This window comes from Jaculus jaculus, chromosome 11 (genome assembly GCF_020740685.1).
Source record: "Jaculus jaculus isolate mJacJac1 chromosome 11, mJacJac1.mat.Y.cur, whole genome shotgun sequence".
NCBI classification, from domain to species: Eukaryota; Metazoa; Chordata; class Mammalia; order Rodentia; family Dipodidae; genus Jaculus; species Jaculus jaculus.
In genome coordinates this window covers 91107593-91179681 of record NC_059112.1, presented here as the reverse complement: position 1 = coordinate 91179681, position 72089 = coordinate 91107593, and positions in this window count along the sequence as shown.

Sequence of the window (72089 nt, the reverse complement as noted above, 5' to 3'; positions counted from 1 at the left end):
TACTTGGGTCCAGGGGAATGGAACCTGGGTCCTTTGCTCTTCCAGGCAAGTGCCTTAACTGCTAAGCCTCCCTCCAAGCCCTCATTTGAATTTTTATATTGATTCATCAAGCATAAATTGCATATTTACTATCAGAAGGTACACTCTAGCTTCTGGGTACACAATGATTTATGGAATCTGGTCTACTTAGGTTTTTTAAATTTTTTTGTCTATTTTTTATTTATTTATTTGAGAGTGACAGACAGAGAGAGAAAGAGGCAGACAGACAGAGAGAATGGGCGCACCAGGGCCTCCAGTCACTGCAAATGAACTCCAGACACGTGCACCCCCTTGTGCATCTGGCTGACATGGGTCCTGGGGAATCAAGTCTTGAACTGGGGTCCTTAGGCTTCACAGGCAAGCATTTAACTGCTAAGCCATCTCTCCAACCTGGTCTACTTAGTTTTGATAGCTCCTGTGTTGGTTGAGGAGGAATTGAGCAAATTTAATAGAAGGGTTATACAAAGGGGTCAATTTGCCTTAAATAGTAAGAAAGTGTCTGAGACTGTCCATTGAAAGAATAATAGCTCAATTAATACGTAAAATATACATAATAAATCCTATACCGGATAAGAGATAGAAAGCAATTCTCAACAGAAGCAAGATAACTATCTCTGTAGCCAAGAAGACATGAGTACTCGCTGTGTTGTAGGAAGTTAAACTGGCTTAGAAATTTTTTTTTTTTATGTTCAAGGTAGGGTCTCACTCTAGTCCAGGCTGACCTGGAATTCACTATGTAGTCTCAGGGTGGCCTCGAACTCATGGCGATCCTCCTACCTCTGCCTGCCGAGTGCTGGTATTAAAGGCATGCACCACCACGCCTGGCTAGAGATTATTATTACGTTTTAAATGTCAGTGTTGAGCAAGGAATACACAGTAGAGTAGCTTGTGGTGAGAATGTGAGCTCAAGGACATCTTATTGTAGGATTTACTTTTCATGTGATTTAGACTAGCTACATCGAAATAGCAAAGCAATCCACACAGCTCATTACAGTGGCACTGCATAAAAACTGTATGAAACAGCAGCTGTTTGTTATTTATTTTCCATGGGAGTTTTAGAATTTACAAATTAGTTATGAACACCTACATGTGATCAAAGCAACTCACGTTTAGATAATGCAATTACATTTAAGTTATGAGTAAAGCTAAAATGATTCGAATGTGAGAATGAGTGCCTACAACAGTAATGTAATGATAAGGCTGAAGTCGTTTTTGATATTAAGATTGTCGTCTGACAATCAATTCTACCAGAAACTAATCAAAACAAGTAAACAGCCCAATGTACGTTTGTCCATTGAGACGATTTAAGTAAGTAATTAAAACTTAACTGAGCCATAGTGTGATAGCTCTCCACCAAGGAAGCAAGTAACTGGGGTAACTCACTTTACAAAGGAAAGGTTTATTTGGGCTCACCATTTTGGAGGTTGCTTTAAGGCTGTGATGAGGTAGCACTTAATAAACAGTGGGAGTTTGTGACAGAATAAAGTTGTTTACCTCACGGCCAGGAAGTAGAAACAAAAAGAGAGAGGAAGATGCCAGGGTCTCACAGCCCCCATGTGGGGTACATTTCCCATCACATAACGAGTCCCCGCTCAGCCCTGCTCATTGCCTACTAATCTAAGTTTCCAGCACCTCTAAAAATGCCCAACTAGGGACCAACAACAGAAGCATGGGCTTTTAGGAGGACATTTAAGATCAAAACCATGGTATATTGTTATTTGGTCCATTTAAGACACTCATGACAATATTTAGAAACTTGGAAGTAGGGGCCGGGGGTATGGATCAGAAGTTCAAGGCACCTGCTTGCAAAGCCTGATGGCCAGGGTCCGAGTCCCTAATACCTACATAAAGCAAGCTGCATAAAGTGTCACCTGCCTCTGGAGGCCCTGGAGCACTCTTTCTCTCTCTCAAACAGATATTTAAACAACAACAACAATAGAGATGGAGAGATGGCTTAGCAGTTAAGGTGGTTGCCTGCAAAGCCAAAGGACCCAGGTTCAATTCCCCAGGACCCACGTTAGCCAGGTGCACAAGGGGGCACATACATCTGGAGTTCGTTTGCAGTGGCTAGAGGCCCTGGCACCCCCATTCTCTCTCTCTCCCTCTTTATCTGTCAAATAAATAAATAACTAAAAATGTAAACAACAACAACAACTACAAAAAGAAACTTGAAAAGGATTTTTTCTTAATCTGCTACTAGAGGCAAAGTTCTTTCTCAGTTCAGGCAAGTTGAGTTTATTTTGAGTTGATCTGGGTGGATTTTAGAGTTATGACTGTAAACACGCAATAATAAGTTTCAGACTTTGGTAAATGGACCACAGAGGAAAAAACTGAAAAATATTGAGCAGCTGATGGAAGATTTTTGTGATGAGATTTAATATTGTTCAATTTATTTTATATATCCTGACAAAGCCACAGTGTTGACAGACATAACTCCTCACATTGCAGTTACGTAAGCTTAAACAACTTAAAGGGGGGAGGATATGAAGAGGAGGGGGAGGAAAAGGGAAGCAAGACGTTTCCGTGCTTGAATATGTGAGTATACCCAAGGCTTGAGAAATACCATTGCTATTTTCTGTCTTGTTCATCATTGGCTCCATCTGAAGGTAAGTTCATCTTTTCTGACCTATAATGATCCCAGCTGTTTCAGACACATGTAATGGAGGAAAATAGGAAAGTGAAAAAAAAAAATTTAATTATATTGCGAATATACCATTTTTCTTCTTTTGATCATCTCACTGAGTATACTCAATGAAACTCAGTTTTATTGTGCAAATAGAAAAGCTTGCACACACCTCTTCATGCGTAGGCAGGGAGGCTCACTGGGCAAGGGAAGGGGCACGGCCATTTGTGGGGCTCCCTTCAGATGACAGAATCTGTGCTGCCCACACTGTGTCCCAGCTTTACCAGCCTCAGTCTGTGGTTGGTCTTGGGACTTTTCTCTCTTATTTCTTTGTCTGAAAAAATGAGAATGATATTTACATTTCTTCTTTTAGCAAGTACACGTGGTTGGCTCTTTACTTCTCCTTCCGTCTGTTTCTCCAATGTTCTCCTTGCCTCCTCTGGGCTCTAGCTCCCTCCTTTCCTCTTCCATTTCACTACGCTTCTTTTTTTCTTTCCCCTTCATTGCTTTCATCCCTTCTTCTTTTTTCCCTCCTAAAGCATCTCATTAGAGCCCACTAAATGCAAGGCACTGCAATGGGGGCTGAGGATACAAAGATGGAAATGGTACAGTTCTTATCATCAGAAGTTCACAGCATCCAGGGAAAGGGGAACATGGGACAAGCAAAGCATGAAGAAAGTTCTAGAAGGAAAGTGTAAAATCTTACTTCTAGTACTGTCTATTAGTTGACAATTCCCTCTGTAGCTTATAAACCAAACGGAAGCAAGCAGCAGAAACCATAGTTATTGCAGTGTTTTTACTATGGTTCAGACATCATCAAGCTACCCAAAGAATACAGACTTTGGACATGGAATAAGAGACCCACTTTCACATGGGTGAGTCAGTGCTTTCACTCTCCTCTCCACACTTCCATAGCAGGGCTCTGGTGAGAACTGAAGAGGATGTATATGAAAATGCCATTCTGGTGTAGGGCATGGGGAAAAACTCAATTTACTCATCTGTTAAGTATTGGTATGGACTGGCTATATGCACTCGGCAGGCTAAGCATGGGGTGCATCATGCAAATAACACGTGTGTCTTCCCCGTGTGAGCACTGGGTCTCGAAGAAGGACAGTGACATGTGGAAAGATGCGACGATCCGACATCAGAAGGAGTGGAAGGGTGTTTGGAGTATTCACACGGCTCAGAGCAGATTTTCTGTCACAGCCGGAAGACTTCATCATGGAGCAAAGCCTGGGAGGGATTTGAAAGGATGAGGAAGGGTTTCATAGGTCGTAGCAGAAGCAGGTAGCATGAGAGCCGGGGAGATGGCTTAGAGGTTAAGGCACTTGCCTGCCAAGCCTAAGGACCCACATTTGACTCTCCAGGTCCCACATAAGCCAGTCACACAAGGTAACGCAAGTGTGCAAGGTCACAGATGCACACAAGGGTCATGCCTGTCTGGAGTTCAGTTGCAGTGGCAGGAAGCCCTGGCATGCCAATTCTCTCTCTCTCATTAAAGAAAGGCCAGTATGTGGTGCTTGACTCAAAAAAAAAAAAAAAATTTTTTTTTTAAAGTAGGTGGTGTGAGAGGTGAGAACGGTATTCTAGGCAAACATGTTCAATACAAGGAAGCTTCTGGACATGGTGCTGTGTAACTGTGATCAGAACAGAGCTCCAGATGTAGAGACAGGAGGTTTACACGTACGTTGTGTAAGGTCTCTGATAGTTTGCCTCGATGGAAACACGGATCACGTGCAGAGGGCCAGGTTGGGGGCATTTGACAGGAAGAAGGCAGGATGCTGGGCCTTGCATAACATACCAAGATTAGATTTCTTGTCATTGGTTTAGTCATTGAGAACTTCAAACCAAAAGGAGAGATATTGGCCCAGATGGGCGCTTTAGAACAATCAACCTTGGGATCACATGGCTAATGTACTGGGATGAGGAGTAAAGAAGGTCCCTTAGGAGGCAGTTGCAACAGTTTCATTATGAGAACTTTGGGGCTAGCAAGAGAGATGGCTCAGTGGTTACTTGCAAAGCATGGGTTCAGTTTCCCAACCACACACATAAAACCAGATAGGCATTTGTGTATAGTTGCAAGAGACACTGGCGTGTACTCAGACATGCACACGTGCACATATTGCGCACACAAATAAGTAAATAATTTTTTTAAAGAGGCAGAACATTAACACTTGGGTTGGGATTTAACTCAGTGGAAGAGAGCTTGCATAGCAAGTACAAGGCTCTGGATTCAGTCCTCAGCACAGGGATGGTGGATCACAAAAAGAGAGCTCTCGCACAATAATCAGTGGGAGCATTCCAAGATAAGAAAGAGAGAACATGGCATAATTGGATGGAAGGGAGTGATGATGAATTTAATCCCATATGCGCTGGCTTGAAAATAGCACAGGGCATTTGGCATTCACACGTGTGATGTGAGCTGGAGGCATCAAATTAAGAGTTCATAGGTACATAGATAGACATTCTCAACATCTTATACATGGGCTTTGCTCTGAAGTGATATGAATCCTAAAGGATACCTGTAAAATCTAATAAATAAATTACAGCAATTCATGCTCAGGAAAAGATGCTTTCTTCTCATGTTGGGAAACACTTGCCCAGATGAGCTGGTGTCTGTCAGCACACAAATCCACCCTTCCAATGTCTTCGTGTCAGACAGCTTAGGTTTGCTTTAATCCAGGGCCCTGCCTATGTCCGACGCTGGCATCTCAGTGCAGTTCCATGGGGTGTGAAAAATCATCACAGCAGCAGAAGGAAAGCACGTGATCCAAAACGCAATTCATTCATTTTTGAAGGAGAACAGAGAACCCTCAACTCAGTGGAACCAATGTTACTTTTTGGATCGTACTTGATCACAGTAAAGCTATTACTTTTTTTTATCGGGTTTTCTAGATGCCCAAGCAGTTACCTTTCTAATCTAATTCAAGGTCAGTTGCCATGGGTACGGTCTGTGCCATCCCCACCACACCTTCAGCAGCAGTCATTTTGACTTCATATTCATTTTGAAAGCCAAGATTTCATGCTCATTTTTTTTCTTGGTCTTTATTTCAGTAAAAATAGAGCCAACTTGGGCTGGAGAGATGGCTTAGTGGTCCAGTGCTTGTCTGTGAAGCCTAAGGACTCTGGTTCGAGGCTCAATTCCCCAGGATCCACATTAGCCAGATGCACAAGGGGGCGCCTGCATCCATTCCATGAGCAAATGCCATGCTTGCTGTACACATAGTTTTTACTATCCAGAATTTTGTGGATAATGGGCCTCTTTAGTTTGTGTGTATGTCTCTCTGTGTGGTATTTATTTCAGAGGCAGTGTTATGGATAAATTTGGGATTCTGGGGTGCTTGCTGGAACCCCAATCCCTGAGTTCATTTCTGCAAATTAACCAAATTGTCAATCCTGACAAAAGAAAATGATTTTTACATTACCATGTTTTATTGAAATATTTCAAGGATGTGAGGGAAGGAGAGGGGCTGAGGAAGAGGAAGAGAGGGAAAGTAGGGAGAAGGGAAATAGACCATGTGGTCCAGAAGCCCATGTAAATGAACATGGACCTTAGATTATATACATATACATATATACATACACACATATGTATGTGTGTGTGTATGTATATATTGAAAAATGAAGGGCTAGAAGGCACTTGCCCACAAAGCCAAAGGACCCAGGTTCAATTCCCCAGGACTCATGTAAAGCACAAGGTGGCACATGCTGCATTTGGAATTTGTTTGCAGTGGTTGGATGCCCTGGCACACCCATTTTCTCTCTCTGTCTCTCCCTCTCTGTGCCTGTTCCTCTCTCTCTCAAATAAATAAAAATTTTTCAAAATGAAAAGGGATTTTTTTTAAAGTATGCTTCCATAGAGATTAAAACTAAAAACAATAATAAAAAGTGTTCCTTCCCATCCGTCTGCTGGAGTGGGAGAGAAGGATAAGCTTACAGGTTTAGATGGACACCCAGGCGTATTGCTGTATGCAGCTCTGGAAAGGAGAAGGGGGGAAGAGGAAGAGGAGGAAGAAGAGAAGAAGGAGAGGAAGAGGAAGAGGAAAAGGAACAGGAAGAGGAAGAAGAAGAAAGCAGAAGGAGACTCTTTCCATGGGTCCAGAAAAGACATATTTTAGAGGTCAAGCTCAGCACACACCTGGGCACACCTGCACCAGGTATCCCAGCCAATAGGTCTAGGCTCAGAGGAGGAATGCACACACACCTGTGCTCAAGAGATTTGATTGGGTGAAATGAGCTAGCATTGAACCCCACAACTGAAGCAGGTGGGGTGAGCTGACATAGGCAAGGTGTAGCCATGGTAAGGGTAAGTAAGATCATCCTATGAACCCTCCCTTAAGGGCCGTCCTTTTCTGCTTAGTCCAAAAACTACCTGCCTAACCTGGTCCCCACAGCAGCTTGCCAGTAAATTTCCACTCTGGACAAAGGAATCTAAATGGTAGGAGCTCAGTGCCTCTTGTTTTTAAGCCTGGAAACTCAAGTATGATGTGAAGCATTGATATTAAAAATGGACCATGTTCTACTTTCTTACATGTTCCCCTCTTTTCTTTCTTTCTTTTTTATTAAATAGAAATGTTTATGGACACATCATGTGTTGGTACCATCATTTCTCTCCCTCCTCCATTCCGCTGAGGGCCCTCCTCAGTGAGATTGCTGGTTTTCACCTTGGATTTTTGAGGGCAGCAGTCAGTGTTTACGGAGGGGGCAATGCCTCTGGATATTCCCTCTCACCCTGTGGCTCTTGCAGTCTTTCTAACCCCTCTTCTGCAAAATTCCCTGTGCTTTGGTAGGTGTGTTTTAAGTTTACTTCAGTGTTGAGCTCTCAGTAGCTTCTGGATTTCTGCTTTGGTGCATTTTGAGCATTCTCAGTGCCTGTCTCCATCATCATTTTTTCCTAATAGCAATTCTATAACTATTTTTCTCATACTCTTGTGTGATAAAGATTGGATAAGACAGTGGTACATATGTGTTATGTAAGATTTTGCAAAGAGTACAGGTGTCTGTCCTAATGCTTGAGATTTACTAAACTTCTTGGTTTCTTGGCTCCTTGATCAAATATTGGGATATTTCTAGTCAACATGTATTTTGGCTTATTCTCCAATGGGACTCTAGATTCAAGTCTTCACATCTTCACTGGGGCTCTAATTGTGTGTGTTTTAAATGGATTGATATAATCTCACATACTCTTGGCTCTTTTCCTTTTGTGTGCAGCATATGTGCGATATGTTGTAAACATACGTGTGTGTGTGTGTGTGTGTGTGTGTGTACCAGAGAACAAATAGTAGATGCCCTTCTCAATCACTTATCTGTATACTTCTTTGAGACAAAGTCCCTCCCTCAACCCAGACATTTTCCAGACTCCTCAGGAACCTCATTTGAGGCCCAAGGGGTCCTCAAGCTTAAGCTGCAAGTGCTCTTAGCTGCTGAGTCATCTCAGCCTCTTTTCTCTCTGCACCATCCCTATGGGCAAGGACTCAGTTTGCTCATCTTTTCTTCTGTTGCATGTAATCTACTGTTGGTCTGGTGCAACACATTTCTTAGTTCATATTGTGTGCTCTATAATTTTAATTTTGTCACTTTAAGCAGTTTTTTAAAATATTTATTTTATTTGTACTAATTTATGAGAGAGAGAATGGGCATAAAAGGGCCTCTAGCCACTGGAGACAAACTACAGATACATACATGTACAATTGAACCTGGGTCCTTAGGCTTTGCAGGCAAGTACCTTAACTGCTAAGCTATCTCTCCAGATCCTACCCTTTTTTGAGGTAGGGTCTTGCTCTAGCCAAGGCTGACCTGGAATTCACTATGTAGTTTCAGGATGGCCTCGAACTCAATGCTATGAGGATCACACATGATTTCCTAGGCTGCTTAACAGAAAGTGGCTTGTTTGTTTGTTTGTTTGAATTATTTTTTCATATGTACAGACAAGGGTGTCACTCTATAGCTCATACTAGTCCAGAATTCATCATCCTCCTATCTTAGCTTCCTCTTATGCTGGGGTTCTAGATATGGATTGCCCAACTCAGAAGTCTTTTCTTAAGTTTATTCTGAGAAGTGTTGGTAGACTATGGTGGTCTAGGCATATAAAATATAGAGAAACTTTCTCCATCCGTTCTGTTATTGATCTGCCAGATGACCAACCCAAAATGCACTGTTTCTTTCCGCATCCCTCCACCAGCTTGCCTACTAATTTCCCATGTGCCCCTGCAGACTCTTGGTGCAGCTGAAGTCAGGCTGTGCCCCCAAAACTCTGCTCAATTTATCTTCACTTGGGAACTGTGCTCTAATTGTGGTTCTATTGACTTTTCCTATAGAATCTGATTTTTTCTTGAGATTAGTTTGTTCAGAGTGGGATAGAATATGTTTAGGACTACTGACCAGGCACCAAGACTATAAATAAACACAAAGAAATGGCTAGAATGAAAGGGAATAGTGACTTTTGTAGGAAAGATAAGAGGTGCTTATAGAACACCCTTGAGGTACTGGAATGGTCTTTTTTTAACCTGAGTATATTAATTGTGTTGATTCCTTAAGCTTTATGTATTCATTTTTATACACACCCGCTTTTTGTGTGCCCAAACCATTTCACAATGGAACTTAGTGAACGCACAAGAAAGGACAAGCAAAAGAAGGGTGTTGAGACATTAGAAAGTCATGTCTAGTTACATGTCTCTGCTGCACAGAGGAAGACCAAGGCACTGCTTTGCAGAAATATCTCATACAGCAAGTAATTACTGGTGATGAAACTGAAAGATGCAATTAATGAAAATCAAGTTCTTTACTATGGAAATTTAAAAAAATACTTGTACTTGGAGCTTATGATGGGTAATTTTGATTGTCAACCTGCTTAGATTAAGAAACGCCTGGGAGATTGGCAAGGAGTACCTCTAGGTATGTTTGCCACGCCATTTATAGAAACTATTAGGTCCTCAAGGCTCACTCCCAGCAAAAGGATTGATTCCTTGTTAGGTTCATCACATGATGGCATTATTGTGACCTAATAAAGTAGGAGATGGGACCTAGCTGGATGAAGAAGGCTGAGATCACTGGGGGCTCTGTCTTTGCCCAGTTTTTTTTTCTACATTACCTTTCTCTGTTTCCTGGCCACCATGTTGCGAACTGCTCTGCTTTGCCATACCCTCACAGCCATGTCTGACTAAACCCTGTGAAGATGTAAGCCTTTTAAGTTATTTCTGTCAGGTATTTGGTCTCGGTGACATAAAAGTAACTAACACATGACCTGACTCCTCCAAGGTTCATATGCTGTTACTGCCAAATTCTGGCATTGTGATAGTGGATAAGATAATGTAATCTACCACTGAGGAATTCTCTATTCTCTCAATAATAAAATGAGAATGAAACATTTAACCGAGCTGCTTTAAGAAGTAATAAGTTAGCATATATAAGGCGTTCCTTGGCACACATCTTATACACAGTAGGCGTGTTTCTGTAAATATGTCACTAACTCCTTCCCCAAATCCATAATCATCAGTCCTGGCTGATGGGAGGTAGAGTCAAATCCATAGTCAAATATCTCATAAACTGTGAAATAACTTTCCACCTCAGCTTCCTTGGAACTTATCTCCCATTCTAGAACCAATAATTATTCATGATGTCCCCTTTTTATTTATACCCAATTTCCTTATCCTTAGAGAGCTTTAAACCTCACACACTTTCTCTTCTAACCAGAGCACATGAAAACAGTGGATGCATTCAGACATGGAGAGAAATCTTATCAGATGAAAACCAGTGAATAATGGCACAAGGGCCCACAGGAAAACATGAAATCTCCTCCTTGTTAACAATTCACATGGTAGTTTCCTTGCATCGATCAATGGCTGGACAGGAACATAGGATATGAAGAAGGACATACCTCACCTAGATAGATTCTTTTGTGAACACCAGGTATTTTCTATGGACTGGCAAAAACATATAAAGGAAAACAGAAAAACTTCTCTTGATTTTTTTCCCATAACGCTAATTTTATGGAATTTGTTTATTTCAAAAAATTTATGGAAGACCCCTACATAAACTACACAAAAAGAAGCAGTTTGTTATTTTCCACTTCTACTTAAACTTGACCCCAACACCAGCCTGTTCACTTCCTTGAAGAATGTAATTTTGGTTTTGTTTTCATCCTGCAACATGAGCAGGCATTTTTCTCAGTACAGAGTCATATCCTCGCCCCTCACTCACACTAACACAAAACAGTGATTTTTTGAGACATGTTTGTATGCTGACACAATTATTTTGCTATTATCAGTGCCATAAAGGATGAGAATGTTAAAAGTGTAAGATTTAGGAGTCAAGCAGAACGCATTGAATTCGCCAAAGGGAAAAAACGTGTGTGGGGGTGGGGTGGGGGGAGGGCTGAATGAATGAAACAGATTCTCGTTTGGAATGTAGCCTTCATTACTCATTCTAATACTAAGAGCAAGCCATTTATCTCCCAGCCTCAGGGTTCTCTTCAGTAAAGAGCCTACAACTTGCTCTGTTTTTTTTTTTTTTTTTTTTTTTTTTTCCTGACATCTATTTTAGATCTATTTTAGGACTGCAAACTGACCTAGGGCCTCCTGAGTCCCACAAAGACTGTAGATGGCTTTCCCAATCTCTCACCCAGTCCATGAGCATTGCTTATCTCATGGAGCTCTGAGGAGGTCCGCATTTGCTACTTCCAGACATGGAGCTGTCCTGACCAAACAACTCCAGACTGGAGAGGAATTCCCATAGAGGGTGGATGGCGGTAACTTTCAGCCAAAATTTCTTCTTTTCATATTGAATTTCTCCTTGGGGATATCTTACCATGTTGCTGTCCCCCACCTTCCCTGGCTTCAGGGATATTGTCTTTTCCAACATGGACAAGTATGAACAGATATGGCAACCATCGCACAGCAAACACATGCACTCTTTCAGTGAATAATATATATTGAGTGCCTAGTACATCCGGGCGCTATTCTAGACCTGGGGTTCTGGTAGTTAACAACTGAAAACTTTTGCCCACATGGTGCTTGCAGCCTGGTATAAACTCCAGATGCATGTGCCACCTTGTGCATCTGGCTTATGTGGGTTCTTGGGAATCAAACCTGAATCCTTAAGCTTCACAGGCAAGCACCTTCACCACTACGCTATCTCTCCAGCCTAGAAGTAACTTTTAAAATTAGGCTGACAAGGAGTAACTTTATGATCTGGATCAGAAATTTTCCCTTTTATATCTCTTCTACCTGTGCCCACAGCTATTGTTCTCCAAGATTAAGGAGTGTTCTTAATTTAAAAAAATATTAAATTAGCATACAGAGATTTAGGTATCACTCATCCTGTTATTTTCAAATAAAATTTGTTTTAGTTGATTATTCAGCCCCAACACACACACACACACACACACACACACACACACACACACACACACAACCCATCTTCTCTTATTCTTCCCCCTTCTGTCTCCATCATATGTGTCTTCCTCCATCCTTTTTCTTACTCATCTCTTTGTTCTTTTAACTTTTAAAACAATCCATGTTTTTCTTACAGTATTAGAGATTCTAACACATTTTAAAATTAATCAACTTGTTTACTGTTCTCTACACAGCAAGTATGTGTGTACAGTACTTGTTGAACTTAACCTGTATAACAAAAATAACTTAGAAATCATCAGACCACAAACTTTAAGGAACAAAATAGAGATGACTTCTTTCCATGATTGTTTGCATCATTTTGCAAAGTTTGACCTAATGCAGGAAATACAAGAAAAAAGAGTGAAGATGTCATAATGCAAAGAGAAAATGACTATTTTTCAGATAAAATTCAATTTTGAGAATACAAGAAAATCTACTGGACAGACCTGTTAATCTAACAAAAAATGTGCCACTAAAAAATAAATATGCTGCATATGACCACACAGCATATATAAATGTTAGCAGTGACGCTTAGAAAATGTTATAAATCCCTGTACAGTACACTATCAAATTGTAATGACTTTAGGAAAAGCAGAAAAAAATATACACGAATAACTCAAAAACAACATATAGAAGATGTATAAATTAGGAGATCTGTCTTTTTTTAATTAAGTAGAAACTTTGTATGGATTCATCATCTCTGGCATCCTCATTTTCCTCCTCCCTGCTTCCGTTCACTGAGGGCCCTTCCTCCTCAGTGGGATGTTTGGTATTTGCCATGGGGCTGTGGGTTGTGATAGTACTCAGTCTTCAGGCAGGGGCAGTGCCTCTGGATATTCCCTCCCCTGTGGCCCTTAAAGCCATTCTGCCCCCTCGTCCACAAAATTGCACGGGGCTTGGTGGTTGTATTTTAAGTCTACTTTAGTGTTGAGCTTTCAGTAGCTTCTGGATGTCTGCTTTGGTTTGTTTTGTGCTTCCTCAGTGTCTGTCTTCATCACCCTGGCCCAGGTGTCTTAAACAGAAGATTACAAGCCTACACACCTTTCATTGAATTCACTGACTTAACATACATTCTTTCCACTGTGTATACAATTTCTTCCTCCAGTGCAATCCTATCCAACATCAATAATATAAAATATTCCTCAGACATGGGTGAGAATTGCTTTATCAGTGAAACAAGTATGCTTTTTGTCCTTTAATTTCATCCATTTTCATATCGAAATATCTTTATTGTAAAGATAGTGTAATTAAAACCAACTTTCATTTATACAAGAAATAAGGTTAATCTATTCTACACTAAGCCTATTGAATTAGCTGAAAGGAGAATCTATTTCCAATATAGCATTGTCAGTCACTGTCATGTCTTAAATACTTTCTATCCCTTTTTATCCCAAAAGAGAAATTGAAATACTATTTTTTAAAAGAGAAAAACTGTAGAATGGGAGTATCTGCAAGTTATTTTGTGATAAAGTTATATTTAAAAATATCTCAGAATATGTTCTAAAATTTAACAACTGATAATAATTCAGTTTTAAAATAGTCAAGGAAGGCACATTTTCCCAAAGAGGATAGACAAATTGCCAGTGAATACACAAAAATGCTCAAAAATTATTAGTCACTAAGCAAAAGCAATAATCACTTCATGTCTTTTAGAAGGATTATAATTTAAAAAAATAAGAAAACATGTTATGAACATGTAGAGAAACTGGAACTCATCTCTGATATTGCTAGTAGGAATGTAGAATATTATAGCCACTGTGATGAACATGTGGTAACACTTCAAAATGCTATGCATAGAAATTAAAATATTTCCTAGTCCTTCTTTAAGTGTATCTCCCACTGAATGGAAAATAGTCACAGATCACTTGCATGTCAATGGGTCTGTTTAATCTTGATCACAATACTCTTAGAAACACTCGAAATGCTTATCAACAGTTGACTGAATACACATGATATAGCATGTATATGCATGTCATTTAGCCACAAGAAGGAATGCCATGACATGGATGAACCTTGAAAGTGTTTTATAGGTGAAATAAACCAGACCCAAAGGGACAAATACTATATGATTACACTTGTATCAAATTTCTGTAACAAATTAATAGAGACTAAAAGTACATTATACATTGTCCAGGGAGGAATGATAAGTTATTGGTTAGTGATGATAGTTTCTTTTTACAGTTATGACGTGTCAAAATAATGTTAATGGGCCGTATAACACCATGAATGTAAGTAATACTGAACTGGATACTTAAAATGCTAAAATGGAGAAAAGATATGCTGTTTATTGTCTGCTACAATTTAAACTTCCAAAAAAGACAAAGGTAGTTATTATAGTTACCTTCTTGTTGCTCTGGGATAAACCAAATAAAAGCAGCTTCTGGAGGGAAGACTTTATTTTGTCTTGATGGGATGCTTCATGAGGACAGGGGACAGCATGCATGGGCAGAGGCTGGGCTTCACTTCTATCACAGAAGGTAGAAAACAGCAGCAGGAGAGTGAACCCAACGAACACTGGTGAGCTAGGGCCTAATAAACCTCAAAGTCCATATGCAGCACCACATTGCCTCCAGCAAGGCTCCACTTCCAAAACTACCACCAGCTGGTGGCATTTAAAACATATGAGTTTAAGCCAGACGTGGTTTAATCCCAACACTTGGGAGGCAGAGGTAGGAGGATCACTGTGAGGTCAAGGCCACCCTGAGACTACTTAGTGAATTTCAGGTCAGCCTGGGCTAGAGTGAGAGCCTACCCCCTCCCCCAATAGACACATACAACACCTCCCCGCCCACAAAAAAACATATGAGTTTTTGAGAGACATGAAATTCAAACCACTACAGTTGTATTAATGATATGCTTAATTTCTCATTTATCAAAATGACTTCACTTGTTATTCTGAAGCAACTTATTTTTTGTTCCATATTCAGTTTCTTTCCTAGTACTTTAATATGAAAAGCTCTTCCAAAACTCCTTTTTAAAAGAACACTTTCTCAGTGGATTCACAAGCACAGTTACAAGCAAAAACTCTAGGATTGGTGTACTGGATAATGCCATAGGCACATGGCATCTTTAATACAAAACAGTAGATGAGGTGTTGGCAGAGCATTTGTTGGGCATGCACAAGGCCCTGGGTTCATTCCCAGCAATACTGTCAATGGAAAATCAGATAAACACACATACGCAGGACAGAATTATTTTAGCTGACCATTTTGTATTAGAATAGCTCACATTCTTTGCTGCCTAGGTAACATCTAGCAAATGTATGTGGTTCCGTGTGGTACTATAATTTACAAGAAAAGATGTAACTGAAGCAGTAATTCAGCCACAGGTATATGTTTGTAAGCCATCAAGTTAGAAGTATTGCTCAGGGATGTTTTATCTCAGAGGAGGCAGTGACATTTACATGCACATTGGAGACTCACTTTTAAGAGAATTGGAAACAACAGTAATACTAAAATGAAAGCTTTCTTTTCGAGAGTGTAAAATTACAGTCCTAAGAGCAAACACGCTACAGCCTTTGACAATCCTTTGGATCAGCACATTGAAAATGTTTGGTGTTAATGAAAATTTAAAACTCTTAACTAATGGATTGCATACAAATGCCTGTAAGATTTTCTTTCCTTATTTTTTCATAAGAAAATGCTGAGAGATGTTAGGTTTGGATGCTTTTTTTTTTTCATTCTACCTCATTGGTCCCCCAGATTCCCAGAGGTATTATAAACAAAATAGCCCTTCCATCGCAACCCAGGCCAGCAATCGCCATCAGCACTTGCCTGGCAAAGCTTGGGCAATTACTGCTAAGCACTGTTCCCAGAGGAGCACTTGCTATTTTCATTACTTCTCCATGATATCTGAAATGGATGAGAAAGACTAATATGTTTTGAAATATAAGTACTAATATTTTTCTTTAGTATCTTTTGCCAAGTAGGCAACAGATTGAAAAAGGCTTGGTGTGCTGTCCCAAAGACATGTTTCAGCTGAACTGCTCTGTTCACAGAACCCGATAGTCCCCTGCCTCTTCTACCAAGGAGAAATGGTCTTTTAACAGATGACTTAAAAAAAACAATTGTTTTTTTTGTTTTGTTTTTTGAGGTAGAGTCTTGCTCTATCCCAGGCTGACCTGGAATTCACTATATAGCCTCAGGGTAGCCTTGAACTCACAGCGGTCTTCCTACCTCTGCCTCCTGAGAGCTGGAATTAAAGGCCTATGCCACCACATCCAGCCAAAAAAATATTGTTTTTAAGAGTTTGTTCTTTGAAAGGATAAACAAGATTGCTAAACCCTTAGCAAATCTGACCAAAAGAAAGAGAGAAGAGACACAAATTAATAAAATCAGAGATAAAAAGGTAACATCACAACAGATTCCAGAGAAATTCAAAAAATCATAGGGACATACTATAAAAGCATATACTCCACAAAGTAAGAAAATCTGAAAGAAGTGGATGACTTCCTTGATTTATATGACCTACTAAATTAAATCAAAATGAGATTAATCACTTAAATAGACCTTTAACAAACATGGAGATCCAAACAGTTATCAATAACCTCTCAACTAAAAAAAGCCCAGGCCCAGATGGATTCACTGCTGAGTTTTACCAGACCTTTAAGGAAGAGCTAACACCATTGCTTCTTAAGCTTTTCCAGGAAATAGAAAATGAAGGAATTCTACCAAACTCCTTCTATGAGGCCAGCATCACCCTGATACCAAAACCAGGCAAAGATAGAACAAAAAAAGAAAATTACAGACCAATCTCCCTCATGAACATAGATGCAAAAGTTCTCAACAAAATATTGGCATACAGAATACAAGAATATATCAGAAAGATCATTCACCCTGACCAAGTAGGCTTTATCCCAGACATGCAGGGATGGTTCAATATATGGAAATATATAAATGTAATACATTATATAAATGGGTTGAAGGACAAAAATCACATGATCATCTCATTAGACGCAGAGAAAGCATTTGACAAAACCCAACATCCCTTCATGATAAAAGTCCTACAGAGACTGGGACTAGAAGGAACATATCTCAATATAATAAAAGCTATCTATGACAAGCCTACAGCCAACATATTACTATATGGGGAAAAACTGGAAGCTTTTCCACTGAAATCAGGAGCAAGACAAGGGTGTCCACTGTCCCCACTTTTATTTAATATAGTTTTGGAAGTCTTAGCCATAGCAATAAGGCAAGAGACACACATAAAAGGGATACAAATTGGAAAGGAAGAGATCAAGTTATCATTATTTGCAGATGACATGATTCTATACATAAAGGACCCTAAAGACTCTACTAGCAAACTGTTAGAGCTGATCAAAACCTATAGCCATGTAGCAGGATACAAAATAAATACACAGAAATCAGTAGCCTTCATATATGCTAACAACAAACACACAGAGGATGAAATCAGAGAATCACTCTCATTCACAATTGCATAAAAAAAAATAAAGCACCTTGGAATAAACCTAACCAAGGAAGTAAAGAATCTCTACAATGAGAACTTTAAAACACTCAAGCAAGAAATTGTAGAAGACACTAGAAAGTGGAAAAACATCCCTTGTTCTTGGATTGGAAGAATCAATATTGTGAAAATGGCAATCTTACCAAAAGCAACCTACACATTTAATGCAATCCCTATCAAAATTCCAAAGGCATTCTTCATGGAAATAGAAAAAACAATCCAAAAATTCATTTGAAATCACAAAAAACCTCGAATATCTAAAATAATACTGAGCAACAAAAATAAGGCTGGTGGTATCACCATACCTGATTTTAACCTATACTACAGAGCCATAGTAACAAAAACAGCATGGTACTGGCACAAAAACAGACATGTAGATCAGTGGAACAGAATAGAGGACCCAGATGTAAGCCCAGGTAGCTATATCCACCTGATATTCGATAAAAATGCCAAAAATACTCATTGGAGAAAAGACAGCCTCTTCAGCAAATGGTGTTGGGAAAACTGGATATATATCTGTAGAAGGATGAAAATAGATTCTTCTCTTTTGCCATGCACAAGAATTAAGTCCAAATGGATTAAAGACCTTAACATCAGACCTGAAACTCTGAAACTCCTAGAGGAAAAAGTAGGGGAAACCATTCAACAAAGACGTTGGCAAACACTTTCTGAATACAACCCCAATTGCTCAGGCAGTAAAACCTCAGATTAATCACTGGGACCTCATGAAATTACAAAGATTTTGCACTGCAAAGGACACAGTGAAAAAAGCAAAGAGGCAACCTACAGAATGGGAAAAAATCTTTGCCAGCTATATATCTGATAGAGGATTAATATCTAGGATATACAGAGAACTCAAAAAGTTAAATAATAAGGAATCAAACAAGCCAATCAAAAAATGGGCTATGGAGCTAAATAGAACATTCTCAGAGGAAGAAATACGAATGGCATATAAGCATCTAAAAAAATGTTCTATGTCACTAGTCATCAGGGAAATGCAGATTAAAACTACATTGAGATTCCATCTCACTCCTGTCAGATTGGCCACCATCATGAAAACAAATGATCATAAATGTTGATGGGGATGTGGAAAAAGAGGAACCCTTCTACACTGCTGGTGGGAATGCAATCTGGTCCAGCCATTGTGGAAATGAGTTTAGAGTTTCTGAAAACAGCTAAAGATTAATCTACCATATGACCCAGCTATAGCACTCCTAAGCATATATCCAAAGGACTCATCTCATTTCCTTAGAAGTACATGCTCAACCATGTTTATTGCTGCTCAACTTATAATAGCTGGGAAATGGAACCAGCCTAGATGTCCTTCAACTGATGAGTGGATAATGAAGATGTGGCACACTTATACAATGGAGTTCTACTCAGCGGTAAAAAAAAAAAAAAAAAAAAAATGAAGTTATGAAATTTGCAGAAAAATGGATGGACCTGGAAAGGATTATACTAAGTGAGGTAATCCAGGCCCAGAAAGCTAAGCGCCACATCTTCTCCCTCATATGTGTATCCTAGCTACAGATGATTGGGTTTCTGCGTGAGAATGAAAATACTTAGTAGCAGAGGCCAGTAAGTTATAAAGGAGATATAAATGGAAGAGAAAGAAAGGGAAGAGGGTACTTAATAGGTTGGTATTGTATATATGTAAGTAGAATGATTGAGATGGGGATGTAATATGATGGAGACTGGAATTTCAAAGGGAAAAGTGTGGGGAGGGAGGGAGGGAGGGTATTGCTATGGTGTATTTTTTATAATCATGGAAAATGTTAATAAAAATTTAAAAAATAAAAAAAAACACCAAAAAATATTGTTTTTATTTACTGCTTTAGTTAATCTTTGACTTTCATTGGTTTTATTATACTGATTATAGATATTATTTTATTCCAGGTGTTGTTTATTTCAACTTTTGGAATTATATGTTTTTTTATACCTTAAACCATGAGAAAGATTTTCATTTGAAAGGGAGATAGCGGTACTTTATGAATCTATTGAAATTCTAATGATCACTTTAAACTCACAACCTGACATGACTACGTGACTGCTCACTGATATTAGTAGCACACTAGTTCCCAGAATAGGAAATTGAGACAGAAAAAGTTACATGATGAAGACAGCAATCCAAGCTCCAAAGCTCATGGGACTTTACGTCACACTGCCATCACACCATACCGGTTAGTCTAGTGTATTTTAAGTGTTTCTGTATTTTATTTCTATCACATAGCTAACCAAATATTGCTGGTTGTATCAATTACAGCATAACGCCTTTTATCCACACACTACATCTTTATCCAGAGCTTACCATGTATTAGATGATGTCCAGGTTGCTGGGAGCAATAAGGGAAGAGGGATTTTTTTTTTTTTTTTGGATTTTCTCAGAGTCTGGTAAAGACTAAGATCCATCTGCATTGGATCCTTCAGAGATCCTGGGAGGGGACTAACTGTATGTTCACACAATCAAAGTTTTGATAAATCTTGAAAACAAATGTAAGTGCATTTAGTGAAGACCGCTGTCTCTTCCTATTGCAGCGTGCCCTCCGTCATCACCTCCATCTCGTTTAGCACTGCAGTCGCCTGGGATATTTTTGAGATCCAACTAATGTGAAGGTATGTTGGGGACACATTTAGTTTGTCTTTGTGGAATGCATTTATGTGGCAGGCAATTACAAAAGCAGGGCATCGGTACTCATCTTATTATAGGAAAAATTTCCAGGATAGATCTCAGTAGAACCAATGAATTAGGCTGTTGGATTACTCAGTAGTCCAATTAGTGAAGAGGAATTTGTGACAAGAAAATATCCAACTATTGCCCACTTGAGACATCCTGTCCCACATAAATTGGGGGTGGGAGGAGGAGACTAAACGGCCTTGTGAAGCACAGGTACACTAGAGGATTGAGCCATAATTGTAGGGCTGTAGAGTGTCTCCTTCCACATTATCTTAACACCACATAACATATTATCAAAGGCCTATTTGTAGCAGCTCCTTTTAACTGGCACTACGTGTATTACCATCAAGAAAAAAATTATAAAACATTCTAAAAGGCAAAAAGAACTCCACATAATTTGAAGAGACACAGAAAGCATCAGGACCAGCTGTGATTCAAAACAACAGTGATTAGTATGATAAGAATTAGTGAATAAATTACAAAAGAGATACATGTGCATAAGTAAAGAGATGGGAATTCTAACATAGAACTTCCTCACCCAAGGGCTTGAGATCAAGGGCACTGTGACAGAAATAAAGGATACCTTTGGTGAATTTATGAGTATACTGGGTACAGTTGGGGGAAAAAAATCTCAGTTTGGGAATATATTAATATAACAATATTGAAAACTGAGAAGCAAAAACAAAGTCTACATAAAATGAAACCAATAGAATTCCCAAGGATTGTGGACAAATACAAAAGGTATCATATATGCAGAATGGAAATTAAAATAAAGAGAAGACAAAGAAGAATGGAGTGCTGAAACTATGAAAATTGAGAATGTCCTCTAAATTACTTAATCATGCCCCAAGTACAGATTCAGAAAATTCAAGAAACACCAAAAGGGATAAATACTTGTTAAAAAGCCATTCAAACTTAAAAACTAGATATACTCATGTCTTACGATGTAGGTGATATTTCATGCCTATAAAATTAACAATAGTAATAAGGTCTAATTATGCATTTTCCATTGATGTAATAATTAAGGGCTTAATTGCCATGTAATCATAGATGGTAACAAGAACAAGGAGATATTCCAGATCTCCATGACATTCAGAACTGGGGACTTTCCAAAGACCCCACCAGAACAGGACAGTCTAGACTCCCATAGCAACCAGGCCTGTACATGACTGGGTTTCTATGACAATGGGACTTAAAAATCTCATTGGTACTAAAGACAGGACCATCTCACCAGATGCAATTTTTATGAGAAATGTAATATGACAAACCATTCTGTCTGGTAGTTAGATGATTGAGGCATATTATTACACATTTGTTCAAGAACACCAAATGTATGACACCAAGAATCTATTTTTTAATGTAGGCTATTGTTTTCGGGTAAATTATAAATATAGTTACTATAAAATTCTTTTGTACTTTTTGGGGGGGTGAGAATGTACTTTTTAATTTCTCATGAATATAATCAAACTACATTTATAGGCCAAGTTTTCATTAAACTTTGTAAAATATTAATGACTTATTTTCCAAAGTGATTGCACAAATGTTTTCTCCTTCTTGAATAAATGTATTATAGGTATATTTATATTAAAAAGTATATATATCATATTATATTGCTGAACTTCATGATATTGGTAAACACCATAACACATAATTTGTTATTATTTTTGCATTATAACTGTATTCTTCTCTATCTAATTTTATATTACATAATTTGTCATTCTTTTTTCTTTTATATAGAGCTTCATCACAAACTTGTATATAGCATTTTCATTTTACAAACTATTTTCACATTTAGTTTTTCAAAATTACTGTTTACTTAGTATATGAAGGGAATGTCTGAGGACTACAGTGAGTTGTTCAAATCAACTGAGGTCCAAAGTTTAATATTCAGAATTCAGACAGATTATTTGATCCTCTGTCCTACACTGTCCTGCAATCCATGGTTAAATTTTGTTAATGAAATTGAAATATTTTAGCTAGGTTCATGCTTACAATCCCAGCATTTGGAAAGTTGAAACAGGAGGATGGCAATGAGTTTGAGGCCAGGCTGGATTACATAGTGAGTTCTAGGCCAGCCTGAGGTATAGAGTGAAATATTGTTAGAGAGAGAGAGAGAAAGAGAGAGAGAGAGAGGTTGGAGAGATGGCTCCATTGGTAAAGCACTTGCCATCCAAGTTTGAGGACCTGACCTTGAATTCTGGAACCCACATAAATGCCAACAAGAGGATCTCTGGGGTAAGCCAGCTAGCCAGACTAGCTGAATTGGTGGGAAACTCTGGGTCAATTGGGAGAACCTGTCTCAGTAAATAAGGTGGAAAGTGACAGAGGAAAATGCTTGGTGCTCAATTCTGGCTTCCACATTCACATGCACACATGTGCACACCCACACATGTGCCCTTACACAAACATGCACACATATATACACACATACACATGCACACACACACACACACACAGAGAGAGAGAGAGAGAGAGAGAGAGAGAGAGAGAGAGAGAGAGAGAGAGAGAGAGAGAGAAAAGGCCAGGCAGTGCACTCCTGTAATTCCAGCTTTTGGGAAGTAGAGGCAGAAGGGTCAAGAGTTCAAAGACATCCTTGGCTACACAGCAAACGTAAAAAAGATCAGCTTGGGTTGCATGATGAGACCCTATTCAGAAAGTCAAAATAAAGAAATGGTGAGTCAGTCATAGACTGGATCCTGTATAAACCACAGAAATCTATTTCCCATAGTTGGAGAGCTGGAAGTCCATGAGTAAGGCTGTATATATACATTTGTTGTCTAGTGAGAAATGTTCTCTGCTTCCCAGGTGGTGACTCACTGTTGCATCCTCTGGAGGGTCCAATGCTGTGTCCTCACACGTGAAAAAAAGTGCACATTCACTCCCTCAGCCCTTTAACGTGGTGAGTGATCTCATTTATGAAGGCCTTGCCCTCATGAATCTTAATCGCCTCAATGCCTCACCTCTTACTTCCATCACATTTGTAATTACCTGCGGAGGTTTCAGACCAGCGCTCCTATAAGGAAAACTTACTTGAACTCCTGTAAAGCTTTTTAAAATCTAGCTGAGCTCTTAATAAAACAATCTAAATTTAGTCTTCACAGAAGTGAGGCTTGTAGCCCCTCAAGGAGATGACAAAGCGGCCTGCTTAATAAGCAAAGAGAAAGTGAACAAGAGGGTAAAAGAGAGCAAGAGAGGGACAGAACACACTGTGTTCACACACACGGTTTTGTTTTTATGTGACAAGCTTCCCTTGGGCCATTATTTCCTTCAGCTTGGCTGGCCGCGTCAAGCTCTAGGGTGAGTGGATACAGAAATGAATGATGCATGTGGTCCTCAAATTGAACCAAGGCTTTGCCTATATATAGCGTGTCTATCAAATCTCCACATCTGTCAAGCTATCGTGAGAGTCTGTGATGTCTGAGAACTTATGGGGTAATTATTATTCTCAATTTGTTTTTTTTTTAAACTTTATTTATTTATTTGCAAACAGAGAGATACAGAAAGAGAAAGAGAGGGAGAGAATGGCTACACCAGGGCCTCTAGCCACTGCAAAGGAACTCCAGATGCATGTGCCACCTGGTGCATCTGGCTTTACATGGATACTGGGGACTTGAACCAAGGTCTTAGGCTTTGCTAGCAAGTGCCTTAACTGCTCAGCCATCTCTCCAGCCCCTGCTTGAACTTTTGACAAACATACATGCATAATAAATGCTGATTACAGTGTTAAAAGCAATGAGGCTAGTAACTATGTGCCCACAGATCTGTTGAAGGCTGTTAGCAGGCAGGGTGATGTGATTATTCCTGTGACTAGAGTATATGTGTGTTCTGGACCATCAGAGTCCAGCAGGTCACACCTTTAACAACTGTTTAAGGATTATCCAAGGTTGAAAATTCCTTACCTCTGATCATACAATGTACTACTTGTTCATGTATTAGTGGTCTTTCATTGTTCTATAAAAGTGTCAATGAGTACCTGTATTCAAAGGATGCCACAGTAACATCAGAGCAGCAGTGAAAGCCTATGTAGCAGGTTCACTTGATGGCTTGAACTAAACTCTTCAGTTTCTACCCCTAGTATTGTTTCATCTTACCAATGCTGTAACATTTGTGTTATTATTAATATTTTCAGAGGAAAATTGAGATTAACTAAATTGCTCATGGCTATGTAGCTAATTCAATAGCAAAGTTAGAGCTACAACCCACACTTGGGTGCCTGAGCCCTAGGCATGGTGTTGCTCCCTGTATCCTATCTGTGATAGGGACAACGGCTGCTTTGTCTCATGGAGATGTCTGGGTTAAGTTTCAGGGCTGCAGACTTAGGTCATATTACATTTGTAGGGGTTTCTAGTTCTTTCTCTTTACTATTTACTATTATAGTTTATTCGACCAAGTTTCAGGCTTTTTGAAATGATAACACTTGTTGTCTCTGACCATACAGTTCCAGATTTCTCAGACTATGTATGGATCCAGAATTATGTAGAAGTTTTCTACTGGAGTCTGCTTGGGACATTCTGCAACAAGCTAAGTTAACACATGTTAGCCCTAAAAATTCCAATGGGGAGATAACAAATTGCTTTCCAACCTACTCTTCAGACAGAACTTGGCTTTGAAAGCACTCCCATATTCGGTTTACAGGGTTTGGCTAACAATAAGTCCAGTGTCTTTCTTGGATAAGCACTGGAGAAGAGCCAAACTCTTGGAAGTCAAGTGTCTTGTCCCACTACCTACTCTCCTTAGGAAATCCCAATCTCAGCATCAATACTGTGTCATTTGTCTACAAACTGAAAGGCTTGGTTCACTAAGGGAGTGGATGTCTTTGACACACACACACACAGCTGAAACCCATGAATATAAACCATATTTGCTGGTACTCTGAGCTTAGGAAGACATGTTTGTTATCTCATCCATCTTTCCAAAACCTTCTGTGATTACCTTTACTTTGAAGAGCTAATGTTCATCAGTGGAGAATGCAGTCCTGCTATCTGCCAGGATCCGTGCCTGGAACACTGAGCTGACCATCTCTGCAAGGTGTCCCAGTGCCCTGCTGTCCTTTTCCTCCCCATTTTCACTCTTTATTTCTGTTCTGTTCTATCTATGCACCTGCCTGTGTCCTGCATTGATTTATCTAATTACCATCTTCTAAAACATTAAGTCCAATCATATGAAATAGCCATTTCTGCAGGATAAAAGCTGTCAGCTACCAGCTATCTAATGTCTCCTTCTGTATATTGCCCAATACCAGAATGAGGCAAGATATTTTCCTTGCTTTCCTGAACCTAAGTGTTTGTCAGATACAATAAATATTTGGTGAAATAGTAGGGCTGCATGTTAATTTGATTCATTTCCTTCAGTATTTATGCATGCATTCATCGTAGCCAAGAAATGGGACAAGCCTAAGTATCCATCAATAGATGAACAGATAAAGAAAATGTGGTATATATACACAATGGAATGTTTTCAGCTGTAAAGATAAAAAAAAAATCATGACACTTTTTAGGAAAATAGATGGAAGTAGAGATTATTATGTTAAGCTAAGAAAGCCAGAATAAGAAAGTATAATGTATGTATGTGTGGTGTGTGTGAGAGAGAGAGAAAGAGGAAAAGAGATAAAGAGAATGAAAGGAGGTGCATGTCTATAGAGAGAGGCAGAGGAGACAGAGACATAGAGATCTACAGAGATACAAAACAGTCAGAGAACACACACCTTACTTCAGGAAAGAGGTCCAGGAGAAAGGAAGATACTGGTATCTGGGGGCGTTTATGCCTATCTGGGGAGGGGTGACTGTCTAGGAAGGGAGTAGTGTGGAGGCCTTCCCTTCTTAGGGCCAGCTAGTAGGGGAGAGAGGCTGATGGTAGAGCTCTGAGATTCTGACGTACATGAAAATGCTATAATAAATTCTATCATTTTCTGTGCTAACTTAGAAATTTAAAAGACAGTTGGGTGTGGGGGATCTGCCTTTGATCCCAGCACTCAGGAGGCAGAGAAAGGAGGATTGCAGTGATTGCCAACCCAATACTACATAGTGATTTATAGGTCAGTCTGAGTTAGACCTAGACCCTACCTCAAGAAAATATAAATAAAAATTAAAGAGAGGAAAAAATGCTTAACTTTGCTGAGACAAAAGGGTGATGACTACAAACATCTGTATGTAGAAGATATTGGAATACAATTTCCTATTTGTCCAGCATTTAGACCTGCCTGTACACACAGACTCCCACATCAGTTCTGATCCCAGCACACATTTTCTCATGCATGTGTCCTATCTGTTATATGCTCCCTGATATGGTTTAATATTAAATGACATTTCATAGCCCCATTTGATAAAGAAAACTTTTCTATAGAGGGGTTCTTTCCCTGTAAATGTGCTATTTATTAACATACCTAATTTAACATGCATCTCCGTGACATAGAACTTGTGCTTCATTTTCCTATTCATGATGGAAATATCATTGTGTATTTATTCTGGAAACTGTAGTTTGTTTACTACCTGTGGACCTTTTGACAATGTGTGGGTAGTGGTATGTTAGTAATGATCTAACATTTGATTCTCTGGGGAGGAAGCCCTTGGTTTGTAACATATGCCAAATCCTATGTGGTTGAAATACTTCCACTAGGGCTAATTTTCAGCTTCCATTTGGCTTCTGTAATTCCTTAATACTTCATAGCTGGTTCTTAAAGTTACCTGTCTGCATACCATTGCAGGGGAACTGTGACTGTCATCGTGGAAAGCTCTGGTCACTGGGAGAAACTGTAGCTTGGCAGCCCAGAATTGTGTGGTTTAAATGCTAAGATCCTCCTGACTTCAATTTAGTCTGGCTTTTACCTTAGTTAATAAATGCAACTGATTATAACTGTTAGGTTGGGATGGGTTCCCAAGACGGAGTCACCATGGTCAGCAGAATGGTGACAGAGGCATAGGAAAGTGGATTATCCACATTGTTCAAGAAACCACCTGCACATTATCCCTTCCTTGTCCCTTCTTTGTCTAACAATGACCCAGGTCATGGTTTCCTACCCCCTTGATTTCATAAGTCACCTGGTCACTGTTTTTGTGTCATACCCTAGCTATTTTAAATGGTTAATGTAATGATCTCCCCTAAAGGAATTTTTCTACTCAACTTAACAAATGACTTGTTTTTTTTTTTTTTCCTTCCTCACCTTCCATCAACTGAAAAAGACCTAAAAAGCCCACTACCTGAAAACTCAGGTTGGCTGAGCACCCCTCTTGTGAGTCAGCCCTGGAAGCTTGTGCTTTTCTGTAATAAAAGCTTTCATCTTTTCCTCAGAGTGGTCTGTGTGATCTTGGCCACTCCTAAACCTTACATCTGGTGCCGTGACTTGGGTAGGAGGCACCCAGTTGCATTCTTGGATAGCCAGGCCTCCTTTATTTCTGACTAGACCACCCAGCTGCCACTGACCTCTCGATGCTTCAGACCACCTCTGCCTGATGCAGGCTCTCACACCCACCACAGTTCCGCCTTGCTCTTCTTCCTTTCTTTGTCTCCACCCACCTTCTCAGTAAGTGTCCCTCTTGGGTTGGCCTGCTCTCTGGCTTAATCCCTCTTCATGGAAGCCATGCCAGCATGCCAGGATACACCCCTCACCTGCTTTTAGGCCCCAACCCCAGATCTCAAGAAAGAAGCACTCTGGACACCTCAGATCTCTTCCTGTCTGATTTAAGGGGTGCCTTTGGTTCAGTTCTGCCAGTCTTGGGGCACTTCCTCCTCCACCCTCCACTCCCTCTACCTCCTGAAGTCTCAGGTTTCACTGCTTACTCCACTGGGAGCACAGAGGCCTGCCTTGCCCACTAATAGGCTAAATATCTGTCAGCTGTGACCTGTATGGCCTCTGCCCATGTGGGAGGTGCAGGATCTGTTCACCCTAATGGGCCAGGGGGCTCATATTGGTGTTCTGTATAAACCCGGCTTAAGCCCTGGTTCCTTTCTCTCACCCTTGTTTTGCTCTTTTTCTGTTCCTTCTCATTAGCCCTTTTACTATACTCTCACACTTTCATGGGGAATAAAACCTCTAAACTAATTTCTACTACTCCCCTGGCCTGTATCCTTAAAAACTTAAGCTTCTATGACTTTTAAATGACATATTTTCTTTCTCTGCCACTCTGCCTTGGCCACAATATAAGCTGGGCAATGGGTCCAAATGGCTTGGAAATGGTACTTTGAATTCCAAATTCTCATTGATTTAGAAAACTGCCAACGTATAGGCAGGTGCTCCAAAATACCCTATATTCAGGCACTTTTCGCTCTCAGTGCGTAGCCCAATCTCTCTCTCTCTCTCTCTATGCTCCACCTGCTCTTCTCACCAGGTCCTCCTAGCCAAGGTCTCTGAAATGCGCTGTAGCTCAACCCCTCCCCCATACTCATCCTCACCCTCTGCTTTTGACCCAGATGCCATGCGTGACCTGGCCCCAACAGCTTCATCTATCTCCTGTTCTGTCTCCGTGACCCCCCCCCCCCCCACCGTCTCCCATCTTCTCTCCCCCTTTTTCCCCTCCTGCCCAATGTACTTGCTCTTGCAGGGACGAAATGTACCCTTTACGTGAGGTTATGGGCACTGAAGGAATCGTTCGTGTTCATGATCCTTTTTCCATGTCTGATTTATCCCAGATTGAGAAATGCCTAGGGTCTTTCTCCCCTGATCTAACATGCTGTACCAAATAATTTCACTATCTCACCCAGGCCCATGACCTAACCGAACATGATCTCTTTGTAGTTCTTTCTTCCATTCTCACTCCTGATGAACAAGAATGATCTGGGTGGCTGCTCAAGCCCATGACGACAAAGCTCACTTAACTGATAATGCTTTCCCAGTGGGGATGCTTGCTATCTCCAGGAAGGACCCTGATTAAAAATACCATGCTCCCACTAAATCCCCTGGAAGAGTGGCCCATGACGGGATGGTTCTTTCCCTCCTGGCTGGCCTCCAAAAGACGTCCCATAAGTTTATCAATTTTGACAAACCCTGGTCACATACCCAGATGAAATGAAATGAAATCTAATGAAAATTCACCTGAGTTTATGAGAGGCCAAACTAAGGCACTCACCCAACACACTCTCCTTGACCCTGCTTCCCAAGAGGACATGACAGTTCTCATGACCATTTCCTGTCCCAATCTGCCTCTGACATCAGGAAAAAAAAAAGCCCAAAAAACAAAAAACTTCAATACCTAGAAGATGGCCCTCAAACCCTCAGGGATATCTGCTTGATCTACCATTTAAAGCTTTTAATAACAGAGAAGACCAGGAAGAGACCAGAGACCAGAGACCAGAGAGAGTAGTCAAAGACAGACCGCAGTTCCAGTTCCTCGCTGCGGCCCTGAGCCTCCTCCAAAGAAGACGATGGGGCCCAACACACCACCAGAACCCTGCTTCAAGTGTGGCCATACTGGTCACTGGGAAAAAGTCTGCTGCAACCCACACCTGCCGCCAGGACCCCGTCCCCACTGCGGACTTTCTGGACAGTTGACTGTTCTTCTTTACCTTGACAAGGTAGGCCAACCCCTTCCCCTTGTCACCCATGAGAGCCAATCATTGATTTTCTGGGTCTGGTGGCCAAAGATTGATGGTGACCTGGGACCTCAGCCCCCACCAACACTCTCCATATCACAATGGAGGAGCCAAAGGTCATGGTCCAGCTGGCAGGAAGGCCTGTCTCATTTGCTATGGGGGCCAGTTGGTCAGTCCTGCCATCCTACTCTGGTAAGACTTCCCTTGCAGATCTCCGTGTTGGGTATTAATGGCCTAGCCCACTCCTCACACATCACCCCCCTTACTCTGTGTAGTCTGGGGTACTCCCCTCTCCTATTCATTTCTCTTAATTCCCTCTTGTCCTGTTCCCCTCCTGGGTCAAGATCTTATGCAAAAACTTTCTCCTTCCCTCTTTCTCTGGCTTAGCACTTACACTCTGTCTTCCTCTTCACATCAATTCCCTCCCTTGCAAAGGGTACAACTTTCCCCTTCTGGTCTTTGAGGTTGATCCCAGGCTGTGGAATACTTCCTCACTGGTACTAGCCTCTCACCACACACCAGTCCTTGTCAGACTCAAAGACCCCACATCCTTTCCCTGGTGTCCTCAATACCCAGTCTCACTTAAACATCACCAAGGACTCCAACCTTTCTTGCTTGCTGCAAGATGGCCTCCTTCATCCCACTCATTCCTCTGGCAACACTCTGATCTTGCCTGTTATCAAACCTGATGAGACCTTCCGCTTAATCCAAGATTTGGACCAAGTCAATGCCACTGTTTTGCCCATTTATCCAGAAGTCCTCAATCCCTATGCTCTCCTTTCTCACATCCCATCCTTCACTATTCATTCTTCAGTTCTTGACTTCAAAGATGCCTTCTTTTCATCCCTCTCCACCCCAATTCCTACTATCTCTTTGCCCTCACCTGGGAGGACCCCGATACACTGCCTATCAACTCACTTGGTCTGTTCTTCCCCAGGGTTTCAGAGACAGCCCCCGCTTATTTGGCCAAGCTTTCTCCACTGACCTTTTGTCCCTGGATCTGCTATCCAGCACACTTTTACAATATGTACATGATCTTTTGCTCTGCTCACCCTCTCTTTCTCTGTCAGAACTACATACCAAAAAACTTCTTGGATCTAAGCTATATCAACTTCCACCTCCCCCCGCCAAAAATAGCACAACTTTCCTTAACCCAAGTTAGGTAGGTGCCTGGGTTTTCTCCTTACCTCCACCTCACAAGAACTGACCCTGGACCACAAACAACATCCTCACCCCTTCTCCCCACCTACCTTTAAGAAAAAAAATCCTTTTTGCTTGGCTTTGCTAGGTTCCTTTAGATTCCAAACTTTGCCTTCCTGGCAATGCCCCTTTATGACAAAGCTAAGAAAGACCCTCATGAGCCCCTAGACCCTAAGTCAGATACAGATGCTGCTTTCTTTTGCCTGCGCAATCCCCTTTTGAAAGCTCTAGCCCTTGCACTTCCAGGCCTTCAGCAGCTCTCCTTCTTTATTCCACAAAAAGGGGGTGTCAGTGGGAGTTCTGGGTCAAATGAAGGGCCCATCCTTTGCCCCTATAGCTTATCTTTCTAAACAACTAAAAACCTCTGTTCAAGGCTGGCAACTGTGCCTGTGTGCGCTTGCTGCAGCTGCTCTTCTACCCCAAGAGGCACAAAAATTCACTTTTGGACAACTCATTGTCCTCTCCCACCATAGACTTAAAGATCTGCTCTCCAACTCTTACCTACACAGGCCTGCAAACTCTGCACCGAGGCCTCTCCACAAGGTACAGTCCCTCCCCCTCCCTCTTTCAAACCCCATCAACACGTGGACTCACTTCCCAGGGCAGAGACTGGCAGATAGATTTTACTCACATACCTTCTCACGGAAAGACGGAAAACCTTCTCACTATGGTGGATACTTTCTCAAAATGGGTTAAAGCTTTTCCTATGACCAAAAAAGAAAAAGAAAAAGAAAAGAAAAACTACAAACACAATTCTCACATTCTAAAGTCTATTTTGAGTCTGTTTTGACCTTTCCCTTAACATTCACTCAGACAGTGAATTAGCCTTCATTTCCAAGGTAACCCAGGAGATACCCAGAGCCCTGAGAATATATTGGAAACTTCATATCCCATATAGGCCCTCAGTTCTCAGACAAGGTAGAAAGAGCAAATGATATTCTCAAAACTCACCTGTCTAACTGACGTCTGAACTTCACCTATCCTGGCCTCAGCTCCTCCCACTTGCCTTATCCTGAATCAGAGCTGCTCTCTGGGGCCCCTCTTTCCTTAGCCCTTTTGAGCACATGTATGGGCGTCCTTTCCTGTTAAACAACCTTCCATCACTACCACAAGCTCCTCCCCATGGGTACTTTCCAACTTTTACTTTTATCCAAAAGCTTCTCTAGAAACATGCTGACCATCCAAGGGAGCCACAACTCTCTCACTTATCCCTGGAGATCAAGTCTACCTTCAGCATTCTTGTCCACAGGGTCTCGAGCTGCTTTGGACTGGACCTCATCTGGTGATCCTAACCACCTACATGGCTGCAAAGCTTCAGGGCATCCCCAGTTTGATCCACCTGTCACAGCCGAAGAGAGTCAACCACCTCTGCCCTTCCCTACCTCATCCAGGAATAAGTACACCTCCACCCCAATGGACCTTCACGCACTTAAACTCTCCCATGTTCCCACTCTTCCCCTGATCCCAAAATGCTCCTCTTAAATACACTAATGCCCATCTCCTCCTCTCTTTTGCCCAAGCCCTCTCTCGTCTGTAAGTGTTCATCCCATCCCCTCTTGTGCCTGGCATTTTGATGTCATAGCTATTGACCAGGATAACAAGCTCCTTAATTCTTCCTTCTGCTCTCTCACAGGCTGTGCAGAGCCCATCTCCCTCACCTTCTCTATAACAGATGTCACCAGTGACTGCCCTGAAGCCAGCTCATTACAGGGATGGAACAAGAGAAGTTTCTGTTTTGCTCAGGACCAAGTTGTAACAGTATGTTACACTGGCTACAGTGTTGAAGGGTGCTCACTACCAATCTCACCATTCTGTTGCCTCTAGTGACCATGGAACTGCCTCCTCATCACCTGCCCATAAGGCAGACCCATCGACTGCATTATCCAGCCTCTCCCATGAGGCATCAGCATGAAGACATTATAGAAGACAGACCACAGTCCCTTATCATTAACAAAAGGCTGGAATGTTAGGTTAGGATGGGCTGCTGAGATGGAGTCACCATGGTCATCAGAATGGTGACAGAGGCGTAGGAAAGTGGATTATCCACATTCTTCAAGAAAACACCTGGATATTATCCCCTCTTGCCTAACAATGCTCCAGGTCATGGTTTCCTGCCCCCTTATCTCTTAAGTCACCTGGTCACTGTTTTGGTGTCATACCATAGCTATTTTAAATCGTTAATGTAATGATCTCCCCTGAAGAAACTTTTCTATTCAACTTAGCAAATTATGTTTTTTCCTTTCTCACCTTCCACCAACTGAAAAAGCCCTATAAACCCACTACCTGAAAATTCAAATTGGCTGTACTCCTCTCCTGTGAGTCAGCACTGGAAGCTTGTGCTTTTCCCAAGTAAAAGCTTTAATCTTTGCCTCAGAGTGGTTTGTGTGGTCTTGGCCACTCCCAGGCCTTATAATAACCTAGCTAAGCTGCCAGCTTTGGGAAAAGAAAACTTGACAGTTATAGCCTGGCTGTTATTAAATATGTGAATTTAAAAGGGAAAATGCATGGATCTTAAATACTTATCAAGGACCAAAGTTTTACTAAAGTGCAGTTACAACTTTCTGTAACAGACAGCCTCAGGTTGCTGGGATGAGCTTCCAAACCAGGCACAGTTATGGAGGAAGAGATTTATTTGAAGCTTACAGATCCAGCGGAAGTTCCATAATGATAAAAAAGAGAAAATCCACCTCCAACACACCAGCAAGCACACTACAGGAACATCCTAATGGCAGAGCTCAGGTACTTTGCATATCTTAAGCTAGAATTTAGATCTGTCCCTAGTAACACCTCCTCCATTCAAGCTACTAGCTTGAATAAAACTCCTGAATCTATTGGGGGACATCCTTTCAAACTACCACACCCCAAACAGACAATACCAAATTCTGGCTCTTCTCACCTGTTGTCATACTTGCGAAAGTGGCTTGATTTTGAAATAGGAATTCTACAAACGTCATCAATTGAAGGATCTCACTGAGACCAGATGCATGATTAGAGGGAGACCTAAATCCACTGAGCAATGTCTTTACAAGAGAACGAGTGCTTGGCTCCAGGTGGAGCACGGCCTGCAGAGGCCAGAAGAGACAGGAAGTGATTCTTCTGCAGGTCCTCAGAGGCTGCAGCTGTACTGCTCCAGTTCTGTCTTAGAGCCTGCAGACTCTCAAACAATGAGGTTTCCTGTGTTCAAGTAGTCTGCTTCATTGTAGTTCAGTGAGACTATTATGCAGTCTATCAAAGTAGTAGTTGAGGAAAAAAATCATGATGGGAGCAGCAGTCTTCACCTGAGTTATGGAAACCTCGTCTAGATTATGTATTTGGGTGTTTGTACCACACCTGAAAGAGCCTGGGCTGTTTAACTCCATCAGCTTGTTGCCAGTGGAAATGTGCATTGCTAGATCCTGCAATGTTTTTCAGAGAAGCTACAGATCTAGAATTTCATATGATAGCTGAGCATGGTGGCACATGCCTTTAATCCCAGCACTCGGGAGGCAGAGGTAGGAGGATCACCATGAGTTCGAGGCCACCCTGAGACTACATAGTGAATTCCAGGTCAGACTGGACTAGAATGAGACCCTACATTGAAAACCAAAAAAAGAGAAAAAAGAAAAAAGAAAGGCTTTCTTATGATAGCCCTGAAATTTCAAATGTCTTTCAAAAAGTGTTAAGTGAAAAGAAAAAAAGGTGAGTTCTTAGCTTTTGTACAAACATATAATAATAGCTTGTACATCTGACAGTTTGTGTAAGTTTGTTATCAAGAACTGGTTGTTTCTCAATGCCCTCAACTAAAAATGCTTCCCCAAAGAGTAGATTTTAAATTCTGTACCCTTGATCCTCTTGCCCAAAGCAGTTAGCTTGGTCCATGATCTAAGTTAAGAAACCTTAAATTTACAAGGAACTTGTTTTCTAAAATATTTTTGAAGTAAAGATTTTCAAATAACACAAGTCTACTGCATTGCAAAGCAACTTATTTTATAAACTTGGCTTTTCTTATGGTATGCCGTAAGATATGAGACTGGTGAGTCTCTAACAAAATTGTTATTCTATAAAAGATATCAAGCTCTCATCTCATATTTGAAGTCAACTTCTAGAAGTTGTTATTATGTCTTTAAAAGAATAACCATTTATCAATTGGAAGAAAGTTCACTTTATCAGTTGTAGACCGATATTTGGACCATGTATTTTTAGCCATGGGGACAAAGGTGAAGTGGTTTGCTCTGCCTGGTATCACGATATCTTTAAATTTCATGAAAAGAAGGAAGGAGGCTCGACTTCTGGACAATGCGGTATAGTACATAAAGGCTGAGGTAAATTTGTCTTGGTCCACTATTACTACCTCTTCTGAGGTTACAATGGATGAGTGTCGGTTTACATTATCCAGAGGCACAGCCCTCTGCAGAACTGTCACCGTAGCTCTCAGTCCAAAGGCTTGGAGGAGGCTTCGCAGAAGTGGCTCAGACAAGGCCAGCCTGAAAGGAAATCAACTGACATGGCACAGCATGATAAAAGCAAATGAGAGAAAGGCTGGTTGTATGTACAAAGAATGCTTTTATTGATTAGAAGTGGTGAAGAAAAGACCTCATGCCCCATGGAGCAAGAAAGCAGGGTCAACAGTGAGGGTTAGCTGTAAGGCACTTAAATATAGTCAACAAGAGAAATAAATACATTTAAATAAACTCAAATGTATGCAACTATAAGGAGAAACTATGCCAAATCCATTGAAGTTCTCAGACAGGATTGTGGAAAGTCATTTTTTTAAGGGATATGCAGTAGAAGTTTGCATCTAGAGGGGACAAACATCTAAAGAAATTTTAAACAAATGTTTATCTTCATAAGAAACAATATAAAAATATTTCTTCCTGTGAAAAGTTAGATTAATATTTTAAATTTTTTAATTTTAATTTATTTATTACAAAGAGAGAAAGAAAGAGAGAGAGAGAGAGAGAGAATGGGCACACCAGGGCACCAAGCCACTACAAATAAGCTACAGATAATGTGCCACTATGTACATCTGGCTTATGTGGTTACTGGAGGGTCAAACCTGGGTCCTTAGGCTTCATAAGCAAGTGCCTTAGCTGCTAAGCCATCTCTCTAGCTCAGATTAATATTTTTAAATTAAAAGGTAAAAATAACTGAAAGGAGTAAGGCAGAGTAAATATTCATCTTTGCACTCAACCCTGTGTTCTTTATGAATTGAGTATCCTGGTCAGTTCATGTGCACTTTAACTCATCTGTTCACGTGCACTGAAATATAGCAAATGAATGTCTCTTTGTATCGCCTGTGTTTATTGGTTTATGTATTTAACATATTTAGGTCATTATTTTAGAGTGTACTCTGTACTTTATTTTTGTTGTGTGTGTATGCACATGTGCATAGAGATGCATGCAACCCATGCTCAGTTGTAGAAGCTGGAGGAGGACGTCAACTGTTCTCCTCCATCACTCTTCTGAGTGTTTTCTTGAGGTAGAGTCATTGATTTTGGAACTGCTATTTTTGGTCACAATGGCTGACCAGTGAGCCCTAGTAATTCTTTTGTCTTGGCCCCAAGAAAAACTGGGGTTACAAGCATGTGTGGTCAATCCAGGATCTTTTTTTTTTTTAATTGTTTTACTTCAAATATAATAGGTTATACTCTTACATCCCTTCTCCCCAGTACCCACCACCCTGGAGCCCTTCCCCATGTGGGGCATGAAGGCCTCAGTTAGAGCTTGTGGAGTAGCAGGGGACCATGTCTCTGGGTATTCCTACCCACTCTGTGGATCTTGCAATCTTTCTGCCTTTCATCTGCAATGTTCTCTGAGACATGGAAGACTTGTTGGCAGTCTAATTTTATGTTATTTATAGCCTCTTGATTTCTGCTTTCATAGGTTTTGATTATTCTGTGTGTCTGTCACCATTAACCTGGGGGCTGGTTGTCAGTCTAGTAGTAAGAGCAGTATTCATGCCACCTCATCCTTTACATTTTCTCCTGGGCCCTGGCAGATCTGGTAGAGGTGGGAAGTCTCATGGTGGGCAGTCAGTTGTCTTCTTGTTCTATTGATGAATCTTGGCTGTACTCTGTTTTCTCTGCCATCTATAAAATAAAACAGATTCTCCAACCAGGAATGGGAGCAGCTTGGTTAAACAGGGTATACAAAGTTATTTGAGAGATATTTTTTTGGTGTGTGAGCCAACTCTTCTTCTCCAGAAACCAGTGGGGGGCTTCTCTCTAAAGTCTGTGAGCATGGAATTCTGACTTTGTTTCTAGTACTGGGGATGAGTTCTTCCCACTGAGTGAGCCTCATGTTCAATCAGGGAACAGGTGGTTACCCACAGAGTCCTCTGCTTATTCACACTGTTGGCGATGGTGATGGCACTATGAGGATTAGCTAGGAGGGAGCCAGTTTCCCTTTTGGTTCTAGCATGGTGTGCCAATGTCCTGTGGACGCACCCTGTGGTGTCTTCAGCAACAGGGTTTTACTTTTAGCTCTGGCAGGTAATCAAGTGTTTTGGCAATGACCTACATTGTTTTGGGGATCTTATGGTTCTCCCTGGCCAACAGCTCACTGTAGGAGGTAACTCAACTCTGGGCCTGAAACCAGGCTTTTTACACGGGTGCTGAGAATCAAACTCAGGCTGTCTCAGGCCCTCATGCACAGCAAGTGCTCTTACACAGTGTACCATCTTCCTAGCACCCCCTGTACTTACTCTTCTGAAAGTTACTATATCACAATGTGCTGTTCTGTATCAGCAGCAGCCACAGTTGTCTTGCATTGCCACATGTCTAGATTGCATCAAAAGGCCTGGCTGAGTGATCAGTCCACATATGTAGGTATGTGTAAATGCAATTAAGATACTTATATAATGGCATCTCTTAGAACATATCTCCCCTGTTAAACAATTCATTACTTCAGTAGTGCGAAGATGCTTCTGAGTATAACATTCCTGCTTCAACCGGGTCCATCTCAGTAATAAGCTATCTTCCATGCAACTAGGTGTTTTCCTACTACTTCAATCCATTCAGTTCATTGATTAGTTGGCCTGTACCCAATGTACATGAAAGTGTATAGGTCCCTTGCAAACACTTCATTTTTCTGTTATTTTTCTAACAGAAACTGTTCTGGCTCTTGGAGGAAAGCAGTGGTTAATTTGCATCTGGAATATTATACCTAGGTCTGGTCAGTGTGTCTCAAGTAAGTGACAAATGTTTATCCATAAGGCTGGGAATATATTCCTTGTAGAGGATGGTTCATGGCTGACACTAATGATTACCGGCATGTAACAAGTAAGAAATATTATGGATACAGGCACAAGAGGTTAAAAATTTTTGACCTCAAAACTATAGGAAGTAAAAATTTTGAAGTTTATTTGGGAAACTAAGATGTTCCCATTTTAATTGCAGACTTTATTCTCATAGCTGAGATAAGTAGCTGTGTGTGTATTCATGTATGTTCTCCTAGGAAAAATCATTCTATTTTAAGAACAAATAGAAATCATTAAAGATAAGACTTCATTGAACTGAAAAATTTGATCAAGATTTGTGAAATTTTACATGCCTTAAAATGTGAGGCTTTTGCTTCAAAAATATGGAGTAGCTTCCATGTTGAAACAAAATCATCTATGCCTTTTAATGCAAGATGAGGCATCATTTGCTTCTCAAATGCACACATGCCAACTCTTAGGAATGCTGTCTCTAATGGTTTTGGCTCTCCTAGGGGACAAATAACTGATGAAATCACATTTTAGCTTGCATCCAGAAATCTATGAAGCATTTTTTTGCTTTGCATAAATAAATATAATTTAACATTCCATTTAAAATAAAACAAAATATTCTCTCTTAGCAAAGGCCACCTCTAAAGGTGTTTCCATAGAAACCTGAGAAGAAACTCAAATGAAAGCATCTCTAGCTCTGCCCAAAATGATCTAGTGTCCAGAGATTTAAACTTGGCTCCAGTAACAGTAGCCATGACTTGTTAGAAAGGCGATTTGCCCTTCCATTTGTATAAGTTTCTAGATGGTTGATTCACTGCTCTTACCAATTTGGTATTGAGGTTCTTTCACTTCCCCATAACATTAATATAGGGAAGAAATTCAGAAGATTTTTATGGAATAGCTATAGCAATTCCATAATTTCAGAACGCAGGGCTGCAGTTAGCTGCTTTTGTAATTCTTGTTATCTCATATTATTCTTGTTGAAGCAAATCCAGGATGAGAACTAACGGAAAAAGGATGATCAAGGATGAATTCAAAATTAACACATAGAACTTATGCAGCTCAGTAGCCGGCACATACAGACACACTTACACATAAACACAGACACAAACACACATGGCTGCCCATACTCACAGTGGAACAATAGCTAAAAAGTTTGATCAGACGTATCTCCAAGAAAGACATGTAAGCTATGAGGAAGTGAATGGAAAGATGCCTAACTTAATTAAAGCTCAGGGAAAAGCAATGAGAGCTACTAGGAGACACCTTCTCACATGTGGTAGGTTGGCTATTTTTGAAAAAGGAAGGACAAGAAAAAGCAAAAAAAAAAAAAAAAAAAAAAAAAAAAAAGAAAGAAAGAAAAGAAAAGAAAACGTTGACAAATATTGGCAAGACTATGGAGGAACTGGATCCCTGGCACTGTTAGTGAAAATGTAAAGTGGTGCAGTGCCTATGGAAAACAGCATGAAGACTCCTTTTAAGCTAAAAGTACAACTGCCATACGATGCAGACATTCCCCTTATATTTATATTTATATTTATATTATATTATATTATACTATACTATATTATATCTCTATACCTATAGTATTATTTTCTATCTACCATATCTATTGGGTCTTTATCTATCTATCTATGTATCTATCTATCTATATATCATCTATCTATCTTTCATCTATCTATCTTTCATCTGTCTATCTATCTATCTATCTATCTATCTATCTATCTATCTATCTATCTATCTGTGGTAGTTTGAATAGAAGACCCCCCAATATACTGAGTGTTTTATTACTCTGTAGTTTGCATCTGAAGCCACCTGGCTGGAGGCAGAGTGTCATTGGGCAGATCTTAAGGTGTGGTGGTGAGTTTCAGATTTCAATCTAAAGATAAGCAAAGTGTGCCTAGCTGGAGTTCCTGAAGTGTGCTGTGCTATGTGGCTTTTGGCTTTCTGACTTGTTCTCTCTCTCTCTGCTTGGACCTATGAAGGCAGGCTAGCTCCTTTGGACATCATTGAATTTCCCCTGGATCTGTAGGCTTCAATAAATATCCCCTCCTCTGTAACTGTGCCTGGTCTGGAAGTTCATCTCAGCAAACCTGAAGCTATCTGCTATACTGTCTGTCATTTATATATCTATCTTTAATTTGTCTAACTATCTATCTATCTATCTGTCTGTCTGTCTGCCTATCTATCTATCTATCTATCTATCTATCTATCTATCTATCTATCCATCCCATATATTTCCTGGATATTGTGAATAGTGCAACAATAAACACGGATGTGTAAGTATCTCTGTGGTATGTTGACTCAGTCCTTTGAGGGAATATCGTTGGATCATATTGTAGTATTATTTTTAGTTTGTGTTTCTTAAATGAAAGTTCTATGTGGCTTTCTATACTGACTTCACTAGTTTACATACCCACAGTAGAGAATAAGGGTTCCTCTTTCCCTTAGAATTTACCACTCTAGCATTTGTTGTCATTTGTTTTCTTGCCATTCTGACTGGCATAACATAACATGGCATCTTAGAACACTTCCTGGAGGCTAAAGATATTAAATGAAACCTTTTTTTTCTTAAAGTTTTTGTTGGCCATCTCTATTTCTTTTCTTGACAGCTATTCAGTTCATTAGCCAATTTATCGATTGGATGATTTTGGGTTCCTTGGTATTAATTTATTTTTGCATTCCTTTATCTCTGGTCTAATGTATAGTTGTCAGTTGTCAATGATTGTATCTCATTCTGTAGCCTCTCTTCTCTGGTGATTGTTTCCTTTGCTGTGAAAAGGCACTTCAATTTCATGGTTGTGGTGGCTTGAATATAAAGTGTCACCCCTCTCACTAGACTCAAGTATTTGTGTTTAAGCCTCATACTCACTCCCACTGGTGACAGTTTGGGAGATGGAGCCTTGCTGGAGAAGATGTGTTACTTGGGCCTAGCCGTAATAGAGCTCAGCTCCCCATTGCCAGAGCCAGCTTACTCTTGCTACTACCTCCGAGTCGATGTGAAAAATGAGATGCCTAGCCTCTGCTTTGCAGTACCATCATGAAACTTCCCCTCAATACTGTAAGCCAAAATAAACCCCTTCTACCCATCACCTGCTTCTGCTCAGCTGTTTTGTACCAGCAACTGGAAGGTAACCTCAACAATGATTTAAACAGGAAATCCTGCTGTATGTCAGAGTAAACCTGGAGGACATTATCCTAAGTGAAATAATCTGGAAGAAGGCATACTGTGTGAGTCATCCCTATGGGGGGCCTCCATTATAAACCTACAGAAGGCTGGGGCAGAGGAAAGAATAGCTGTACAGATCTTCTCTGCACTGTAATACCTATAGTTGACAATACACTATTTCACACATAAGAAGTTAAGAGGTTTGGAGTTAAATTTTTATCCAAAGAAGCAAAAACAAGAGGACACAAGTGTATTAGGGGCAGCACTGAATATACCCCTGACATTGTGGGGGTGTTGCAGTCCGGTTCGCATTGCTGGTAGAAATCACCCAACAAAGAGCAGCTTCTGGGAAAAAGAGATTTATTTTGGCTTACAGGCTCAAGGGGAAGCTCCACGATGGCAGGGGGAAAGGATGGCATGAGCAGAGGGTGGACATCACCCCCTGGCTAACATAAGGTGGACCACAGCAACAGGAGGGTGTGCCAAACACTGGCATGGGGAAACTGGCTATAAAGCCCATAAGCCCGCCCCCAACAATACACTCCCTCCAGGAGACATTAATTCCCAAATCTCCATCAGCTGGGAACCTAGCATTCAGAACACCTAAGTTTATGGGGGACACCTGAACCAAACCACCACAGGGGGTGACAACATGGCTATTTCTATACGGACAAGTTCACCACATAATAATATACATTAATGCATGCAGTTCTTTGAATAGCAATTATACTTCAACGAAACTGCACAAGAGGGGGGGAAAAAGAAGTCATTTATTTTGCACACTGTTCATATTGTACTTGGAGGATATAATTTATCCACAAGCCAATGTTGGCCTAATAATCACAATAATGATTCGGAGTACATGGCAAAGGATCCTTGTATAAATTCAGCTGAGCTGAGTTAATGTCTTCCAGAGGTTCAGGATGGAGATGGAGCAACTTTTGTGCCTTATATATTGTCCCTGTAGTTCTAGATTCATGGTAATTTTTCACAAATATTCACAAACAGCCATTCATCCTGTCTGTTCCTAAAACTAGGTCTCAGGCAAGCCTCTTTTTAATATGATCTTAAGGATATTTTATTTACTTATTTATAAGTAGAGAGAGATAGAAAGAAGAGAAAACAGACAGAATAGACATGCCAGGGTCCCCAGCAGGTGCAGACTGACTCCGGACACATGTGCCACTTTGCGTATTTGACTTTACGTGGGTACTGGGGAATCAAACTCTGTTCTTAGACTTTTCAAGAAAGTGCCTTAACTACTGAGCAATCTTTTTACCCCCAGAAGTATTTTTGGACAACAAGAACTTGGAAGACATCTCATATTTGAAAATAAAATTCTAGATTTTTTTAAAAATATATATTTTTTGTTCATTATTTATTTATTTATTTATTTGAGAGCGACAGACACAGGGAGAAAGACAGAGCGAGAGAGATAGAATGGGCGCGCCAGGGCTTCCAGCCACTGCAAACGAACTCCAGACGCGTGCGCCCCCTTGTGCATCTGGCTAACGTGGGACCTGGGGAACCGAGCCTTGAACTGGGGTCCTTAGGCTTCACAGGCAAGCGCTTAACCGCTAAGCCATTTCTCCAGCCCAAATTCTAGATTTTTAAACTTTATTTTATCAAAGGCCTAAAAAATTTCAGTGGTTTCCTTACCAAATTGAACTTTGCACTTTCCAAGTTGGAATCAAAATAGAACAAGGCATCTTCCAACTCAAACTGGAAGAAGGATGGATCAATGAGAAGGGAAATCAAAATCAAAGTTTAATACCAGGCTCTAGTTCTCATATATTTAATAAGTAGAGAAATGTCTTCCCTCCTCTAATGTGACCTTTATAGGATTGTAAATGTCAAAACATGGCCTTTTAGATTATCCAACTTTCTGAAAGAAAAGTGTCTTGTTTATTTACTGTTAGCCTTTACTTTTTTAAATTTTTGTGTTTTTAGGCCTTAGCTCAGTGTTTGACACCTAAGTGCTAGTTGAGCTGATAGAAATTCTTTGAAAAAGTTTGGTTCTTTGAATCAGAGATATTCTCTCTTTCATCATCACATTTTACCATCAGATATGACCAACAGCCCTTTTTCAATGCACAAAAGATCCTTGCTGGTAAAACCTCATATCATAGGGGAGTTAGATCTTATAAAACTTAAAGTGGAATCTAAAAGCAGGGCTAACCAGGGACAATGACCTGGACTTCACTGTCCTGTCCTCCACAGAATCAGAGTTTCTATCACCCAGGCTCAGATGACCTTAGGTTGCTCTGAGCTGCCATTGAGGAGAGGATTTCAAAATGCATTGAGAAATAAGAGAAATGAGATGGGTTGAGTAAGGAAGGTAACAGAAAATCCACCACCTGCCAGGGCTCCCATTACTTCTCACTTGGAGCCTTGGGCTTCAGTGTGAGCTGTACTCCCTGAGACTCAATGTGAATGCACATCCTGAACACCAGTTCAGCATGATATGTATAACCCAGAACTCAGTGTGAGCTGTACACCCTGAGGTCAGTGTGAGCTGCATCTCCCAGGATTCAGTGTGAGCTATATATTCTGGGATTCAGTGTGAACTGTACACCCTGAGTCAATGTGAGCTGTACAACCTGGGACTCAGTGTGATCTGTCCCTCTTCATCCCCACCCAATGCATAAAGGGAGATGAGACATTCATATCCACCTTCTTGGGTTGAGAAATGTTTAAGGCCATCAGTTCCCTGAAGCCTCAGGCCTGCCATTTAGGAAGTGAAACTCTGCCATCAGAGAAATCCCTTAGCTAAAAGCAGCAAGCACTAACATTTGGAAATGGTGTCAGTGAGAACCAAAATGGTAAGACAAGGGGGAATTGTATTATTATCTCTAAAAGGAGTGAGACTTTATGGCAGCATATTCCAAGATTTGAAACATGTATAATTCATGTGATGTATGAGCGGGGAGCATTATTACCAGAAAACAGGGGCATTTACATAACATAATGGGGCTGGAGAGATGGCTTAGCCTTTAACGTGCTTGCCTGCAAAGACTAAGAACTCATCTTCAAATCTCCAGGTCCCACATAGCCAGACACATAGTGATGCAAGCACATGATGTTGAAAATGTGCCGCAAGGGGGCCCAAGGGTCTGGAGTTCTTTCATAGCAGGCTGAAGGTCCTGGCATGCCCATTCTCTCTCTCTCTCTCTCCCCCAGAAATAATTAAAAAGCAATAGACAGCACTACTAATGGGGGAAAATGGTAATTTAAAACTAAAAATAGTAATGATGATAATCATAGTTGATTGAAATAAGTTCTTAACACTATAAAGTATACAAAATATGAAACAGTAAAAGGGGAAATACATACCATGGGACATGTTCGATTTTACTGATTGTAATTCTTAGGGGGATGTTAATGCATCTGAGAGTATTGTTGCTTCATTTACCATGCTATGCTTAAAAAGTACATACAGAAACCTATTCCCACCCAATCACACAGGACTGTGAGGGCAGTAACCATAACAGATACACCTCAGACTAGTCAGGGCTAGAGGGTGCCCGTCATAACAGGCCAAGAAGGGAGCCCAGCCATTAGTCAGCATGAGTAATTAAACATTATATCCAAGGACCAGAGGGGCTTAATGGTGTTTTCACCATGACACATTCTCCACATGAGCCCAAGAAAAGAACTAACCCTGATAGTCATTTCCCATTACCTGAGAAACAACCTCTAGATGTCCCCATTATTAACAAAATAAATGCATGAAAATTTAATAACATGATCAACTTAGGTCAATATCTTAAGATATTCAATGGATCCTGATAAATCTTGTCATAATTCAAAAGCACATCCAAAGATAAGAATTATGGCAATTGGCCTTGCAATATAACAGTTTATATTCACTTTAGTACAAAGAAATTTTAATTTACAGTCAGTATTTTTATTTTTAGTAAATTATCCATGGAGTTATTTTGAACATAGGTGAAAAGCAAAAAAAAAAAAAAAAAAAAAAAATTGTTTAAGATTACTAGGAATCAGTTTTTAAAAGAAAGAAGAGGGCTGGAGAGATGGCTTAGCGGTTAAGCGCTTGCCTGTGAAGCCTAAGGACCCCGGTTCGAGGCTCGGTTCCCCAGGTCCCACGTTAGCCAGATGCACAAGGGGGCGCACGCGTCTGGAGTTCGTTTGCAGAGGCTGGAAGCCCTGGCGCGCCCATTCTCTCTCTCCCTCTATCTATCTTTCTCTCTGTGTCTGTCACTCTCAAATAAATAAATAAAAAAAAATAAAAAATTTAAAAAAAAAAAAAAAAAAAAGAAAGAAGAGAGAGTTACAGAGAAAGAGACACAGAAAGAGATACCAAATAAGTTGAGTTCAAACCTTGTGACTTTAAGCTGAAATTGGAACTATTAGTAAAAAATCATGAGTTTTGTTTCTGTCACAAAAAAGTAGATGTTTCCAGTGGTATCCACTGGAAGCTGTGCATGTATGACAAGCCAGAAGCAATACACATACAGAATCTTATGCTGTCATATTAAAGTGCCCTATTGAAAGCAGCTCATGGGATGTGGGAGATGCTTTTGAAGATAAGAGAACATTCTGTAAAGTCATGAAGCCTTAAGAGGGCCTGGGATGCCTGAGCTTGATCTCTAGCACCTTCATAAGACGTTGGATGGCCATACACCCCTGTAATCCCAGCCCTGTGCAAAGTGGAGACTGGAGGCTCGCTGGTCAGCCAGTCTGAGTAGAAATAGCAGCTCTGGGTTCGACAAGCGGCTCTGTCTGTCTCCAGAAAGTAATTCAGAAGAGGAACAGAGAAGGACACCCAGCACCCTCCTCTGTCCTCTGCATGCATGTACCCAGGTGGGCATCTGCAAAATCTGCGTCCATACATCACACTACACATGCACACGCATGCCAGAAAATGGCCGCCAGAGCTCCTTTAAGAAAATGGTTGCTTTCATATCTGAAACAAAAAATACTAAATATGTGAAACAAAAAAAAAATACTAAACATGAAACTGTAATAATTCTTTGTGCTGGAAAACAGGAAGCTCTCAAAGGTCAATGGCACCATGCCAAAAGAAAACAGAAGCCAACACATGAAATTCCTTTTGGCCAAAGTTAAAGTTGCTATTGATTGCTGATTATAACACACTGAGTCTTAATAAATTGTTTCTAATCGTATGTAAGGGAGGGAGGAGAAATGAAGAAGAGGGAGAAAAGAAAGGAGAGAGGAGAGGAGAAGTGACATACATGATGCTCTTTGGAACACACTGGAAATTGGTAGGACATTAGCTTTAAATAAATATTGGCAATGAAGAGTAAATTAAGCACTTATCATGCTTTCCTTTATAAGTGCTATTTCAGGGTAACTTAGGAGCCTAGTTTATAAGGAAATTCAAATGATTGCAGCTAATTAGTAGAGAAGAATAAGAGAGTTATACAATCACCATTTTTAACCACTGATTAAGTCGACTGTTGAAATGATGATCATTAATGCAAGCTAGAACTTTGAGTAGAACATCGGTGAAGAACTTCACGATGAGGGATGAATCTGGCCAAGCCCGAGCCCAGGCATTAAGCTCAGCGCTGCTAACAGTGGGGTGGCTCAGAAAGACTTCTGATATGATGTATTGTGAAGGACTTTAAACCAGCTTAAAAGGCCAACATATGCTTGCATTTTTTTAAAAAAATCTTAAATCTATATTTAGGGGTGCAATACCATGATGTCTTGGGCTTACTTTAAAACATTAAAGGAGAAGAATAATTATGGCAAAAGATTGATGAATGTTTAAGGTAGGTGATAGGTACAAGAAAGGTTGTCATACTTTGCTATGTTTATGTGTTGAGACATTTGTCTGGTAAAATCCTTGAAGTATTTTTAAGGAACATTGGTCAGGTGACGTAAAAGTCAAATGCATGTGAGATGTTTGTTCCCTGAGTGTGTATGCATCACGTGTTGTGTGCCTGCTCATATGCACATGGCCCTTACGCTGTAAGTACTTTATCCACCGAGCCATCTCCCAGGCTCCGAGGTATGGATATTTTTAACCTAGGAATTTTAATTAATTTGAGCAAAGAAATTAATTCCCTTGACTTAAACACTTAACAATCCGCAAAAATATCATGCTATTGACTCTTCCGGTAAGTGAGACATGAGAACCTGGGGCAATGTCAAAATAGGCTCAACCCCTGAGAAAGTTTTATAGAGGACAGTCTGATCTAAGAAAGGTTCAAAAGTACACAAAATAGAGACATGCATTAGACCTGTGGTATAGCTAATTTAGAGTAATTTAAATTTTATACTTAGCAACACATTTTTTAATAATCATTACATTCTGTGTGTGTGTGTGTTTGTCCAGGAGGCAAGGACTGGTATATTCAAAGGTCTCAGTCATGCTAAATCATAATTGCAAGTTGTGCAGAAATAATCAAATCAAAGCAATCAATGGTTAAATACTCAGAGGAGAAGTGGTTTCCAAAGTTTCAGCAGATTCACGATTTTAATATATTGGGCAGTAGCTAATGTACTAAATAGTTGTAAGTTTTTCCCAAGCTGCACAAAGAAACTAAGGCATGTTCAGTTAGTCAATGCACACTTGGCACTATTAGAATTAGTATTCAAAGAGTTTTTCCAGTAAAGGAAAAAAAAGAAAAGAGTGTTCTCTACCATGAAAACTGAGACGTGCTACTTTTTCATTTTACTGAGGAGTAAATTGTGAGAATTATAATGCCTTATGTTCCCACAGTGGGTTAGAGTCGTGACAGTGCATCTTTGCAGCAGTTGATTTGGCTGTGCAGTGTTTAAAGTACATGAGATTGTGTGCGCTGGCATCTCGTCCACGCAGACAGGCATTTTCTTAAGGGAACCATTGTTCCAGGATGTGCCATTTGACAGTTAGGTAGTAGTGATTAACAGTGAGGCAATAATTAGGCCAGATACCAATGAGCTATGCTGATGGGCAATGTATCTGGAATGATTAAAAGTGCTTTTAAACTATAGGTCTTACTGGGTGCATTTTCACTAGATTTAGATTGAAAAAAAAAAGATATTACTTGGCCAGTTGCATATCTCTTTTTAAGGAGCTCTGTTATGCAAGTGACTGCCTTAAGTGCGACACAATATAATTGACCAGTCCTGTCATCGATATCTTCACTATTTCAAGGATCCTAGAATTTGAGTATGAAGCTTTCCATTGCCTTGTCTGACAAGGCTTTCTCAACTGCAAACAATACCAGTGTTTAGAGCTCCCAAAGTCAGATATTGTTTGATCTTGGGGCATATTAGTATGCATAAACTAAGGCAACGCTTGTACAAAAGTCTAGAATATTATTTTATTCTTTGATGAGCCTATATTCATGTGTTCTTTCAGCTTCTCCCTCTTACAGCTGTTATGTGGAAATTACTCATCCTGGACGCATCTACTAGGACATGGCTATATTTGTTACTGTCTTTCACATACCAGATTCCAGTTCTTGGAGTTTCTGCTTGTCCTAGATGACTGGCTCAAGAATGACAAGTGTGTGTATGAAGCGTCATAAAATAGTGTCTTACATTTGGTAGTGGGGACAGAAAATTAAGCAGCTGCAAGCGCTTCATGTCTTCTTTGGAAAAGTATTTTATTTATTTGTTTGTTTATCAGTTGGTGTGTATGTGGGCACACCAGCGTGTCCTGCCACGATAAATGAATGTCAGAGGCACACACCACTTCTTTCATCTTGCTTTATGTGTGGGTGCTGGGGAATTGAAGCTGGGCCAACAAGCTTTGCAAGCAATCACATTTAACTGCTGAGCCATATCCCCAGCCCACCTCAAGTTTTTCTTGATAAATGACTTTATGTTCTGCTGTTCCAAACCAAATAAAGTTTGCACTTACTGAGTTCTCTTTGGTGTCTCCCAAGTTCCTTCTTGTCTTGGGGATCAGGCTCCTTTCATGGTTCCAAGCTCTATAATGTTATTAGTGTGTCTCAACCAATTTCTGATGCTAAGGTCAACCTCAAAGCAGACATTTGGGAGAGCACAAATTCTAGAACCCAACATGTACAGAGAGTACCTTAAGATAATATTTTTTAAAAACTTCTTTTGCTCATTTTTTATTTATTTGATAGTGATAGACAAAGAGAGAGAGAGAGGGTGCGCCAGGGCCTCCAGCCAGTACAAACAAACTCCAGACGTGTGCGCCCCCTTGTGCATCTGGCTAACGTGGGTGCTGGAGAATCAAGCCTCAAACCAGGGTCCTTAGGCTGCACAGGCAAGCGCTTAACCACTAAGCCATTTCTCCAGGCCAAGATAAGATTTGTTTTAAGTCTTTGCCGTTCATTTTGTATTGGGTCTTGTCCATTATGTAGTCAGAGTATCCACTTTCATCCTAATAATAATAATTAATCTTTCCTGGTTTTGCAATATATGTAAATGGATTTATTTACATCATATATATTTTTATGTGTGGCTTCTTTCACTTTACAGCATATTTTGAGGATTATACTGTATTATTATATTTATTTGTGATTTAAAAAAATTCATGTTGGTAATAGACACACTAGGGTCTCTTGCTGCTGCAAAAGAATGCCAAACAGCACCAGAGGGATTGCTTAGTGGTTAAAGCACTTGCCTGCAAAGTCGAAGGACCCAGGTTCCACTCACCAGGACCCACGTAAGCCAGATGCACAAGATGGTGCATGTATCTGGAGTTTGTTTGCAGTGGCTACCGGCCCTGGCATGCCCATTTTCTCTCTATCTGCCTTTTTGTCTCTTTCAATTAAATAAATAAAAACAAAAAATAGTATTCTGCTTATTTTTTTTTTTAAATACGTAACACATCTGCTACTTTTTGTATCCAGATTTACATATGTGCTGGGGAATTGAACCAAAACTTTCCAAGCAAGCATCCTCTAAGAAAAATTAAAAAGAATTTTATTTTTATTTACTTATTTGAGAAAGAGTGGGGGATGGATGCATCATGACTTTCAGATGCTGCAATCAAACTCCAGACACATGCAACACCTTGTGGGTCTGGCTTACATGGGTCTGGGGAATTGAACCTGCGTTCTTTTGCTTTGCTGGCAAACACCTTAACCACTAAGCAATCTCTTCAGCCCACAAGCAAGCATCTTTAACCACTGAGTCAGCTCCCCAATCCCATATCTTGTAGATTTCCTGCTCTCAGTGTCGAACACTGACACTCGTATTTTAGGTATTAAAACTGTCTGGAGGGTTCACCTAAACAGATTCCAGTGCTCCATTCCCAGAGCTCCTGTTTCAAGTAGGTCTGGGGCACAGCTCAAGAACTTCTGCCACCTTCCCATGCGGTACTGCTAATGTTCCCCTGGGGCCCACGTTGACATCTATTTCTGTGGAGTATGCCAGAGTTCATTCATTCTACTGATGCACATTTGTCACTAACAGACTTTTTGCTTTTTGAGATGAAGTCTTGATATGTTATCTAGACTGGCCTGGAACAACTGATCTGCCTCAGCTTCTAGAGTCCGGGGTGGGATTATACATGTGGATGACCATACCCAGCTATACCTGAATACCTTTTAAAACTTTATTCATTTGTTTACTGTTGATCATATGAGTGGACCTTAATATGTGACAGGTTCTGAGAATAGGATGATTATGGCTCTTACTACAAGGACTTCACAGTCTAGGAAGGGAGACAGGAAAGGCCATAGCGAATTCCAGTGTAATTATAAGAACCACATTAGTAGTGGGTGCTTTGTGTGTGTGGGGATATTGATCAAAATGGTGGGGAGACATACTGAGCTAAATTTGGAAGCAGAGTGGTAGCTGTGGGGAAAAGTAATTCTTTCCATGGGGGGAGGAGGAATCTATGTGTAACATATGTAGGTGATTGGCAAGCCTCTGAGAACTTCCAAGAGCAAAAGGTTACAGAGATAGCCAGGATAAAAATTTTTTAAACATTACATCTTGAAATAGCCAACTTAATCAACTAGAAATAGAATTCATTACCTAATTTTTTATTCATTATTTTATGTATTTATTTGCAAGGAGAAAGAGAGAGAGAATGAGAATGGGCATGCCAAGACCTCTAGCTTCTGAAACAAACTCCAGATACATGTGCCACTTGGTGCATCCAGCTTTATGTGGTTACTGGAGAATCAAACTTGAGTTGTTAGGCTCTGCAGGCAAGTGCCTTAACCACTGAGCTATCTCTCCAGCCCTACTTATTATTAATATGATTATATAATCTATTTATTTATTAGGGAGAGAAAGAGAAAGAGAATGAATATGCTAGGGCCTTCTACCTATGCAATCAAACTCCATTCGTGTGCACCACTTTGTGCATCTGGCTTTCTGTGGCCCTAGGAAGTCAAACCTAGGTCATCAGTCTTTGCAATCAAGTGTCTTTAGCCACTGAGCCATTTCTCCAGCCCTGTATGAGACAGCTTCAGGTTCACTGAGATGAACTTCCAGACCAGGCACAGTTATGGAGGAAGGGATATTTATTGAAGCTTACAGATCCAGGGGCAGTTCCATAATGGCAGAAGAAGCTGGCCTGCCTTCACAGGTCCAAGCAGAGAGAGAGAAGTACAAGCCTACAGCACACTCAGGAACTCCAGCAAGGTACACTTTGCAGATCTTTAGATTGAAATCTGAAACCCACCACCACACCTAAAGATCCACCCAGTGACACTGCCTCCAGCCAGGTGGCTGCAGAATGCAAACTACAAGCAATAAAGAACTGAATATATTGGGGGCCATCTATTCTATTCAAACCACCACAAGCCCCATTATCTAAATTTTTATAAAACTCTTGATGATGGGCTGTATAGATTGCTTAGTGAAGCACTTGCTTGCGATGCCTGAGGACCCAGGTTTGAGGTTCTATTCCCTAGTACCCACATAGGCCAGATGAACAAGGTGGCATATGCATCTGGAGTTCATTTGCATTGACTGGAGGTCCTGATGTGCATATTCTCAATCTCTCTCTCTCTCTCTCTCTCTCTTTCTCTTTCTCTCTCTGCCTCTTTCTCTCTCAAATAAATAAAAATAAATAAAAAATATTTAAAAAACTGTTAACATAGGCAAACACATACATACATTACTTTAACTCATAGAAAAATCCAAATCCTTCCCATTGAAAAAGCTGTCCTAAATATCTCCCTACTATTTAGAACAAAAACACTTTACTACCCCTAAATGGATTTATAGTTCCTTGCTTAAGAACCTATCCATCATCTCAGTTTTCTGATAGAGATTGTATACCTGCACAAAGGAGAATGGCATAGCTATGCAATGTGCTGAGTGCTAAGCACTAACCTCAATGAGGCCTACCTAAAGTCGCATGGAGTACATGTTACTATGTCATCTTCAGTTTCCATGTGAGAAACTGTGAAGTACAGAAAACTGGAGGAATTTGGCAAAAGTCGCTGAATAAATGACAGGCAGTGCACCCATGACCTTATAGTAGATGTCATTACCTCCGGAAGATCCGAAGATTTGTCTTTTTACAGATCACTAAGGTAGGATACAGGATGAACTGCACAAAGAAGGCAGAGAGGCCATCTAAGGTTTGCTATTGCACTGAAACCTTTCTCTAGTTTTCAAGTTCAGCAGATAAAATCGTCCCAAATTTCTGGTCAGCATACAGCTTATGATTGATTTATTTTGGGTTAAGCATTCTTAAGCAAGATGTAACACTAATTTATCTATGCTTACTCTGTTTATTATCCTACGGAACAAAGACAGTGATAAAAATGCCCTGCCACAGTAATTCCTCACTTGAAATCGTTGTGCCACCCAAAGAAAAATAATACGATGCTCCAAAGCAACAAAATATTTCAAATTTACCGACTTGAAATAAATTGAACTGGTTGTAAAAACAACTTGTATCAACCTGATTGATTTGATCTGAGAATTATGTTCCTAATGGATTATATATAACAATGTTTAGTCAAGAAGTAAGAGTAATGATGCTTCTGGATTATGCCCATTAAGTAGTCATGGAACGGTCAGAGACACTGAGCTCTTTGTGAGCAGTTTCGAAAGCTTGGATGCAGAGATGTGTACCCATTGGAGCTATGGAAACCATAATGATGTGGGTAACCACTCCTCACAAGTCTCCACCATGAACTTTTCATTTCTTCTATCTCATTTAAACCACATACACATGTAGACTGAATATCCTGAACTGTCTTAGATTTCAGAATTTTTTAAAATATTGGAATAGTTGTATACCTCTCTTGAGAATATGACCCAAGTGTAAGTATGCAATCCATGTATGTGCTATATGCACAATATACATATAGTCTGAAAGTAATTTTATACACTAGGTACATCTGTCTTTGGCCACAATTTGTCACAGAACTCAGGTGTCTTAAGTTGGGGTCATGAAGTGCCAAAACATCAGTAGGTTTTGAATCATTTCAACTACAGATTTTTCAGATAATGGATGCTTAACCTCTACCAACATTGTGATATAATTATCATTATCCCCACTTTAGAGAAAACACTACTAAGGCTTAAATAATTTATCTAGTGACATTAGGAGTTTAAACTCCACACTAAGCTTACTAAGAGGCACATGTTCTCAGTTGTAATTTAAATCTGTTCTTTAAGGTGGCATATAACAGCCAATGTTCAATAAATGTCTGCCTTTAAAATACATGAATTCTTGTGAACAAAGGTTTTAACAGTCTTCAAGAATTTCTTTTAATAGGTAAGAATATCTAAGAATTACCTATCTTAATGCAATGATGTCATAGACATAAAAAAGATGATCTAAAATGTTAAAAATCTTAACATAAAGGGATAAAAAAGATCAATTGTATATGAAGCTAATTTTCAGAGAGATAGAAAACTACAAGACCATCATAATAGGAAGAAAATATGATGATATCAAAATACAAGACAGACTGACTGAGAGGGGGTGAGGATATGATGGAAAGTAGTTCCAAAGGGGAAAGTGGGGCTGGAGAGATGGCTTAGTGGTTAAGCGCTTGCCTATGAAGCCTAAGGACCCTGGTTTGAGGTTCGATTCCTCAGCACCCATGTTAGCCAGATGCACAGGGGGTGCACGTGTCTGGAGTTCGTTTTCAGTGTCTGAAAGCCCTGGAGCGCCCATTCTTTCTCTCTCTCTCTCTCTTTCTTCACCATAATTACACATATTATGGAATTATTAACCAAGAGAGACAGTTTGACCTAAAAGTTGTTTTCAAATATTCAGTGTTTTAAATACTAAGGATGAAGGTGGCACATTTTAATTTATCTAAATGTTTAATTAAATATGTATAGATTCAGACTTTGGTCCTTTTCGAGTTCTGAAACCAATTTCTCTTCATTTTTCATGTTTGCAGCTTGTGTGAAACTCTTGAAAAGCTGTTGGGCACTGAGCAGGACTAACACTGAGTAACAGAAGAAGTGATCATATTCTCTAGTTGGGCACTGGTGGGCTCTAAGAGGGCTCACTTTGTGTAACAGAAGAAGTGATCATACTCTGTACTTGGCGATTGGGTTTGCACCAAAGCATGGCCTGTGAAGACACTATGTTCCTTCTCCTGTGTCAATAAATGGAAGGTACCATGGGTAAGAACCATGGGTATTCTTGTAAAAGTTTTTATTTATTTATTTGTTATTAATTAGTCTAGTACTCAGTAAATACAGTCAATTTGGTACCATTGTTAGGCTCACCCATGTCCTACCCCCTCCCCTTCCCTCTCCTTGTTGAGGTATATGGGTCATGCATTGTGGAGTTAGCCCACAGTTATGGGTAGGATAAATGTCTCTGCATATCATGACCCAACGTGTGGCTCTGACATTCTTTCTGCCCCCTCTTCCGCAAAGTTTCCCTGAGCCATGTTGGGTTCATTTTTGGTCTGCTTCAGTGATGAGGTGTTGGGGGACTCTGGATCTCTGGGTCTCTGATTTGGTAGGAGTTGATTTTTCTCTGTGTTGATCTCCTTCATCCTTGTACTGGTACCTGGTTCACCAAGAAAACAGCACCCTTGCTTGTTTCGCCAATTGTTTTAGCTGGGGCTTTTAGGATCTACACCTACCTGAAAAAGAGAAGCAGATTCTCCAATGGAGAGTAAGTTAGCACCAGATTAATGAGATAACCCTTAGTTTTTTATAGAGAAGGTTTTGGTAGGAGAATTTAAATTCTACACACACACACACACACACACCACACACACTTAGCTTCAAGGGTTTTGCACTTAACAGCCAATTATTGTTTTGCATTGAAGGAACTTTACCATTTATTATGAATACAAATATGATAATTTTCCAACTCGATTGTTACCCGATAGTCTATTATAAAGACTAGCTTTTCCTTGCCATCTAGTTTTATCTGTTATTTATCCTCTGTTAGTCTATCAATCTACCTATCATTTATCTACCATCTGTTAATCTACATATCAACCATCTATCAATCAGTATATTATAGCACCTACCAATCTATCATAGACCTATAAGTCAGCTATCATCTATTATTCTATTAATCAACCTATTACCTATAGATAAACTGATCAATTTATCTGTCATCTATGTATCCATCTACCCATCTGTCATCTGTCTTTCAGATAAGTATATGGTCATGGATTCTTATTTTGTTCGATGTGTAACTGTCCACTCATTTTGCTGTTTGCATTTCTCCAATGTTGATGGGGCAAGGTCTTTTAGGGCGCATCTTAGTTCCATTCATTTTGTCCCTAGCCAAAGGAACTTTTTCTCCTTCCTGTGTAGATGGGCAGTTAGAAGTAAAGATTTGTGTGCTAGTTATGCTCTTTGCTGATAGGTTAAATTGCTTTGTTTAAGCAAATAAAGCCAGAAAATACAAACATATGAGAGAGATCACCCAGAATTCCTTTATTATCTATGTATTCTATCTTTCATCCAACCACACCAAGAAACCTTGCTTTGGTCATCTATATATTTAGTTGTTAAGTTCTACAAGATTCAAAAGTTTCAGATTCATCTAAAAACTCTACGAAGCATTCCAACTTCTGTTTTCTTTAGAATACAGTGTGAGCTTACTGTTAGCAAGTACAGTTAAGTTGGTTTTGTTTGTTCACTTAGTCCTCCTTCAGGTCCACTATCAAATGCTGCGGCCTGACTAATTCCCACTCATCAGCTCCAGCCTCACACCCTAATGCTGCCTTCCACACACACATCGTTGACCACATCTGCCATTTGATGAGTTCAGCAATCTTTGATTTTCTGTGCAGAAGTTTCCCAATTTAATCTTTGTCATGATGTCAAAAGAAAACAGGTTGTGTCTCTCATATCACTTCTTGTTGCACTCTGAACAAATACTAAGCACTCAATGAATGCTTACTAATAAATAAATAGTGGTTAATAGTTGCTACAGAAGTTTAGAAATAGGAGAAATCATAAGAGATCTTCTTTCTACTCTATTTTCTCTTTTTCCTTGCTGTTTCAGATACAGAAGATGTTATTAGTTTAAGTTAAACATTTAGGAAGAGACATTTATTAAGCACTTGCTGCATATTTCCTGGGGAACTAAAACATATAGGTCACTCATAGGCTCAAGATTTATTAGCAATGTGTTGTTTAGTTACATAAGGAATATACTGAGCTTGCCTGAGACCCAATAAGGATTTGGGCAGATGTGTTCCTACAGTCACTTGCCTAAAAAGATAGATGTTCTTGGAGCTGGAGAGATGGCTTAGCAGTTAAAGCACTTGCCTGTCCCCAAATGACCCAGGTTCCATTCCTCAGGACCCACATAAGCCAGAAGCAAAGGTGGTACTTTTATCTGGAATTTGACTTCTGTGGTTAGAGGCCCTGGTGCACCAATTCTCCCTCTCTCTCTCTCTCCTCCCCTCTCTGTCTCTCTCCCTCCCTCTTTCTCTCTATCAATTAAATAAAATATTTTAAAAATTTAAAAGATAGATGTTATTTTTGAATGATGGTCATCACATTTCCATGTCCATTTTAAGAGACATCCCTGATGTTTTCCTTCCCTTTAGTAGGTAAATATAAAACAAGAATTTCTCACTTGAGGAGTGTGTGTGCTAGGTTCCCCGTATGAGTGTGAAAATCTATTACTAACAGCATGCAGTGTAAATGACCATCAATTTTTTTTTCAAGGTGGGTCTAGATCCATGTGACATTTAATATATACTATCTAACTGAAAATCGTATGAGAAAAGATTAAATTATTTTTTTCATTATATGTTAGAAAACAAGAAAGCACTTCGAACGATGGTGAGAAAAAATTTTCACAGGAGTTTAGGTAGGAAAGAAAATAACATCAAATGATTTTGTCACATACTTTTCCTTTATCTGTCATTGCTAGCTTCCAGGAGCCTTGACCCACCTATACTTATGTACCAAGCCAAGCCAGATCTGTTTTGTTGAGTTCCCTTCATTCAGTTAAAGTTCCTTTACATCATCTTAACCCCTGGGGAAAAAAAAAAGTGTAGCATATGAAAAGTGCATAAGGAAACACCAGGCCAGTATACAGAAGTGTGATTGCTGAACTCAGAAAGGTCTCTCTCAGCTGTCCTAACAGGAAAGTCTTGGGACAAAGCCAGTGCTTGTAAGCTTCATTTTATTTCTCTTCATTAGTGTCTATTTCTTTTCTTTATTAGTGTCTTTCTCTTTATTAGTGTCTGTGATTTTCATTACCACATTTTCATGCATGTATAAGTTACTTTGATCATTATACCTGCTATTCACACTTGTTCTCCCATCCCATCCTGCTGGTCCCCCTTTTATCCCACAATAGGTCCCCCTTTTCCTAGTCTTTTGTTTTTAGACTCTACATCTGTGAGAAAAGACGATATATATATTTTTTTTTCTGAGTTGGGCTTATTTTGCTTAACACAATAATTTCAAGTTCTATTTATTTCCTTGCAGGTGATAATTTCATTCCTAGTAATGGATGAATAATGCTCCATCATGTAAGAAAATGTGTGCATGCTCCATCTTCTTTATCCATTGTACCCATCTTTGTCCATTTTCAACATCCATTTATTGACGAGCACCAGGGCCAACTCCATGAGTTAGACATTGTGAATAGTGCAGCAATAAATGCTTCTTCTTTTAACAGTAATTGTTGAGTCCCAATTATCTGTTCTGTGGACCAGGTGGGATAGAAATCTGTGCTCTTATACAGAACGTGGAAGGAGGCAAGAGAAGAAGGGTGAACCAGGTTTACTGCTAGCAGTGAAGTGGAACAAAAGCAAATTATAGATGCAGCACAGATGTCAGAATGTGATGGCTACAGTTAGAACACTGTTCTTTGGAGGAGTCACTACCCAAAGGATCAAATGGAGGTTATACATCAGGCACAAAGAAAGAACAGAGCCCACAGACTCCAGGGAGTGCACGCTGTTCTTATAGCTATATGTGGAAGTCTACCCAGTCATGTCTTTTCAGATATAGAGTCAAAAGCCATTGTACTGAAATCCTGGTAAGAACTGTCAAAAAATGCAGACCCTTGATCTTATAAGTTTATCAGGAAAGGATTTTAGATAGCAGAATCAAGGGAAGAGCTAGTAAGCAGGATCAGCAATGCAGAGCAGTGATGGAATTCCAAAAATTAAGTACAACACTTTCCTCAAGGCTAGGAGAAGTGAGAAACAAGACTGCATGGAGAGAAAATATGATGCATTGAACTGTCCAATCAGACACATGTGACTCTGAGATTTTGCCTAGGAACAAGTTTATCAATGATTTCAAAGACGTGGATACTCATAAAAACCTGGAATGTTTTGTGAACCTTGGCACATCAGGGTGTGCCCCAGGCCCAGGTTAGCATATGTGGTCTCTAACGAAATATGCAATTAAGTTACTTACAGAGCAAGAGTTGTTTTGGGCTGTGAAACATCCATGTTTTGTTCCCAGAAAGTTATGTAGCTTCCATGACATTTTAAGGAAGCCATGTACATATAAAATCATTTATTTCAGGTATGCTTCCCACAAATGATCTTCTCACAGGAATATCCTGCCACACGTGAGTCTCCTCTTAGTCAATGCTGTGAGTTTTTCGGGTGAGCATGTTTACAAAGATGTGCGACCAGCCATCATCATTGTTGTTGTTGGTTGCTAGGAGTGTGTGCCCTTTCAGTGGGTGAGCATGAACGGAAGCCTGTGGAACTAGTTACTACTCGGGGGGCGAGAGCCAATGGGCTGGTGTTAAGCTTCCTTTCTGAATCTGAATGCGTTATGAGACTTAATCCAGCCACATAACTCGAGAAATCTCAGAAATCTTTTGTAATTATCTCATAATCAATTAGTAAATACATGGATACGAGTCAGGTTCAGAAGGGAAAAGTATACATGTAATAGACAGAAAGCGCCGGGGAAAAGGAGCCTGGGTGAGTTGTGATAACGTACGCCGTCGCTCTGTCTCTCTTGGCTTCGCTCTTCTATTAGTTGAATCTTGTTTCTCAGCCTGTCATATAGTGAGGGTGACTGACACGGTCCACTGAAGGATGCCGTTCTGTCCATAAAGTCAGTGCTTATACACTTAAAAGTCGAAAGCCATACCATAAAGGTAAAAGAAGGAATTTCTTATGAGAGAGGATATTAATAGGTAGGTAGGTAGTTTTGGTTTCTCAGACAGGATCAATTTATCTTTGATTTATGTCCCATTATAAGATCTAGAAACTACTAATCATATCATATTATCATACCATACCAGCTAGAAATATTTTTAAAATAGTCATGATTTGCCATTTTATCAGTTATTTCCATGTCACTGGGACCAGATACCCAAGAGAAACAACTTAAAGGAGGAAGCCTTTATGTTGGCTCATGGTTTCAGAGGTTCTCCCCATGGTTCCCTGACCCCATGTGCTTGGACAGAACATTTTGGCAAAGGGAACATGTGGTGAAGGCTGCTATCCTCTTCTTAGCAGTCAAGAGGCACAGAGAAGGAAAATGCAGATCTTATTCTTATTTTGTAACTCAAAATCTGTATGCTAATATTTATGTATGTGCCTCCGATATGATGAGTATCCTCTTCAGATAAAAAAAGAGCCCTTCTTCAGATATAAACTCAAGGAAATGCAAAAATAACACCAAAACGGTTGGGAGAAATATACTAGAGAAAAAGTAATCTATTTTTATCACTGAAGCCAGTACTGACACAACAGCAAACTCCAGAACATTCTTCGCTCTTTGCTCCATGCTCTGAGAGTTTCACGAACTCTGTTATGAATGAAGGACAGTATTAGAGGGGCCAGTTTGAAAACGCTTAAGAACGAGAAATATAAAGACACATTTACATCAGTTAACAGTGCCACTGTGGAGGGAGCCGGGCAGCATGCTCATGTCAATAAAGCGCTTGCCTTGCAAACATGAGGGCCTGAGTTTGATCCTCATTATTCATGTAAAATCCTGGGGTTGGTGATGCAGGCCTGTAATCCCAGCACTAGGGGGACAAAGATCACAAGATTCCTGGGGCTCACTGGGCAGTTAGTCTAGCCTAATTAGTGAGCTTCAGGCCACTGAGAGACCCTATCTCCCCTCCCCCCCCCCACAAAACAAAAGCTGGGTGTGGTGGCACATACCTTTAATCCCAGCAATTGGGAGGGAGAGGTAGGAGGATCGCTGCGAGTTTGAGGCCAGCCTGAGACTACATAGTGAAGTCCAGGTCAGCCTGGGCTACGGCAAGACTACCTCAAAAAAAAAAAAAAAAAAAAGATTGCACTTCCTGAGAAACAACCAAAGCTGTTCTTTGACCTCTATGTGTACATGCACACATTTGCATATTGTGGTGATTTGATTCAGATGTTCCCCATAAAGTCATGTGTTCGGAATGCTTGCTCCCCAGCTGGTGGTAACTTAGTAAGGTGGGGCTTTACTGGAGGAGGTGTGTTGCTGGGAGTGGAACTTGAGGCTTATGAGCCCCTGGCTTGCTGGTATTAGTTGGGCTCACTCTGCTGCTGCAGTTTCTACCTCCTGAGGCAGAGGTGATATCCAGCCTCTGATCTTGACATGTTTCCCTGCTGCCATTGTGAAGCTGCCCCTTAAGATCATAAACCAAAACAGAAACTTTCCTCCCATCAGCTGCCTTTGGTCAGGGGTGCTTAGCCGCAGCAATGAGAAGGTAACTGCAACACATAAACACATGAACACATGTGCACACATATAAAAATACCCAAAAATCCAGGTTCATTGTTAGGTCAAGGATACTTAGAAAACAAAATTATAATTAGTCTGTGAACTTCTTTCAACAACAGTTTTGTTATTGACATTAACAAACTTATGTGTACTTGTGTTTTAGACATTTTTTTTCTATTCCAGGAAGAGTGTTTAATGTGTATAATTTAAAAAATGATGCTATGTATCAGACAGTGATATCTTCACTTAACACATAAGAAAAATGAAGGCTAATGTCACAATCAGTAAGTTACATATCTGGGACTTGAACCTGCAAAACCCCTGCTCATAACCAGTTGTGTATTTATAGTTAAAGACTTACAGTTCAAACTCATTTAGAATTAAGCCATGCATTTTTTTTTACCTTTTTTACTTCAACAAATTGAGAGCCAATGTACAGAAGTACCTTACCTTTGATGATCCTTCTAATTATACAGCTGGAACTTTGTGTCAGCTACAATAGCCAGATGGGTTAAGCTAGGCTGCAGTAACAAATAGCCTGGAATCTTGGTGCTTTACATACAACAAAGGTCTTTTTCATTCCCTCATAAAGGCTAGTAGGTACCAGCCAGTCCTGCCCTATGAGATGCATATACTGTATGCCCAGTGAACGGCTTTAGGCTGGAAGTAGCATGTTAGATTCCACTGGAGACAATCAAATGAACTCCAGTAACACAGGGTGGCTGGGATTTGTCCTTTCTGCAGATGTTGCTCTTATAGGAAGAATCCTGACACTCAGCCCCATGCTTCTATCGTGATGCTAATCTGCGTCTTGCCTCAGAAACTCCAGGCTTTGAAGCTGCTCTGATAGTCTTCAATGCCTATTTGTATCCATAAGGCTGCCCATGCTGAGGGGTTTTGTACTGTAAACATACTAACTGGCTGGTTGTAATGTGTGTTAGGTTTTCCTCCCCTTCCTTCCAACAAGTTTTTACTTATCACAAATAACAAAACATAAACAGCAGTCCACACGATAAATCCCTTATTCAAAATAGATGGGGGAATTCATCAGGTTGCACAGAAACTGTTCATTTTTGGAATTTATTGCACTTTTACAATACAAATGGGTATGGTGCACATTTCACGTCCCCATTCTCACATGAAAAATGCCATTCTCTAGCTCTATCAGCTCCATCTTTGATGAAATATCTACAGATATATATATATATATATATACATGTCATTGTAATATAGATGAGAATTAGACCAAGATTGGACTGCAGAAGAAAAAGCCATAACATTAGATTTTCTTTATGACATGTCCCAAATAGGAAAATGTGTACTGACGCAGCCATTTAGATATGCATTGAATAATAACTAAATAGCAAAGACAAGATGTGGACTCTGCTCTTCACTGACACTCTGGGATCAGAAAAGGTGGCTAAACTGGCAAAATATTCCAAACAAGATGTTGAGGGAAGGGTTGACTCAAGCAGCCATGGGGTGCTTAATCTGCACGCTCCAGAGCAATGGCTGGCTATGGGCCCAGGGGCAGATGACTTCCTAGACCTTGCAGAAATCCTGCCTGAGCGGAGTAATACCTTGAACTACGCCAGGTAGTTTATGCTCAAGAGTGAGGCGAATGACGCGGAGTGCCTGTTTGTTTTCCTATAGCCCAAAGCCACTGAGCATCTGTTTGACCTCATGGAGGTGGCGAGGGCAGGGGAATTTGGAGACCCAATAATTTCAGGTCTGCCACGTAGGGGCTCCATGCCTACACGCTGTAAAAAATCCTAGATACCAACATTTTCAGTTCTGCCCTTCTCAGTTTGACACTGTACATACATCATGCCAGCCTGAGAGAGAGCAGTTGGGCACCGGTGTCTCCGTCCCTCAATGGGTGCTTCTTTTACTGTCTGTAATTTGGGTCTTTTCATAGCAAAAAAGCTCAAACAGTTTTTCCTTCTTCTGCAAGTCCTTCTAGCAAACCAATGAATCTGAGAGTGGTTCTGGGGCCCTTGAAATTCAAGGTAAATAAACATTTACAAATAAAAGATTTTTCCAATGGGATTATATGACATTACATGCCATGGGTCTATTTGAAACATTCGTTGTTTTAACATGTGAAAATAAACTTTTACAGAATTTACTTTATTAGGTATAGGGCCTTACAAATGGGTTAAAAATCACTTTAAACTCTAGAGGTCCAGAAAAGTTTTGTGGAAAAAGAGTCTAGATGGTTAGTTGGATCTCAAAGGGGTCAGGAGAGGAGAGAGGACAGAGCAGGATTAGAAAAATGTAGTTCCCAGCCAGAGAGCAGTAAGTACAAAATTTTGATTAAAGTGTGAATCTGAGGAAAGTGTATAAAAAGTTAGTTCTGGCAGTGTAGACTGTGGTCAAATTGTTAAGGGTTTTGATTTTGTTATTGTTATCCATAACTAAAATAAATGGATAAAACTTCATTAAATTTAAGCTACTCAGTTCTCAGAAGAGTTGTGTGTGTCTGTGTGGTGGGGACTCCCTATAGGGACCTCTATATGTGCTGCTAAATTATAATCACAAAGTGAGTCTTGTCAGAAAAGTCCTTGTAATAAGGACCTAGTAGGGTTCCACACATAGTCTCCTACAGTAATGTCCATATCAAATTTTCATAATGTATAGCCGCAAAATTGAGTTGTCTTAGCCAGAAATTGTGTGCTCCACCTGTCATCTGAAATCCAGCAGGGTTCTTTTGGATTAGCATAGTGTCGCAGTAGTACAATTTTTGTGATCAGAATGGAGCTCACAAACGTGGTAATGACTCACAATGCAAAATAATTTCCAATTTAGCTTCCCTGCAGCTCCAGTAGCACTGCTGCTGTCAGGAGGACACGGTGGGTTTGCTTTTGTCAATCAACAAGTGCCTGATGCCAGAATGTTTCCCTTGGAAGTAGTCCGGAGGGATGGGGCAGGAGCGCAAGGGGCCTGTAAGGAGCTGTGTGGTTGCGGCAAAGGTTTGGATGACATAAAGGCATGGGAATCACATGTAGGTTCCCATTATTCATTTTTAAAGATTTCTTTTATTATTCTAGTGTATGTGTGTGTGTTTTTGATGTGCGCATGCAGCAGTGTACATGTGGTGGTTAGAGGGAAATTTTGGGATGGATCATGCTTTCCCTCTTGTTTTGAGGAAGGTTTTCCTGTTCTCTGGTCCACTCTATTTCACAGGTTTAGTTGCAAAACCGAGTATGTACCCACCAGTTCATTTTCTTTTCTCTTAGACATATGTAGATGACGTAGGAGTGACCAGGTGTTGCTTTTGTTTTAAGGTTTTCTTTTTTCCCTCTCATGGGGAGTGGCAGAGACAGTTTATATTTAATTGTCCTTAGTTTGGTCCATACAAAATTTAAGATTTTCTGTTATATTATTTTATAAGCTAATTTTCTTATCATTGCACACTAGCTTTTACAACTTAAAAAGTATCATCTATATTGACATTGCCTGAACACTTGCTCCATTGTCCTTTTGAATATCTAGTGGAGATGAATCTGTAATATGAATCAATTAAACCTCTTACTTTCCCTTCTCTCCAAATTTATATTCTTTCCATATATAACCTATCTCATTGTGACTGTTATCTAAGACTTCCAAGTCAGAATCTAAAATCTGTACTTTCTTATTCCACAAGTCCCAGCTAATCTTCCATCCAGAAATTTCAGTATAATATCCATATTACTCTTTCCTTACTACTAATAGTGGCCTTAGTTTAAGGCACTCTTATATCTCACATGAATTATGATGTAATACTTTGGCTGATCCCTTTTATTCTTGTTTTCTCTCATTTTTATGTGTGTGTATGCGTGTGTATGCGTGTGTGTGTGTGTGTGAGTGTGTGTGAGAGAGAGAGAGAGAGAGAGAGAGAGAGAGAGAAAAGGAGAAAGAATTAGTGTGTCAGGGCTTCTGGCCACTGCAATTGAATTCCAGATGCATATGCCACCTTGTGTGCATGTATCACATTGTGCATCTAGCTTATATAGGTTCTGGGGAGTTGAAGATGGGTCCTTAGGCTTTGCAGGCAAGCATCTTAACTGCTAAACCATCTCTCTATCTCTCATCTTCTCTCTTAATTTTCTTCCTGAAAATGTGTCATGAGTTGCTGTGTTGCATTTCTGTAACACAGAGCAAGTGAGCCACGATAGTCACGGAACATCTTTCCTATCGCTGTTGCCCTCCTTCCTGTTCTGCTCAATCCTTCTGTGCTAAGGAGAGGAAAATTTTAACAGGAACATTTTGGGATAAAGCAGGGAGCCCCATTATTGATATGTGAAGTTAGAGATCACAAGGGGTGAGTATAAATAGAAAGAGAGAGAGAGAGAGAGAGAGAGAGAGAGAGAGAGAGAGAAAACCTGGATTTTTCTGAAAGACCAAAGATCCAGTGTTCAGGGAATGAAGAGAAAATAATAGATGAGACTGGAAAGGAGCTTCCAGAGAAGTCAGAGGAAATCTTGGCTAGTGTGCTGTTATGGAAGCCAAGTGAGGGAGTCATTCAAAGGGGCAAACCAGTGGGCATCCTGCTGAATGAGAAGGAAGGCTGAGGATTGGGAAGTAATCTTTTTATTAGGTACAAGAAGATTGATAGTGACTTCTTAACTTCAGTGCAACAGTAGGAAGAAAATAAAGTGTGAACAGGCTCCACTGAGAATTGAAGAACAGCCACTGAGGGTGAAGCTCAGGCAGGGATTTGCTTTGAAAGGAAGCAAAGAAATGGGATGGTCAGTGGAGACAGAAGTACACCCCCAGGTTGGAGTTTGCACCCTATGAATAGACTTGTCTACATGCCCTGGACAAGAGACAATCCACACAGGAAACAAAGAAGAGAGTAACAAACGTAAATCTCTTGAGGACTGGAGAGATGGCTTAGCGGTTAAGGCACATGCCTGCAAAGCCTAAGGACCCAGGTTCAATCCTCCAGGTCCTGCTTAAGCCAGATGCACATGGTGGCGCATGCATCTGGAGTTTGTTTGCAGTGCCTAGAGGCCCTAGTGTGCACATTTTCTCTCTATCTCTCTCTCTCTCCCCCTCTGTCTCTAATACATTAATAAATAAATAAATAAAGCATAAAAGTAAAGCTCTTGAATAAGCAAGAGGGTTCTGGTACACATGAGGAAGGGTTGGATTTGTCTAAAAGCATGGAGACCTAGAAAGAGTATTTGTATTTGTTTTGTATGTGTGCATGTATATTCATATGTGAGTGAATATATATGTGTGTTTTTAAGTGTGCATACACTGCCTTGGGTGTCAGCCTCAGGAATTCTGCTCACTCCCTTTGGGAAAGGGTCTTTCATTAGCCTGGAGCTCACTGTTAAGCTAGACCGGCTAGCCAGTTCATCCTGTCTTACCTTCCCCAATGCTGGAATTATAGGCATGTGCCTCAGTGACTGAAATTGTATGTGGGTACTGGGGTCTGAACTCAGGTCTTCTTCTTCATGCTTATGAAGCAAGTATTTTACCAAACGAGCTAGATATCTCCTCAGCCCCGGAGGAGTGTTTTTTTTTTTTTTTTTTTTTAATGGTTGCACCAAAGAAATTTGTGTGTTTTGAAATTGAAATCTGCTGTCAAGGTTAAGAAAAGGACTCACAGAAGTATCCGTGAGGAGAGGCAATATAACTTCATTGACCTAATTGGAACTGTAGGATGTCTTGGAATTGCAATGATTTAGGTTCCTGCTGAAGGATTTAAGTAATTCAGCTCAGCGCTGCACACTGGGCTCTGCTCTTACTTGCCTTTGACCCAGAGCTGGGCCCAGGATGAAAGCACATGATGCCTCTAACCTCACCGCTGCCTTCAAAGTGTTTCTTCTTGATTTGTGTCAGTTATGATATAAGTAGCAGCAAAATATTTAAATAAGCAATGAATCATATGACTCACTGTAAATCTTTTTCTCTCTTAATTAAGGCAGGCTATAATAAAACCTGGATTTTTCTGAAAGCGATATTTAATGGCAGTTGAAAGTCTGAGATTTTTTTTTCTCAAGTTTTATTAACATTTTTCATGATTATAAAAAATATCCCATGGTAATACCCTCCCTCCCTCCCACTTTCCCCTTTGAAGTTCCATTCTCCATGATATCCCCTCCCCATCTCAACCAGTCTCTCTCTTTTATTTTGATGCCGTGATCTTTTCCTCCTCTTATGATGGTTTTGTGTAGGTAGTGTCAGGCACTATGAGGTCATGGATATCCAGGCCATTTTATGTTTGGAGGGAAGTCTGAGATTTTTTTAGCAGATAGTTCTAGAGTTAAAATGTGACATTGTCACTTACTGGAGTGAATTTTTGAAAAATCACCAGTTTTTGAATAATGTCACTTGTCCTGCAATGCTTTCACAGTACACAGGTACAGGGACATGTGAGTGGCTTTAGCCTATTGCCTGGTGTGCATCCTTAAGGAGTGTCAGATCATCCCTCTTCTGCCCATCTTTTGGAAATATTCTGTATGTTAGCAACATTTCTTAGTCATCCAATTAGTGGAGAGTGATGAAATATTTAAATGGTGACAAGTCCTCTGCCTCCAGGGAAGAAGGTCTGCAGTTCCTCAGCTTCGCCTACTTCGTGTATGTGGTCTGTAGACTCTGAAACCGATGTGGACTGAGAACTGGCTGCTTCAGGGCATATGGACACGAGTCTCCTTTCATTTGCAAAAATGAGCACCACTGATGATGATGGTGGTTAAAGCGGTTTTGAAGGCAGAGCAAGTATGATTTATTTGTTCCTCTCTGAGTAATCCTGGAGACTGGGAGTTCAAGACTGGCAGCTCAGTAACGAGATCCACCCTAAGTGAGAATAAATATCCAAACCAACAGATCCAGAGTTCACAACACAGAAACAAAAATAATGAAAAAGCAAGACAATATTATTCCCCCCTCCCAAAGACCATAACTCTTCATTGACTCAACAATATTGAAATCTATATAATTCCCAACACATATCTGTGAAGCATATGGAACTTTGTCTGAAATACACTATATCCTGGGTTACAAACCAAGTCTTATCAATGAAAAATCAATCAAAATAATTTATTGTGTCTTATCACATCATAATGGAATAAAACTAAAAATCATCAGAAAGAAAACTTAGTGAAATCCAGAAGATCATTAAGAAATATTTTTAAAACTTATACTTCATAAAACTGGAAAATCTAGAAGAAATGAGTAAATTCCTAGGCACATATGACTTATCAAAGTTAAATCAAGGGGTATAACTTAAACAGATATATAACAAACAAAGGGGCTAGAGAGATGGCTCAGCAGCTAAAGGCACTTGCAAGCAAGGCCTGAAGGCCCAGGTTTGATTCCTTAGTACTCACAGAAAACCAGATGCACAAAATATCATATGTCTCTGAAGTTTGTTTACTATGGCAGTAGACCCTGATATGCCCATTCTTCCTCTCTCTCTCTCTCTCTCTCTCTCTCTCTCTGATTGCAAGTAACTAAATAAATAAACATGACAAACAAGACATTAAAGCAATAACAAAATGTCTCCTCACAAAGAAAAGCCCAAGAACAGATGGATCCACAGCTGAATACTAGCAAATCTTTAAAGAAGAGCTTACACCAATGATCCTCAAACTATTCCATAAAATAGAAAGGGAAGGAACTTCCAGACTCATTCTGTGAAGCCATGGTTACCCTGATATTAAATTTGGATAAAGACATAGCAGAGCAACAAAATCATAGATCTCTTTCTCTTACAAACATAGATGCAAAAAGCTTCTCAATTAAATTCTGGCGAAACACCTTGAAGAACCACCTTTAAGAAAATCATACACCACAATCAAGGTGATTTCATTTCAAGGATGCCAATTTGGTTCAGCAACTTAATAGGTGTAATTCAACAGGTAGACTTAATAACAAAAGTCACATGATCATCTCAATGAGTGCAGAAAGGCCTTCAACAAAGTTCAATACACTTTTTTTTTTTTTTTGGTTGTTTTGAGGTAGGGTCTCACTCTATCCCAGGCTGACCTGGAATTCACTATGTAGTCTCAGGGTGGCCTCGAACTCACTGCGATCCTCCTACCTCTGCCTCCCGAGTGCTGGCATTAAAGGCGTGCGCCACCACGCCCGGCTCAATAACACTTTTATGATAAACAAATAACCTTGGAGAAACCAGGAATATAAAGAACATATCTCATCATAATAAAATAGACACAACAAACCTATAGCACATATTATATTCAATGGGGAAAACCAAGAATTTCCTTCAAATTTTGGAATGAGACAAGGGTACTCACTCTCTGCAACCTTATTCAATATAGCCAACATCTTAGCTAAAGCAATAAGACAAGATATAGCAGACCTGTCACTAATGTACCCAATGGCTCATTTGGCCTGGCTGACCACATATGAGGCTTGCAGTGTCCACTGTTGAGTATATTCACTGGTGGTTTCTGTCTCTCCCAATGAACTGCATGCAGCGTAGTTTTTTCCAGCATTCTGTCAGCTGGTCTACGTGGAGGAGGTTTTCAGCTATGGGTATTACTATTATCTTTCTGTGTACACTTTCTTTTCATCTATTTGCTTAAAAGAGTATTTATGAGGAGAGAAAAAGAATTCATGTAAATGAATGAATATGAGCATGCCAAGGCTTCTAGCCACTGCAAACAAGCTCCAGATCCATGTGCCACTTCATGTATCTGGCTTTATATAGTGCTGGGGGTGTACTTGGGTCAGAGTAGATATTGCAAGCAAGTGCCTTTAACTGCCGAGCCATCTCCTCAGACCTCCCTTAATCTTTTTTAAAAAAATTTTTGTTCATTTTTATTTACTTGAGAGTGACAGAGAGAGAGAGAGAAAGAGAGAGAATGGGTGCCCCAGTACTTTCAGCCACTGCATACAAACTCCAGATGCGCGCACCCCCTTGTGTATCTGGCTAACGTGGGTCCTGGGGAATCGAGCCTCACACTGGAGTCCTTAGGCTTCACAGGCAAGTGCTTAACCGCTAAGCCATCTCTCCAGCCCTCCCTTAATCTTTAACAGTTAATCTATATATTTGAACTTATACTACGTTAGGTATATATTTTGCCATCCCACTTTAAGCACTGTTATATTCTGAGGACTCTCCCATGTCATTAACCCCTGTGTGAAGTCCCATGCTTCACTGTGGGGAGTATCACAGTGATGCATATATTCCCCTACTGCTGAAGCTTGTGGTAAAATCACATTCTGCTTGTTATAAATAACAGCAAATACCAATATGATTTCATTATATTCTGAGAATAGACAGTCATATATTTGTAGGTCAAAATTTATTTTATTTTTAGGAGTAAATTAGCCTGGTTACTCTAAATTTTTTATTTTTTTTATTTTTGTGGTTTTCCAAGGTAGGGTCTCACTCTAGCTCAGGCTGACCTGGAATTCACTATGTAATCTCAGGGTGGCTTCAAACTCATGGCAATCCTCCTACCTCTGCCTCCCCAAGTGCTGGGATTAAAGGCGTGTGCCACCACGCCCAGCTTCTAATTTTTAAAAATATTTACCTTTGGGCTAGAGAGATGTCTTAGCAGTTAAGGCACTTGCCTACAAAGCCAAAGGATCCACGTTCGATTTCCCAGTACCCATCTCAGCCAGATGCACAAGGTGGTGCATGTGTCTGCCATTCATTTACAGTAGCTAGATGCCCTGAAGCCAATTCTCTCTCTCCCCCTCTCTCTCAAATAAATAAAAATAAAATTTTAAAAATATTTACCTTTAAGCAATAAAATATCATTATATCAGCTTTCAGTTGTTTCAGTAATAGTGACATTGGGGTATTTTCTTTCTTTTGCTTTTTGGTTTCCAAGGTAGTGTCTAGCTGTAGTCCAGGCTGACCTGGAATTTACTATGTAGTCTCAGGGTGGCCTCAAACTCATGGTAATCATTCTACCTCTGCCTTCTGAATGCTGGGATTAAAGGCGTGCATCACCACACTCAGCTGGGGATTTTTAATACGCTTGATGGCCATTTGAAATTTTTATTTAGAAAATTTCCTATAAAGGAGAACATTTTTTTTTCACATTCTTTCTGTAACCATTTCTTGAGCATTTTGTATGGTCCATACGATAGAACAACTGATGGCATATAGGCCGAGATGCATCCAGTGTAATCCCTATCTTTAAGGAGCTCTAGGCAAAGGAAAGCAGGAGAAATATGCTACCCTAAGATCATCAATAGAAACGTGGACATGGTTCTCAGGTATGGTGGGGGCAGTAACCTTTAGCCTGTGTCAGTGAGGAAAGTTAAGGTGAGTAGAAATTTTCCCGGGAGGTGATTAAGGGAAAGGCAGAAAGTTAAGAGCATATGCACAGGGAAAGCTTGGGAGTTAAGAGGGGCAGTTATACGGGGTCTTGAAGTCGTTAGGGACTGCTGGGCTATGAAACTAGAAGAGGATAGAATGGCAAAAGCTGAAGATGGAAAGACGAGGTTTACAAGGTCCAGTTGAGCCTAGCATTCTCCACATGGAGCAGTGTGGTGTGATGCTGGAGACATGTCACCCCCACAACCATCCGTTTTTTTAATCTAGTATTCTCCGATTTTATAGCTGAATAAGTAGAGGGTAATTGAAGCTTTTAAATGTCTCATCTGTAAGCCAGAGCAATCTTCTTAGACTCCTGCTGTACGACAAAGAACCAACACTGATGATGGGTGTTTCCTTGGAGACATGGAAAGCATCTCAGAAAACAGATGGATCACCTTGTCCTGGGCTCAGCCTCACCAGGATTCAATCATGCCTCTGCTGTCACACACACTTTGTCTACTTAGTTCAGGGGGTCCAGTGACACTTTCAAACCACAGTCAAA